Source organism: Spinacia oleracea, chromosome 6 (assembly GCF_020520425.1).
Source record: "Spinacia oleracea cultivar Varoflay chromosome 6, BTI_SOV_V1, whole genome shotgun sequence".
Taxonomy (NCBI): Eukaryota; Viridiplantae; Streptophyta; class Magnoliopsida; order Caryophyllales; family Amaranthaceae; genus Spinacia; species Spinacia oleracea.
In genome coordinates, this window is record NC_079492.1 from 122,262,020 (window position 1) to 122,327,446 (window position 65,427).

The following is a 65,427-nucleotide window of genomic DNA, read 5'->3' on the forward strand; positions in this document are numbered from 1 at the left end:
GACCACCTCCGAATCCACTGTGAGTTGGACTTTCGTAAATCCAGCGTTCCAAGCAGCAGTCGTGTAGTATTAACCTCTCATTTAGGATGATATGATTGGCCATGATTGTAGCAAGCACATACAAGAAGCTAGCTTGGTGAAAATTTACACTATAATTCTATCATCATGCTAGAACACAGATTACGGCATTCAAATAAGGACAGTAAGTTGTAATTGCTTCTCAAAGTGTTTTAATTGTAGTTGCAGAACTGCAAGTCAGAACAATGATAAGATTAACCATGATTGTAGCAGACATATACAAGAAGCTTGGTGAAATTTCACACAATGAAGTACCATCATGCAACACTGCAGGCATATAGCTGATTACAATGGTTACAGGCTTATAAAATAACTTTGGTTTCTGGTAAACATCTGAAATACTACACGACTGCTGTTACAACTTACAACACAAACTTTTATAGACTAGAAAATCAGGAGTGTCTGTTTGCTGCAACAAATTATTCACCGCCGCAATATTCATGTACACTTTTACCCAGCCCCTTCCTCCTCCACACAGAGACAGCAAAACTCATTGTATATTTCAGGATCTTGAACTTCATATTTCTTACTCTCGAACAGCTCAACAACGCTTTGGAGAGAAGTTTGGCTCCTTTGCTCAAAAGCTCCTCGACAACTTCAGCAGGAGTAGCAGTTAAACTTCCAAAAGACTCTTGATCTTTACAAATATCTGGATGGTTGTAGAAAATTCGAGATAGTTATACAAGATCTTAGGCCCTGCATTGTGAGGTAGGACATGTTAATATGCATGTCCATACACGACCAAATAGCAGCAAAGCAGGACCAGTTGTTTCTTGTGGTAGGTGGTAAATACGTTAGCCAAGAAAATGAAAGACCAAAGCTTACAAGTAATATCATAAAACATAAAAGTACAATGCTCGTAACTGTATTTGGAATGAAAGTAATTATGCTTACTTCAAACCTGGTTCTTGAAATTCCACCCCCAAATGATCATGAGCATGCATTAAATAAAATCCCTAGGAAAGCTGGGCCTTAATTAAATCAATCTAACAACATTTATCGAAGTTCAAATTACAAACGTACATAAATAATATCGAGTCATTATGTTCCCATCTCAATAATCAGGTAAAACCTCCAGTCTCAAGGTTAATCCCAAAACACCCCTATGCGGCTATATGCCTATCAAAATTTGGGGGGGAATCCCCTGATAAAAAGAATCCCAATTCCAGCCATCTTTTATGCACTAGTATTCCAACAATTAACGTTAGAATTATCAAACTTAAACATGTTTATAACATCTATGATTCATTCCCTTTTATAAATTAGGAGGATTAGCAATGATCCACCAAACCCTACCAATAAGGCAAGAGACTCGGATCAACATTGCCCCGAAGCTTACAACTTAATTATACCTTTCATTACCTTAAACGAAACAAATAATGAATAAATGACTCCATATGGTTCACTTTAGTACACCACCATCTCTAACGAGTAATGACCCTGTTTTCCAAGGGTTATATTATAATGTACATGTACATTACCTTACCCCTAAAACCACTAGGTAGTTGCAAAGACACTTAGACTAAATGAGATCAGAATAAGTTTTAAAATAAGAATCTAAAAGAAAAACCAGTGCAACTTTCATTTTTAATCTTTACCATAAACTAGATAAGTGCTGCCTAATTTGCAAAACCACTCATAAACTGAATCGAAACATATCAATGGGTTGATAAATTAGAGAAGCCTCCAAGATGTGGTTGGTATAAAATTCACAATTCCCTCTTAATGGTGAACAACTGTTTGAAGAAGGCACAAATATGTGCTTGGACAACTGGTGGGAAATGTTGGTATAAACTAGAAAACTCGTCAAAGGCTAGTGAAGGTTGCACCAAAGAGCATCAGCTGAAAAATGATCCCCCACTTTGCAATGTCATTCTTCTTCTCCCTCCTACAAACTCCATAACTTGCGCAGCATAACAAATTCTGGTTTAAAATGTTTGCAAATAAGAACAGGAAATAAAAGAAATGGTAATTTTTCTTTTGTTGAGAAAAATAGGACACATACATGAAAAAGGTTGGAACCAATTTTGCAAAAAAATAAAACAAAGGTAGAACACTGAATGATGCAACATTAATGTTGGAGTATATGCAGCAGCTCAGCATGCCACATAAGCCCACAAGCCTGCAATTCCTACTCAAGCTAAGCAATCAGAGCAGAGCATGCACAGCAGTTATGCAACAACTTCAATCAGGACCAGAAGCTTCCAGATTGATCCGCTAAGTCAAAGACAGTTAGGGAGCTTGTCTATCAAAGTCCTAGAATTTTGGATTCCTTCATAAGGTTTTTAGAAAAGCTGCCAGCTCACAAGCTCTCTTCCACCAAACTGCATAAGCAATGCTGTGATCCTATTGGCTCAGAAATGTAATGTTGCGTTTCTATCATTTTTTTACATTAACTCATTACAATCATTGTTGGTATTCTCTTTCTAGAAACACCACAATAAAATTATTTCTAGTTTTCTACAAGCTGGCCATCTGCAGCTATGGAAGATTAGACAGAAACCTCTGCTTACATTTTGTTTGTTCATAATTTTGTTAGTTTTACAATTAGTTTAACTGTGGCTCGATTAGTGTCATATTTGGGTCTGTTGCCAATTACTCCCTCTGTATTTATTTAAGGGATACACTTGCCTTTTCCGGCCGTATTTATTTAAGAGATACACTTGCCATTTTAGTAACTTATCAACCCCACCATCTAATTAAATAATTTATCTACACCCCATCCCCACCCCATCCCCTAAAATGACATGGTCCCCACTTGTTTTATTACTTTATTTCATTCAATTCTTTTTCTTAATACCCATGCCCGACCAAGTGTATCTCTTAAATAAATACGGAGGGAGTACTACAGAGTACAGTTTGATTTGAAACCAATGGACACTGGTAATATCAACTTTTGATAAACGTAATTTAGATTGTAATGAACTAGCCTGATAGGGAGGGTAGTTTAGTTATTGCACAATTGGTTGGTTAAGGGTAGCTTGAGGAATAAGATAGTCCACTGTAAATAAGGCAAAAGGAAGGCATCCAGAATAATTGAGTTGTTATCTTAGTTTTGTTTAGCATTTTGGGAGTGAAACAAGCCACTCAAAAGCTTGCATCTATCAATTGATTGTTCCATTATTTTTATTCATCAATCAAATCTCTTTGATCTTCCATTAATTTCTGTCCAGTTACGTTGACTCATAACATGATCCAATTAAATAATTAATACTGTTTAGGGCACAATTTGACTCTAGTAGAGAATGTTTTAGCTCTAGGTAATGACACTTTTAATTAAGGGTTCCAAAGCCAAAAAGTTTAGTTCTAGGTATCTTAAGCCAGCAGGCGCTGCAGCTACTTTATTGTTTAGAAGTCCCACAGCAGGCATATTTGATTATTTGATCAAGAAGTGGAAATTGTTTCCACGAAAATGGTACAAGTTACAATAGTTATAGACTTGATGATATTGCTATATGCCTATAAGTCTATAACTGCTGTATAAATTTTAAGGGTTATTTTCTTCATACAATGTTCTTTTACTTCTTTATAATACTATTCCATCTGTATGTGACTATGTGAGAGCTTTTAACTTTTACCCATCTTTATGGGTTTCTTCTCGTCTGTGGTACATACTTCTTATTATCTTACATAAATACATAATAAGGTTCATAATAATTGGGAAACTGATCTGAGTTTTAAAAGGTTTGATTTATTTCATTAACTTTTTAATCTGAACAATTACGACACCGATGGTGAAAGCATCAAATTTGAAGAAAGATTAATATTCATCGAACAGTAGTCACGCTAAGATTGGAGATTTGCCGTGACTATAACCTTAATTAGTTGTTTTGATTGCAAAAATTGTATTAGTAGTTTCCGTCTATATTTTGCAGATTTAATTCATTTTTGTAATTGTCATATACGTTATTATTAATGATATTGTTCTCTCCCATAAAAAATAAAAAATAAAATACAACTCTACGTTTGGACTCAAAAATTCATATCCATGATGCATGTCCAGACAATTTTAAGAAAAAAAAATTAATGCTTTTGGTTAAAGAAATGAAGTTACCATACCCATGTCAAAGTGTAGAGGATCCGACATGGTACTTGAAGAAGGTAAATATATTTTATCGTTGAATTATATGTTGTTCTCTTAGCATAGAAAGAAACATAAGAACTTAGCTTCGATCTAGGTATTTTTTGGGGGAGAATTTTTATGAGGTGTATGATACCTAGGCATACTCTTGTGTTGTACTCATGGTTATTTCTATCGGGCATTTCATGAAATACCCCCAGTTTTTAACTTATTCATGAAATACCCCCACGTTTTTCACAAATGCATCACCGTGACCTTAATGACACTTTTCCATGAACATTGTCAACGTTAACCCCTGATTACTTATAATTTCAAATTAATCATCAATCCACTTTTACACGAAAGTTCTGCAAATATTATCACCCATCTAGGGTACTCTCCCCCCAACCCCCCTTTTATGTACCCACTTTCCATTTGAGGTTTTTACTGTATATATCCACTTCTACTTTATTCTATTTTTGACAAACACAATTTATCATCTTACCCCACAATACCCTTTTCACTCTCTCTCTCCCTCTCACTTTATCCAACCTTTTCTTACGCACCCAATTTTTTCTTACACTCACACAACTTTTTACTAAATACCACTTACTTTATCCACATTTTTCTTACATCCACTCACCTCTCCGAGAACGAGAGTCTATAGTAAATGAGTACATAAAAGAAATAGAAGGGTCGATTTGTGACCTATTACACACTCTTTCCTACCCCTTTTGTCACCAAACATTCAGGCGCCATACACAAACACTTAATATCATGATGACTTGAAAAGCATCCAAAAATACAAGAAGTCGAGCAAAAGATATTTACACGGTAGTACCTGCTTGACAATATCGACCAGCACATGTTCCACAAATTTTGAAGCTGAGACCAGATGCCAACAAAGCCAAAGTTTCAAAGTCCAGCACTCCAGCTACCCATGACATTCTACAAACATTTAATACAAACTTAGTAGGTTAAAAGAAGATAAAATTTAAAAGTATCATTCCTCTTATAGAGAGATAAATCCCATAATGAGATTTGGGGGATGTAAGCAATTTGTCAGGAAGAAATCCCTCATTTTTAAGAATTTAATTATATTACAGACAAGACATGATACCTACTGAAACTGTAAAGTGTAAACATAAAAGTCCCTGTAGGAAAATCTCATCCAGCATTTCTATATGAAAAGATAACCACACTATAGATAATGAAAGAGCACATTTCACTAAACATGGTTAACCCTTAACTCCCCGCCCACCGCGGCTCTCCCCAACAGCACAGTGGAACATATTTATACATAGACAAGAAGTGCTAAAGCATAGTGAAGCAATACCAAGAAAATCTTGGCCTAGCGGAAAGGATTTCACCTTTCAACCTAAAGGTTGGGGGTTAATATCCACTAGGGGACTTTGGGTGAGGGTTTCCTTTATCCTTCTCCCCTCCTCCCAAAGTGTTTGGCCCTGCTAACCCGGGCCGGGTTGACCCGAGAGGGCTTCCGTCCCAATAGGGCCCTTCATCTTACCTTAAATTCTTAAAATAAATAAAAATACAGTGATGCCATGATACACTATATTTTATGTGACCAATGGTTCTAGCATTTAGATATTGACAAATTTAAGTTTCACTTGGAGAAAAAAAAAAGCTAATTTTGCATTGACCTTGCCTCTTGAAAATCTCTACTATGTAAAGAAACGCCTGAGGCGGTTTCAAAAAAGTGATTGTCTATTTTACTAAAATCAGAAAATAAAAACAAATTAAACACAAAAATATTTATATTACAACATACAAATTAAGCAACTTAAAAGATATTTACTAAACTCACCAAACGTTAAAACTCATGGCAAGAAATAATTAATCAAATAAGTATTATTGTGTGTGTGCGTTTTTAAATTACAAGCACGTATCTCGTGCATAGATAGCTAGTATATAATAGCATAATGAAGTAAATAAACTTATTTAATCTCAGAATTTTCCACATAATTTCCATTTTATAGTTTTTTACTGCACATGTTTAGCATTTAAAGGTCTCTCCTTCCCCAACTCCACCTTAAGTCTTGCAGGTTCCCTACCCTAGACTCATATGCCTATTTTAGCATTTACTAATAAGGGTTCTGAGCAATAGAGGACAGCTTGTTGAGGTTTCCTAACCAATAAGATGATCTATATTATATAAGTCAACTCTTAGCAATAGAATATCGATAACACCCCTTGGGTTTAAATTGTTAGAAAACATTTATAAAACATTAAGGAATTGCTTGAATATAAAATAGATCTTAAAAAATAATTGCGTGCATCAAGTTCTAGTAATAAACAGAGAGGAAAGGAGTCCGCACAGCCTCCACAACTTTGCAACTCTGGATTCACTTTCTACCTCTTCAAAGAGAACCAAACATTCGGAAAACTCATTAAAAACAGAACCTATAATAATTTATCTACGCCAAACGAGAATCACTAGATCAAGGGTGTCACTTTAGAATCAAACAAATCTAAGTTAACTTATTTGAACAAACGGCTCAAACAAAAACCAATCCAAACGCTAGAACGGGAAAACATGCATCTCCAAAGTTCTTACATGTTTCTAAGCAAACTCGGAAATTAATTATAAACTCACTCATAGTCAAAATACAATACAAACTAAAGGCTTAGATAACCAAATAGCCGTCATCACCTTAACTGAAATGACTAGATTCCTAGTAACTACCAATCACTATTAACAATTAAATTCATGAAGCAACAATACTCTTAACAGCGCCAAGTATTCTGCAAGAAGAGAATTTCTTAAGCCTTGATGCAATCAATGCGCTGCTCAGAAACGCATCAGACTTTTCCTCAAAATTAGTTCTTTAACTAAAGAGAACAATAAAATGGGACAAACCAAATAAGAAAGGTGGATGACATCTAAATATCTATCGGATGGAGTGAATGGTAACTGGAAAGCATATCATGTTTGTCCACCAGTATAGAAGAACAAGGAGAAAGCATGTGCTCAAAGTATTTTTAAAGAGAAGAATGATAACCCGAACCCTACACAAAATAAGACCAGCTAATTATTCACCAAAAACAACCCTAAGAATAAGTCATCATAATTCAATTACAAGACTTTATGTATATATGTTGCCAAAACAAATGCATATGGTGTAAACTACACGTCAAAGAACAACCATTTCTATTTACAGCTCAATCAGCTCCTTTAAATTCATACTAAAGTGCTTCATGTATAGCATCAAGTCATCAACTAAAAATTAAAAGGCCCAGGTACAGCACACGATGGAGGTCGGGCCTCGAAAATATTTTAAGTGACATCAAGGAAGTGGTTACCTTGTTAAATTTGTTTCCAGCTGCGAAGCCATGCCTTGCTGCTCCCGAAAAAGACCAATCTTTCACATATGATTGTGTTTTTAACACCAAACATATCTTGAACTACCATTCTTTCTGTCTTCGCAATTACTCGATTTGAACATAATCTGTAGGCACTGCAAACAGCATTATGATATAAGGATTCCAAAACTTTGGCCCCTGAGACCCCATCAATGGTAGGATCTCACTAGCTGTTGTTGGAGGAATTCAAGTTGAGCAATATCCATTGAACCTCAAACATGAAAAGACTGCAGCCTAACCAGCACTGGAAGACACTCGAAATTCATCACCAAGCAGACTTATAGGATGCTGAAGCTGTTTAAAGGAACTTATACTTCTACGCAGGTAGTCATAGTTGATATACATTAGAAAGTCAAGAAACAGACTCTTCTCTGGTGTACCTGCTGAAGCTTCCATGCCTTTGTGCAAATCACTGTAAGCCTTATCAATTATAATATATGTAACATCATTAAAGTCCAAACCAATCTCATGGAGCATTTGAGCCCACGTCAAGGTCTTTTTAGGCATCCCTTGCTTGTGAATATGAGAAAGCAACAAATTAGTGGTAACAATATTTGGAATAAAAGCCACTTTGAGCAACTTTGCAGCCAACATCATAGCACGATCTAACATGTCACCACAAACTCCATTCATCACAATATTGTATGTGACAGTATTTGGAATAATTCCAGCTGATACTAGCTCATCCAACATTCTCATAGCTTGATTTACCCTCCGACTAGAACAAAGCCCGTGCATATGGATGTTATAAGTGGTGATGTCAGGGCTCCAACCACTGGACTGCATTTTGTTTAAAATGTCATTGGCACTAACCAAGTCAAATGCTTTACAATATCCATTAATGAGAGTGTTGTAAGTCACTATATCTGGAGACAAACCAGTCCGATGCATCTCCACAAAAGCATCAATAGCTGACTTCATTCTCCCTTGCTTACAGAACCCATCTATAATAATATTATAAGTACATTTGTCTGGAATCAGACCCATTTGCCTCATGTCTCTCTCCAATTTCAGTGCGTCATTCATCATGCCACTGCTACATAGGCCAAAAATTAAAGAGTTGTATGCAAAGTTGTTTGGTGTATATCCTCTCATCTTCATATCTTTAAAAATGGCGAAGGCCTCCTCCATTAGGCCAGCTTTAGAAAGCCCGTCAATGTAAGCAGAGAAGGCAATAGCATCAGGTGAAAATCCCCTCTGATTCATTTCTTTCCACAAGGTCTGTGCCCCTCGCATATTCCCATTCTGGCAATAGCCATCTAGAAGCACGGTAAAAGACACTTTATTTACAGGAAAACCTATTGCTATCATATGATTCATAAGCTCCTTAGCTTCTTGCAGCCTACCCTTGTTGGACAAACCCATGAGCAAAGAGCTGCATGTGGATGCAGTTGGAGAAAGACCAAATTTGACCATTATTTTATAGACTCTAAAGGCTTCTTCTTCTAACCCTACTTTAGCATAAGCCGCAATTATGGAGTTAAAAGCAATAACACTGATAGGAAGCCCCCTCTCAAGAAACTCCTCTAACAATTTCATGGCCTCGTCTAACCGATTAGCCCAGCACAATCCAGCGACTGAAAGATCGGGCACCGAAACATCTGGTATCAGTTGCGATGCTAAAAATTCATGTAGGACACGTTCTGCATCCACTACCCTCCCATACTTATAGTGCCCAGCAACTAATATGTTAAAAGTTACAACATCAGGAGTTATGTCTTTCCTCCTCATTTCATCAAAAACACAATTTGCTTGAACTATCTCCCTGGATTTCACATATCCATCAATAAGGGTATTATACATGACAACATTTGGACTGAGGCCCAATTCAATCATTCCATCAAATAACTTTCTTGCCGTAGCTACATTACCCTCTTTGCACAACGAATCGATGATAGTATTTATAGTAACACAACTTGGAGTATAGCCACTTTCAATCATCAAATGCATCCAAGTCAATCCGTCAAAGGTTCTCCCTCTTCCACAACATGCACTGATCAAAATATTATATGTATATACATCCGGTTGAAGCCGAAACTTCTGCATTACATGTAACAAACTCTCTCCAGTTACAACAGAACCGTTTCTACAAAACCCTAAAACCATAATATTAAAAGTAAAATTAGACGGGCAAGGCCCTCTACGAACCATGTCTCTGAACAATTTCCAAACACTACCATAATCACCAACCCTAAACAACAATTTTAACAAAATACTAATAGCCGACAAACTCGGTACTACACCACCATCCCTCATTCGCCTCACCACATCCAACGCCATATTAACGAAACCCGCATTCACAAAACCCCTCATAAGCGAATCAAGCACCGAAAAATCTGACTCATAACCAAAATGATGACCCCACATGAGCTCTAAAAATTCCATACTTCTACAAGACCCAATTCTCAAAATGATCCAGGATATCACATCCTGAGCAAGAAACCTAAGATTCTCGGCCGCGAGCAGATGTGCAACAACACAAAAATGCTGAATATTACCCTCAGAATAGTCCTGAAACGCCAGCCTAAAAAATGCAAAGGCAGTCTCCCTACTGTCAAACAATGTCATGACCTCAAAAAGATTAAAGGGGCAAAATTTTTGTGAAAAACCCATCAAAATCTCACACTCTTGTTGCTTAATCATTCTTGATAATTCAACGACAATTTTACGCCGTTCATTCGAATTAATAACATCAAAATGAACCGAATTAGAGCAAGGGAAAGGCAGAAATTGACAAATAAAATGGTGGGCACAAGTAATTGAAGAAGAAAATGATGAAAATGTATGATTAAAGGGTGCAAAATGAGTAAAAGGGATCTGGGTGAATGAGCAAATCAGGGATTTAGGAGGAAGATGGCAAGTAAGAGAGATGAAATGGGGAAGGAGGCGACTTACCTTGAGAAAGTTGCAATGTCGGCTGCTCAAAACAACAGACATTCGTGACGCCGGAAAAGCTGTTTTCCCGGCGAACGGCGGAGGCGGGGAGAGGTTTATCTGAGATTTTTGTTCCTAGTGATAGCCTCAAGGATTTGGTACAACACTATGGTGAACTCAAGTTTTGGGGTGATGACACCAGACAAGCAACTCAAAGTGATTTTTTATTTTATTTGTTGATAACAAAACCTCAAAGTGACCGATTTGTTATGAAATATAATATGAATGTCCATTATATCCAGTCAATATTTCCATAATATTTTAGGGTTCAGTAAAATCCTAATTGTTGTATCCTATATATGTCCGGTATTATATGGAATAAGACACAATATTATTCTCTCTTATCTCTCTTGTTTATTCACAACACGTTATCAGCACCAAACCCTAGCTGAGTGAGCAGAAAGAAAATCCAAGAAAACCACCGCCTAGCTGCGTTTGAGAGGTTTCGAAGAGGCGATCACCTTCTTCGTCACCATGGGAAGACCTCGGAAAACTCAGCCCAAATCTTCTGGAAAGAAGTCGAAGAAACAGGATGAAGCTGTAATTCCTAAACCACACACTCGAGCAACTGTTAAGAACCACCAAGCTCCATCAATGGTGGAGGATGATGAAAATTCTGGAAAATCAATTGTAGACCCAGATGATTTGATTTTCGAGGAACACGAAATTCTTACTCCAAAATCATCATTGGTTGCTCTACAACAACGTTCACAGGTCCGAAATGATTTCAATGAATGGATTAATGGCCTTCAATCGGGTAATGATGCTCGTACCCTTTTTCATTCAAATGTAAGAATTGGCGCGAACACCCATATTTTGCCTGCGAAATCAATTGATCATAATACTTCAACTAATGTGCTGCCTGATGTTGAGATTACAACTGATAATGAAAATCTAATAACCCCTGCAATTATTGAACTAGATGATATTGAGGATGAAATTACTTTCTGGAAATCAGCCATTGTTTGTTATGTGTTGGGAGCTAACCCTCCCCAACATGTCATGGAGGGGTATGTGCATCGAATTTGGGGGAAACTAGGAGTAGACAAAGTAGCAATGGTGGGGAAGGGATTGTTCCTCATTAGATTTACCACTATGGAGAATTGCCAGAAGGTGATCAATGGAGGTACTCAGTTCTTTGATTCCAAACCAGTGATCATCAAGCCATGGTCTGAAGAGATTAACTATGCTAAAGACCCAATCAAACAGGTTCCTGTGTGGATTAAGCTGCCTGGACTTGAGGTGAAATATTGGGGAGAGAAGAGCTTGTTTAAGATTGCAGGACAAGTTGGACAAGCCATTAGAGTTGATCAAGCAACTAAGAATAGGGATAAGCTCATGTTTGCAAAGATTCTAGTTGAGTTCACAATTGGTCAACACTACCCTAAATACATTCAGTTTGTGAATGAGAAAGGGGCACTAATGGAGCAAAGTGTGGAATATGACTGGCTCCCCATTGAGTGCACCCATTGCAGGGGGATTGGGCATGCTAGCCATGCTTGTTCCAAGAACAACCCAAAGCAGAACAAGGTTACCAAGGTGGTGAGCAAGCCTGTTAAAAAAGTGTGGCAACCCAAAGCTGTTCAAAGAACACAGGTGATAGAAGAGCAAGTCAATGAACAAGTTGTCACTACTCTTGATGCTGAAGGGTTCATGCAGGAAACTTCTTTCAGCAGGCAACAATGTCAGCAACTGAAACCAGTGAACACAAGGAATAGATTTCAGACACTGGGGTTCCCTGATGATAATGATGGTGAACATGACTCTGATACTGAGGTGTTTGGGGATGGTCTGTTAGATCAGGGGTTGACTGCCCCTGGGTCTAATGGATAATATCCTTTGCTGGAATGTGAGGGGACTGAATAGAAGAGCCAAACAATCTGAAGTGGGGAGGTTTATCCATTCTCACAAAGCTAAACTTTTTAGTCTCCTTGAAACAAAGGTTAAGGCACCAAAAATGGGTGACTTGTACCTCAATATCTGTCCAGGGTGGAATTTCACTACCAACCTTAGCTGTTCCTCTGTAGGAAGAATAATTCTGGCATGGGATTCTTCTACTTTTGATGTGGATATAGTGTCCATGAGTAGCCAGCACATTCATAGTGTTATCAAACCAAAAAGCACTGGTGTCAGTTTTCAGTGCACATTCATATATGGGATGAATTTGAAAAATGAGAGATTGCCCCTTTGGAACTCTCTCTCTCACATTGCTGATAACTGTAAGCAACCATGGGTCATTATGGGTGACTTTAATGCACTAATGGAGATTGAGGATAGAATTGGTGGGCTTGTTAGGCTTGGTGATATTCAGGCTATGAGGAACTGTATGTTCCATTGCAATCTCTCCACCATTAAGACTGTGGGTAGACAATATACTTGGAACAATAAGCAAGAAGGGGAGGCAAGAGTTTTTTCAAGAATTGATAGAGTTTTGGCCAATGCTAGCTGGTTGGATCTATTCCCTACTGCAGAAGCAAACTACCTCCCTAAAGGTGAGTTTGACCATAGCCCTTTGTTGCTTTGCTTTCACAAAAATGATAACTTAAAAAGGCCTTTCATATTCTTTAATATGTGGGCTAATGTTGAGAACTTTATTGATGTTGTTCAAACAAACTGGGAGAAACCTGTGTTTGGTTGTACCATGTACAGAATCCTACAGAGACTCAAGTGGTTAAAGGTGGACCTGAAGCAAATGAACAAGGAGGGTTTTAGTAATGTTGAAGCTGAAAACACCAAACTCTACTCTAATTTACTACAAATCCAAGCTAGATTACATGCCACCCCAAATGATGGAAGCTTGGCTGATGCTGAAAAGCTAGCTGCAGCTGATTATAAACAGGCTCACAATGCTTATATGTCTTATCTCCATCAGACAACCAAGATTAATTGGCTAGCTCAGGGGGATGAGAACACTAGAGTTTTCCACCAGAGTATCAAGCAGAGAAGAAGACACAATACAATTCACTCAATTCAGAACATGCAAGGTGACAGAGTCACAACAATTGAAGGGGTGAAAGATGCCTTCACTTAGTTCTACTCTGATTTGTTCTGTACTCAAATGGAACACAGAACTCATGTCAATCCTGTGATTATTAGAAGAGGGCCAACACTTAATGAGTCTCAGAAATCTTTGCTGGATTGTGATTTCTCAATGGATGATGTGAAGAAGGCTTTATTTTCAATTCCTAACCACAAGGCTCCTGGAATGGATGGCTACAATAGCTATTTCTTTAAAAATGCTTGGCATGTTGTCAAACATGATCTCTATAAGGCAATCACTGACTTCTTTACCACAGGGAAAATCCTCAAAGAAGTTAATGTAACATCAATTACTCTAGTTCCTAAAATCCCAGTTCCAGCTGCTGTGGGTGATTTCAGGCCAATAGCTTGTTGTTCTGTCATCTACAAATGCATTTCCAAACTCATCTGCAGTAAGCTCAGTTTGGTGCTTCCTGAGCTAATCTCTCCCAATCAGGGAGCTTTTGTTTCTGGTAGATCAATCCTGCATAATGTTCTGATATGTCAAGATATAGTTAAGATGTATAACCAATCTCACACCCCCCCCTCTTGCTGTTTGATGAAAGTTGATATTAGGAAAGCCTATGACACAGTAGAGTGGGAATTCATTGAGGAAATGTTGACTGAGCTTGGGTTTCCTATTTTCTTCACCAAACTAATCATGACTTGTCTTTCAACAACAAGTTACTCTCTTCTCATTAATGGTAGCCCTTCTGATCTTATCCAGCCTAAAAGAGGACTCAGACAAGGGGATCCCCTCTCCCCCCCTCCTCTTTACCCTTTGCATGGAGTATTTCTCCAGAGCCATGTCTACAGTTGGTGAACACCCTCAATTTCATTTCCATACCAGGTGTAGAACTATTCAGCTGAATCATTTGTGTTTTGCTGATGATCTCTTGATGTTTTGTAAAGGGGACATTACTTCAGTTAGTTTGCTCTTGGAAAGTTTTAACATATTTTCAAACACTACTGGCTTGCAAGCAAATCCCTGCAAATCCTCAGTATACTGTTGTGGTATTTCTAATGCTGACAAAGAAGGAATCAGTGTTGTTTCTGGCTTCAGCTTTGGAGAGCTACCTTTTAGGTACTTGGGTGTTCCAATCAGTACCAGAAAACTTCAGGCTGGTGAGTGTGATCAACTAGTGAACAAAATGGTTGCTAGAATTAAAATTTGGAGCTCAAGACATCTCTCTTTTGCTGGAAGAATGCAGCTTGTTAACTCAGTTCTAATGAGTGTCAGTGTGTATTGGTGCCAGATTTTCATCCTTCCTAAGAGTGTTATTAGGAAAATTAACTCTGTATGCAGAGCTTATCTTTGGCATGGTACATATGATGATAGCAGGCCTGGTCCAGTTGCATGGATTAACCTGTGTGTTTCAAAAACACAGGGTGGGCTTGGGGTTCAGAAACCTTGCTATTTGGAACCAAGCAGCTGTTGGGAAACTGGCATGGTCCATTGCTCAGAAAGAAGATAATTTATGGGTAAAATGGGTGCATACAGTCTATGTTAAACAGAAGAATTGGTTGGTGTACATGCCCTCTATTGCTGCTAGTGGGGCAGTAAAGTATATCTGCAAAGTCAAACTTGATTGTACCAATAGGCTGCATTCTGACTCTTGGCTGACAACCACAAAATATTCTATTGGAGACATGTATAAGCAATTGAGTGAGCAACAAGCTAAGACCAATTGCATTTTGTATGGAATAGATTCACCATTCCAAAACATAGGGTCATTCTTTGGCTGGCTCTGCAGGACAGGTTAAAAACTAAGGCCAGGTTGTTCCCTTATGGGGTTACTGATGATGATCTGTGTGCTCTCTGTGGCTTACATACAGAGAATGGCTCTCATCTGTTTTTCTCCTGTCACTACAGCACTGAATGTTGTAGGAAAGTTCTTCACTGGTTGGGGTTCAACACTCACAGAACAAGCTTGTTCATGATCCTCAAATGGGCTCATAGGCATTGTGTGGGTGGTTTTAGAAGGAGAGTTTGTTATGCTGCTGTTGCAGGGGTGGTTTATCAGATTTGGAAGGCAAGAAATTCAGCAATTTGGGATGCTAAGGTTCCATCTTTGGATAGCAGTGTTAACTGTATTCAGTCAGATGTTAGACACAGAATTAAGAGTATCCTAGGTAGGAAAGTGAGTACTAGAGATAAGGATTGGTTATATTCCTTGTAATGTTTCTGGTTTTCTGCTCTTTTGAGCTTTGGTTTGTCTGCTAAAGTGGAGGGAGTCCTTCCTAGAAGGTTTGTCTCCCTTTAGTTGGGCTTAGTTTGTAATAGTTGGTTGATTAATATATAAAATCCTCTCTTACTTGTCAAAAAAAAAAAAAAAAAAAAACCACCGCCGTTAGATTCAAGGTAAGTACGCATTCCGTATTACACTTGAGATTTATGTTTGATATTTGCCAAGTATTTTAATTTTTAATCATGAGTTATTACTATACTACTCGTTATTCTATTTGTCATTGCAATCGGTTGTTTTTCGTTTTGCATCAAATTAATTGCGGATATTAGTTGGCTTCACACATTGATTCCACAAACCAGTTGTATTGCATATTTGCATTATGTTTTGTTTTGTATGATACCCGTATCACCGTATGTTAGTTCTTTGTATTGCCGCAAATTGCTTGTTTAGTGGATTTTTTTTAATAAATTTGTTGGGATTTTTATTTTATTTCACTACTCAAAGGCAGAACTCGAAAACATCACAAATTAAGCAGGCCTGCCAAAACATTGTGGCTTTGAAACAAAAGCCGAATAGGCATGAACGCATGAGAGCTGTAATCATGCTTGTTTAGTGGATTAGTATTGTTTGTTTAGTTGATGAGTTATTATTGGTTGGTTGGTTGGTTCTGCACCTTACAAATATTATTGCTTTAGATTATAACTTGTTTTCATACGTTTACATATGTGAATTATTTCGTTTGCGTCAATTCATGAACAGGTATATTTTTCTCTATTAGATCGCTTGTAATATGGATACATTATTTGAACTACGATATTGAATTCCAATTTGTTATGAATGTGTTTATTATCTAAGTCCTAATTTTCAATATTACATTCAATTGTAGTGTGAACTATGTCGAATCTTACAAAACTTGAATTTGCGGCCCTTGATATTGCTGGAAAGAATTATTTGTCTTGGGTATCTATTACTATATACTAAAAGAGACACCAGGAATGACACGTGTCAATTCCCGGTGCGATTTTTTCCCGCCAAAAATCCCTTTCTCAAAAAATTGTATTTGATTGATTTTATATTTATTCTCTACTTTTTTTATAAATTATTTATGTATGAAAACAAAATTTAGTTTATAAATTATGGCAATAATAGATAAGGCGTAACAATAATTATTCTAAATTGGTAATGTTTTAGTCAAATCGCTATTAATAATGGAAAATATATGTTGTTCCTAGGTTTTGGTTGATGACACACGCATTGCAAACTTCCTGATTGTGGTTGCTAATGAATTTAAACAGGTAAGTGCCTGAGTTCCTATTGGGATGGGAACATGGATCAGCTACTGGAGTTCCTGAGTTGGAAGCAGTACAAGCTGAAGTTTCAAAGTCACCAAAGTCAAGAGCAACACCTATTGCAAATCGAGTGTTTTTCACATACACAGGAAAAGCTACAGACACATAGTTCTGAGTTCCTTCGTGAACATACGAGGAACTCATCAATGTTCCTGAGCAGGAACAAGTGAAACATCAGAGTTGAATGTCTCACAAAAGGGAAGACATATATGTCTAGGTAGTCTACTTTACTTAGATTGTAGGTAAAATATTAGTATGCTAGGTGATATATAAGGAACTGGAGAAACTTGGATTACTTGGTTGTTTTTATCTAAATATCTGGCAATACGTTTTAAGGAAAATGTTTTCAATAAAATATCTCTTCGTGTTTAATAAAAATCAGATTTTTATTTTATCTTGTTAATTAAATAAAAACAGTTTTAACCTCCCTAAAACTTCTCCTAAATCTTTTGATAAAATAAATACGTTTTAAAGAAAAAAAAAGTGATTGACTTGGTCTTAACCACGTTCAGCAGTTGAGGAAGTTGAGTGGGAAGTGGTCTTCCCTTGTTCCTCAAGTCTAGGGATGTGACAAACAAAGTGTCAGTTAGTTGGCAGTTGAGTTTTTGAAGGGAACAAACCCTAAGGATAAAACACTATATAAGGCCACAAAGTTTTCTGGAAAAATACACAAACATTCCAAGAGTTTTGCATTCCTAAAACGTTTTAAAGAGTTTTTCTAAAAACAAGTTTGTGTCCTAGTTTAATCCAAGTTCCTAAAGCTCTTTATATGTATACTTAAGCTTATTAATATCTAGTGTTCTCAAAACAAAAATTGTATTTCAGATTAGAAAGGATAGAGTTATCCTGTAAAGACTTAGAGTTTAAGTCTGAGAGAAAGAGAAGAAAAGTGAGTTGTAATCTAAGTAGGTTACTGTGAGGAACTCGAGTTAGAGAGTTATTGTAATCGAGGTATTTCTATAATATAAAGGAATTCTCTTCTTGATTAGTGTCAAGAAGTTTTCTAAATTGTTGCTTTTGCTTTTCTAAGTCTCAGTTCCTTTCTTATTTCTAAGTTCCGCAAGAAACTCTCACAAAGTTCGAATTACAATTCACCCCCCCCTCTTGTGTGTGTTCCTACTGGAATATCAATTGGTATCAGAGCCAGTACTCACTAAAACCACAGGAAACCCTGTTTGAGTCAAGTTCCTAATAGTATGAACTCACAAGAGAAACTGGAAGAAGGCTACTCCACGCAAAGGCCACCAATGTTCAATGGTAAGTTTTACTCATACTGGAAGAACAGGATGGAGATATTCATCAAAGCTCAAAACTACCAAGTGTGGCATGTGATCGAAGTTGGAGATTTTGAGGTAACAAAAACCAATGCAGAAAACGAGGTAGTTCCTAAACCAATGTCTGAATTTGCCAAAGAAGACTTTGAAAAATATGAGATAAATGCTATGGCTGTTAAAATCTTACATTGTGGGCTTGAACCCCATGAACACAATAGGGTCATGGGGTGCAAGAACGCAAAACATATTTGGGAACTACTACAAGTAACCCACGAAGGAACTAATGAAGTTAAGCGTTCCAAAATTGATCTTTTGATGTCTAAATATGAAAGATTTTAAATGCTTCCAAAAGAAACTATTCAAGAGATGTTCACTCGATTTACTAACATAACAAATGAATTAGTTTCTCTTGGTAGAATCATTCCCACTGATGAACATGTAAGGAAGATACTAAGGAGCATGCCACAAGATGATCGTTGGAGAACAAAGGTCACTGCACTGTTTGAGACCAAGGACTTTACAAAGTTCAACATTGAACAACTTGCTGGTTCCTTGATGACACATGAACTGCATCTTGGAGCTGCTGTTCCCGAGAGCTCCAGAAACCGAGGACTTGCTCTGAAAGCTGAGGAACTCGATGAATATGAACCAGATGAAGAAGAGGCTTCCATGCTGGTCAAAAGGATGAGAAAGCTCTATAGGAACTTCAAACCAAGCAACCAGAAAGGAAGGAACTTTGCAAGGAAAACTGCCAGTTCCAAAACTGAGCAAGGTTGCTTCAAATGTGGAGAAACTGATCATCAGATTCGTGAATGCCCTCTGTGGGAAAACGACAAAGCCAAAGGAAAAGGAAAGGAATAGGTCAAGGAGCGCTACAGTAAGTCCACCTTTAACAAGCCAAACTTCAAAAAGGCTATGATAGCTGCATGGGGCGAAGCAACAGACTCAGAAGATGATGAGGAACAACCAAGTGAAGAAACTGCAAATCTTTGCCTCATGGAAAGAACAGATGGAACTGAACAAGTTCCACCAGAAGAAGTAAGTTCCTCCACTCTTCAGTGTCTTTCAAAGTCAAAGCTAATTGAACTGTTGCTAGAAACTCTAGATGATTATAAAAAGCTAAGTATACTAAAAGCTCAAAGTGATAGAGCCCTGGAACTCAGTAAATACCATATGAATTATCTAAACAATGTTAGATCTGATGTTCAAGGTAGGTTCTTTGAATTGCTAGATAGGAATACCTCCATTAATGAATCATTCGAGAAAGTTAGGAATGAAAACATCCTTCTATAAGTGGAACTCAGTCAATACAAGATGTTTAATTTAAGTCTAGACCCTACAAAATCCTTGGAAATTAACATGGGTATTTTCAATGTCGACCTAGAAAGATTAAACAAAGACATGATCACCACAAAGGAACAGAAAGAGAAACTAGAAAGGGAACTAGCCATGGCCAGAAACAACCACCAAAGGTTCCTCCCAAGTGGATTGAGAATGCTAAATCCAAGAGAACAGAAGGCTTAGGTTTTAACCACAAAACTAGTCATAAGAAAAAGTATGCGGAACTCCCAAGTGTGAAAGTCTGTTTCTCATGTGGAAGTGGAAGTCATGTAAGTACTGAATGTTCCAAGATGAAGTAACAAGATCAAAGAAACATAAACTATGTAAAGCAAAAATGGGTTAAGAAGTCAGATGTTGTAATTGAAAAGGAACTCGAGGAAACCCGAGTTCCTGTAACTAACCTTTGATTTCCTTACAGGGTCTAGTGAAGGGGAACAACTCGTGGTATCTCGACAAATCTAAATCCCTCTCACTATAAGCCTACAATGGAGGAACTGTGACCTTTGGAGACAACATAAAAGGAGAAATTGTTGGAATTGGAAAAGTTGGAAGGTCAAGTTCCCATGCCATTGAAAATGTATTTGTAGTCGAGGGCTTAATGCACAATCTACTAAGTATTTCTCAATTTTGTGACAAAGGGAACTCTGTAAGTTTCACTTTTGAAAATTGTCAAATTATTAACAATAACACTGGGAAGGTTATTTTGGAAGGAACTCATAAAGGGAACACACATTCTGTGGATCTCAATACAGTTCCAAGGAACAACTTAACCTGCCTCAGTGCCATTGAAGAAGATCCCCTACTATGGCACAGGAGGTTTGGACATGCTAGTTTCTCATTGCTCGACAAACTAAGATCAAAGGAACTGGTTCGAGGACTCCCCTCAATCGAGTTCCTAAATGATAAAGTTTGTGATGCATGTGCAAAAGGCAAGCATGTCCGAAGTTCCTTTAAGCCTAAGAAATTGGTAAGCACAACAAAGCCTTTGGAACTCATCCATATGGACTTGTGTGGACCAATGCGAATCCAAAGTAGAAGTGGGAAAAGGTATGTTTTAGTTATTGTTGATGATTATTCTCGCTTTACTTGGGTCATATTTCTAACAAGCAAAGATGAAACATTTGATGAGTTTGTCACATTTTCAAAGAAAATCTAGAAAACTACAGGTCATCAATTGATCCATATAAGATCTGATCATGGAACAGAGTTTGAAAACTACAAATTCGATGAATACTGCAAGGAACAAGGTATGGATCACAATTTCTCACCTCCCAGAAATCCACAACAAAATGGAGTAGTTGAGAGAAAAAACAGAACCTTGGAAGACATGGCAAGAACCATGTTAATAGCCAGTACCTTGCCCAGGAACTTCTGGGCTGAAGCAGTTAATATAGCTTGTTATATTATTAATAGAGTTATGATTCGAGAAATCTTAAATAAAACTCCCTATGAACTGCTAAAAGGTATTGAACCCAACATCTCTTACTTTAGAGCTTTTGGTAGTAAATGTTTTGTCCACAACAATGGCAAAAGGAACTTGGGAAAGTTTGATGAAAGAAGTGATGAGGCTGTGTTCCTAGGATATGCTCTAAATAGCAAAGCTTACAGAGTCTATAACAAAAGGTCAATGTGCGTTGAGGAAGGTGTACATATAATATTTGATGAATCTAACAAAACTGATACAGTACAGGAACTAGAACATTTCGAAATTGGTTTGTCTCGTGCCATAGACAATGATGAGGAGTTCCAACCAAGCAGACAACCATCCAGAGGAACTGTTCAACAAAATCAAGAAGCTCCTGTACAAGAGGAACACGAAGAAATCCAAGAAGATCCAGAAACAACTACATAACCTGAGGAACTCCACACTGGTCAACAAGGAACTCAGGTCACAGAAGGAACTGAAGAAGATACCTCAACACCAGAAGCTCAGTTTCAACCTAGACCTTGGAAACATCAAAAATCTCATCCAATGGAACTTATTATGAGTGACATTAGAAAAGGAACTCAGACAAGGTCACAGCTAAGGAACTTCTGTGCATTCCACGCGTTCCTCTCCATATTTGAGCCAAGAAATCACATTGAGGCTCTGGAAGATGCTGACTAGATCATAGCCATGCAAGAAGAATTGAATGAATTCAAAAGAAACAAAGTGTGGCACTTGGAACCCAAACCAAAGCACCAGAAAGTAATAGGACTGAAATGGGTGTTCCAGAACAAGAAAGATGAACATGCACCAATCATAAGGAACAAAGCAAGGTTAGTGGTCAAAGGCTATAACCAACAGGAAGGTATTGACTTCGAAGAAAGTTTTGCACCTGTTGCTAGATTAGAAGCCATTAGAATTTTAATTGCTTTTGCTGCTTTTATGGGTTTTAAACTTTATCAAATGGATGTTAAATGTGCCTTCTTAAATGGCTTCTTAGAAGAGGATGTCTATGTGGAACAACCTCCTGGCTTTGAAAATTCTGAATTTCCAAATCATATTTACAAGCTAGATAAGGCTTTCTATGGACTAAAACAAGCCCCTAGATCTTGGTATGAAAGACTATCAAAGTTCCTCCTACAAAATGATTTCAAAAGGGGTAGAATAGATAAAACTTTATTTCTAAAATCTAGAGGAACTGACTTGTTAGTAGTTCAAATTTATGTTGATGATATATTATTTGGAGTAACTAATGAGAACTTGTGCAAGGATTTTGCAAACTTGATGAGCAGTGAATTTGATCGAAATGAGCATGATGGGGGAACTCAACTTTTTCCTTGGTTTGCAAATCAAGCAAACTGAGGAAGGAATCACGATCCACCAACAGAAGTATGTGAAGGAACTCCTAAAGAAATATGAGCTAGAATCGGCCAAAGTGAATCACACCCCCATGGGAACATCTACCAAATTAGACACTGATCCAAATGGGAAAAGTGTAAATCAAACAAAGTATAGAGGTATGATTGGATCACTATTATACTTAACAGCTAGTAGACCTAACATTTCTTTTAGTGTAGGACTATGCGCAAGGTTTCAATCAAATCCAAAGGAGTCCCACTTAACTGTTCGCAATCAATTCCACATGGTGCGAATGAAGCTTCAAATTTCCAAGAACTGATGGAGATACTTGAGCACCAAAAGTGGGTAAGTCTATTGAGCACTTATGCTAAATCACCTCTAATTCCAGAAGCCATGAAAGAATTTTGCAAAAACTTTACCTGTGTTGAGAATGTGTGTTCCAGTAAGGTGAATGGAACACGCATTGAATTTGATGCTACGTATTTGGAACAACTGTTTGGAACTCCCAATAGGGGATTTGATATGTGGTTGAAAGGTCAAATTAAGGTGACAATTGAAAATGTAGATGAGGATGATATTGTTGGTTCAATAGGAGGAGATTCCAAAGTTTCCACCTCCACACAACAAAATTGTTTCTCTCCCCTTCAAAAATTGCTATTCAATATTGTGTGGAGAGGTGTAGTTCCTCGAACTCAGAAGAGGAACATAGTCAGTCTGTTTGATGCATGCCTCATGTATTGCCTCGAAAGAAAAATTCCTATAAATTTTCCAGCAATCATGATCAAACATCTCTCCACCTGTATCCCCAAATACAAAATCCCATACTCTTCTCTTCTCACTGAAATCTTCAAGAGCTTCTCAGTCGACCTTAGTCCCTACTATGTACTCCCCCTAAAATCAACCCAAATTCTTCAATTAGAAATGCTCAATCTATTAAACCTTAAGGTTGTTCAGGGCAAAGTCATTAGGGCTGGCAAAGAAGAGAAAAAGGATGAAGAGGATAAAGAGGGCACTGAAGTTAAAGAAGAAGAGGATGAGGAAATCGATCCCTTGCAGGTGACTCTATCTCGAGTTCCTAAAGGAAAAAGGAAGAGTGTGGGATCCCAAGGGAAAAGGAAGAGCATGAGGGTGGCTATGCAGGAAAACAAGAAGAGAGGTCTAGTTTTTTATGGAAATCAATGAGGAAGGGGAGGTAAAGGAGATGCCCATAGAAGAGGATGTTGTTCCTATAAAACAGGAGGAACTGCCTGAAAATGCTGTGCCAAGGAACAAAGCACGTAAAACCTCCAGAAAGTCTAAATCTCGTCGGGTTCCATCTGAGCAGGAAGCTGTTCCAGATCATGGTGGTGCCTGGAACATCAAAGATGACCAGATATTGGACCTCACAGCTAGAATTGCTCGTTTGGTGGAACTGCAGGAAGGAACAGACCACCGAATCAGTCTGATGCAAGCTCACCTTGGTGCCTTGGTTGACAGTGTCAAGACCATCCAAACCAATCTCCAACACTACTCAGATCAAGCCAATGCTACTCGTGCCACCATTCTCTCCAAGATTAACAATTTGGATTCCTTTGAGGAAACAGTGGTCGAAAAAACAGCTGGTTCTGGTTCCCCATCCCAAGCCTAAAACCTCTCCTATGTTTTAATTTCTTTTTCCATGGAACAATTTTTTATTTTGGTCTGTATAATTTTAAACCTAGGGTATTTGTTTCATCTTAACTTGACTTGCTTGATTAGTATCTTTTCGTTTTCTGCTTTGATCATTACTGCTTGCACTCTAATTTTTTGTTTGAGTTGGTCCAAAACTTTGAGGCTAGCTTAACTTGCCAAACGTTGATCGTGGGGCACTGTGTTTGGAATTAATGTCTATATTCCGTGCTATGCTTTTTGTTAATGTCAACAGGAGGAAGTCAAGGTGCAAACTTACTTCCAAGGTGAAATCAATCCTAGTTCCTGACTCACCATCTTGTGTCCTCTCTGTAAGTTTCTTTTCTCTTTTCCTTTTTTGTATTCGTTAAAAATCTGCATCTATTCCTGTTTATGTTTAATCTCATATTGTAAAAAGTTTGCACGTGTTGTCATCACCAAAAAGGGGGAATATTGTTGTTCCTAGGTTTTGGTTGATGACACACGCATTGCAAACTTCCTGATTGTGGTTGCTAATGAATTTAAACAGGTAAGTGCCTGAGTTCCTATTGGGATGGGAACATGGATCAGCTACTGGAGTTCCTGAGTTGGAAGCAGTACAAGCTGAAGTTTCAAAGTCACCAAAGTCAAGAGCAACACCTATTGCAAATCGAGTATTTTTCACATACACAGGAAAAGCTACAGACACATAGTTCTGAGTTCCTTCGTGAACATACGAAGAACTCATCAATGTTCCTGAGCAGGAACAAGTGAAACATCAGAGTTGAATGTCTCACAAAAGGGAAGACATATATGTCTAGGTAGTCTACTTTACTTAGATTGTATGTAAAATGTTAGTATGCTAGGTGATATATAAGGAACTGGAGGAACTTGGATTACTTGGTTGTTTTTATCTAAATATCTGGCAATACGTTTTTAAGGAAAATGTTTTCAATAAAATATCTCTTTGTGTTTAATAAAAATCAGATTTTTATTTTATCTTGTTAATTAAATAAAAACAGTTTTAACCTCCCTAAAACTTCTCTTAAATCTTTTGATAAAATAAATACGTTTTAAAGAAAACAAAAGTGATTGACTTGGTCTTAAACACGTTCAGCAGTTGAGGAAGTTGAGTGGGAAATGGTCTTCCCTTGTTCCTCAAGTCTAGGGACGTGACAAACAAAGTGTCAGTTAGTTGGCAGTTGAGTTTTTGAAGGGAACAAACCCTAAGGATAAAACACTATATAAGGCCACAAAGTTTTCTGGAAAAATACACAAACATTCCAAGAGTTTTGCATTCCTAAAACGTTTTAAAGAGTTTTTCTAAAAACAAGTTTGTGTCCTAGTTTAATCCAAGTTCCTAAAGCTCTTAATATATATACTTAAGCTTATTAATATCTAGTGTTCTCAAAACAAAAATTGTATTTCAGATTAGAAAGGATAGAGTTATCCTGTAAAGACTTAGAGTTTAAGTCTGAGAGAAAGAGAAGAAAAGTGAGTTATAATCTAAGTAGGTTATCGTGAGGAACTCGAGTTAGAGAGTTATTGTAATCGAGGTATTACTATAATATAAAGGAATTCTCTTCTTGATTAGTGTTAAGAAGTTTTCTGAATTGTTGCTTTTGCTTTTCTAAGTCTCAGTTCCTTTCTTATTTCTAAGTTCCGCAAGAAACTCTCACAAAGTTCGAATTACAATTCACCCCCCCTCTTGTGTGTGTTCCTACTGGAATATCAATATATCACTCAATATTTTGGTCAAATTACCATATTAGCATTTTAAATACTCCGTATGCATATTAGATAAATAAATTTAAACGAGTATGTTAAAAATATTATAACTATGCAGTAGTTTTGTAGATATTCAGTTAAATATTTTGTGAAAAAGATGATCAAATCCGTGCGTGCACGGGATCTAATTTAGTTAGATGCTGAAATTCACCTAGATGCAAAAGACCTTGGTGAAACAATCAAAGAAGGAAATAAAGCAACAAGTCAAAACAAAGCTAAGGCTATGACATTTCTTCCCCATCACCTCCATGAGGGTCTTAAGATAGAATATTTGATTATAAAGGATCCGCAAGTCCTTTGGAGTAATCTAAAGGAGTGGTATGACCACCAGAAAACTGTAATATTACCTAAAGCTCGATATGACTGGTTACATTTAAGACTACAAGACTTTAAGTCTGTAAGTGAATATAACTCAACTATGTTAAGAATTACTTTACAATTGAAGTTATGTGGAGAGAAAATCATTGATGCGGAAATGTTAGAGAAAACATACTCTACCTTTCACGCAAATAACATTGTCCTGCAGACACAACACCGTGAAAAGGGATTTAAGAAATATTCTGAACTTATATCTTGTCTCCTTGTGGCTGAGCAAAATAACGATCTATTAATGAAAAATCATGAATCACGTCCAACTGGTTCTACTCCATTCCCTGAAGCGAATGTGACATCCCATAATGGGAAAGAAAATATCATGCCAACAATAGTGGTATAGGACGTGGTCAAGGACGTGGATATGGATATGGTCGAGGCCGGGGCCGAGGTGGTTCTTTCAAGAACTCGTATCCCCACCAGAAGTGGGACAATAAAGATGGTAACAAACAAGAGAAAGACAAAAGCGAGATGTGACCAATGTATGTTATCGATGTGGAGGAAAAGGTCATTAGTCTCGTACATGTCGTACACCAAAACACCTGGTTGAGCTCTATCAACAATCATTAAAGCAAAAGGGAAAGAAAGTAGAAACAAATCTTGTGTACGAAGATGGCGAAGGTGACTTTGATTGTGGCAATACAACTCACCTGGAAGTTGCTGATTTCCTCACCACCCCTGAAGGGAATAATTAATCCTTAGAGTCGTTTATGGTAATTTAAAGAATAAAACTTTATTTTCTTGGATTCATGATATTTTATTTTGGATTTTGTTTGTTTGAACTATGATTTTATATGACATTGTTAAATTTCGGTTATTGAGTTATTCTTATTGATATTTCATTTATTTGAAGAACATGAATACCCCTCAAGTTCAGTTAGCAATGAATGGTGAAAATTTATGCTTAGCAGACAGTGCAACTACTAATACCATACTGAAAAGCAAGAGATATTTCTCTCATTTGACAATGAAAAAAACTAGTGTTAGTACTATATCAGGTAGTACAAAGATAATTGAAGGCTCCGGAAGAGCAAATATATTATTGCCTATGGGAAAGAAATTTGAAACCATTGATGCATTATATTCTCCCAAGTCTCAAAGAAATTTATTGAGCTTTAAAGATATTCGACATAATGGATATCACGTTGAGACAATAAGTGAAGGAAATTTTGAATACCTTCACATCACGGGTATTACCCAAGGCACTAAGCATATTTTGGAGAAATTACCTGCATTCTCCACTGGTTTGTACTACACTAAAATCAATACAATTGAAACATATTCTACAGTAAACCAGAAGTTTACTGATAATTTCACTGTTTGGCATGACCGGTTAGGCCACCCCGGTTCAATAATGATGCTAAAAATAATTGAAAATTCATGTGGGCATTCACTGAAGAATCAGAAGATTCTTGCTAATGATTTCTCATGTGCAGCTTGCTCACAAGGCAAGTTGATAGTACGACCTTCACCAGCCAAAATAAATTTTGAATCTACAAATTTTCTGGAATGTATACAAGGAGATATTTGTGGGCCAATATAATTCACCCATCATGTGGAACATTTAATATTTTATGGTTTTAATTGACGCATCTAGTAGATGGTCACGTGTATCCTTGTTATCAACTCGCAACCTGGCGTTTGCGAGCCTACTTGCTCAGTTGATTAGATTACGAGCACATTTTCCAGATTTCCCTATGAAGGAAATTCGTCTTGATAATGCTGGTGAATTCACTTCTCAAGCCTTTGATGATTATTTCATGTCCATTGGGCCAAGTGTTGAACACCCTGTAGCACATGTTCATACACAAAATGGTCTAGCTGAGTCACTAATCAAACGTCTCCAGTTGATTGCTAGACCATTACTTATGAAGTCCAAACTCCCAATCTCTGCTTGGGGACATGCTATATTACATGCAACCGCATTAATTCGCATCAGGCCAACGAGTAATCAAAAGTTATCCCCATCACAATTGGTTTTTGGTCAGGAACCAAATATTTCCCATATGAAAATCTTGGGATGTGCTGTATATGTTCCAATTGCTCCACCACAACGTTCTAAGATGGGCCCTCAAAGGAGGTTAGGAGTATATGTTGGATTTGAATCCCCATCAATAATTAAATATCTAGAGCCATCTACAGGGGATCTATTTAAGGCTCGATTTTCAGACTGTCATTTTAATGAGTCAGTCTTCCCAACATTAGGGGGAGAAAATAAACAGTTGCAGAAGGAAATCAGTTGGAATTAATTATCATTGTCTCATCTTGATCCTCGTAATTAATAAACAATGTGAATTAGAAGTACAAAAGATAATTCATTTATAAAGCATAGAAAATCAATTGCCAGACGCATTTACTGACCCAAATAGAGTGACCAAGTCACATATACCAGTTGTAAATGCTCCAATTAAAATTGATGTCCCAGCAGGACAATATCAAACTGCTAGTGAGTCTACAGCACGCCTGAAGCGTGGTAGACCTATTGGTTCCAAAGATAAGAATCCTCGTAAAATAAAAGGAGCGACGATTGATAATGGCCAGAACGAGGAACCAAAGAATTTTGAAGAATCTCTAGAAGAGACTTTAGACATGACGAATGAAGAAATCCAGGTACCTGATAATGAAGAGATCTCAACTAATTATGTCATATCTGGAATAAAATGGAACCAAAATAAAATCGACGTCAATGAAATTTTTGCATGCAATGTAGCAGTTGATGTTATGGATGAGAATGAGGATCAAGAACCAAAGTCTATTGAAGAGTGTACACAAAGTGATAATTGGCCAAAATGGAAGGAAGCAATTGAGGCAGAATTAAAATCTCTTGCAAAGAGAGAAGTATTTGGACCAGTAGTCCGTACACCTAAAGGTGTAAAACCAATGGGACATAAATGGGTCTTTTTGCGAAAGAATAATTAAGATGGAGAAATTGTGCGATACAAGGCACCTTTAGTTGCACAAGGATTCTCACAAAGACCTGGAATTGGTTATTAAGAAACATACTCTCCTGTGGTTGACGCAACTACTTTCAGATTCCTATCAGTCTAGCAATTAGAGAAGGACTTGATTTACGTACGTTTAATGGATGTAGTCACAACCTACTTATATGGGCCACTGGACAATGACATTTATATGAAAGTCCCAGAAGGATATAAACTGCCAGAAGCAGAAAATTCTAGTTCTCGAGAACATTACTGCATAAAATTAAATAGATCTCTTTATGAATTGAAACAATCAGGGCGTATGTGGTATAATCGCCTAAGTGAGTACTTGTTAAAGGAAGGCTATAAGAATGACCCCATCAGTCCATGCATTTTTATAAAGAGATTTGGAGTAGGATTCGTAATAATTGCAGTGTATGTTGATGACTTAAACATTGTTGGGACTCCAAGAAGAGATATCACATACCGTGGAATATTTGAAGAAAGAATTTGAGATGAAAGATCTTGGAAAGACAAAATTTTGCTTAGGGCTACAAATTGAGCACCTAAAGAATGAAATCCTTGTGCATCAAACAACATACACAGAAAAGGTACTAAAAAGATTCTCTTTGGATCAAGCACATCCGGTGAGTAGCCCAATGGTTGTAAGATCACTAGATGTGGATAAAGACCCATTTCTCCCTCGAGAAAATGATGAAGAAATCCTTGGTCTTGAAGTACCATACTTAAGTGCAATAAGGGCATTGATGTATCTTGCTAGTCATACGAGACCTGATATATATCATTTACAGTAAAATTTGTTAGCAAGGTTTAGCTCATGTCCAACTCGAAGGCATTGGAATGGGATAATACATGTACTTCGTTACCTCCAAGGAACGAACGATATGAGATTATTCTTTTCTAACCATTCCAAAGAAGACTTAATTGGCTTTGCAGATGTAGGGTATTTGTCTGATCCCCATAATGCTCGATCAAAAACAGGATATGCGTTCACATGCGGTGGTACTGCCATTTCTTGGCGTTCCATGAAGCAAACTGTAACGCCCCGACCTCTAATTCAATGATTAAAGCATAATTAGCAGCGGAATTAAACTAATTTGGTCGGGACATTACCTGTCGTAACTCTCTATTGGGAATTACAAGGCAACCATCAATCATAAGCTATTAAATCCCAAAAGTTATTATAATAATTCTTTATATTACCGAAATAAAAGTACATAGCTTACTAAGAGTCTTTAATTAAACTATTAAAACTTAAAACATAAACTAGGTGGGAATTATTAAAGTGAAATCCTCGCCACTACTCGTTCCCATCGATCCCAGCGGTACCTAAAACAGAAAACAAAATAACGGTGAGCCGAAGACTCAGTAACGAACTATTCTAGCAACGTAAATTCATTTCAATTCATTTTATTTAATAACACAGGGAGAATAGAATAATGTAAAACATTTTATAAAATCCTTTATTTAATTCATTTTCAACTTTAGGGTGCACATGCTAGTCGTGGCAAGTATGACATGGTGGAACGTCTTCCACGATGGACCGCTGTCCATAAACAAGGGGCCTTGGCCCGAAAACATGAGAGCCTTGGCTCAATGGGCGGATGCCCCATGGGTACATGCATGACCGAGAATCGTAACCTGTGAACATATACTGCCAAACGGACTAGGTCTTTCACTTTCATTTATCATGTTTCGTTTAATTTTACATTTTAGCCTTTTTACTTCAGTTGAAGTAACGTAATTCCTTTAGATCATGTGATCAACATAAAACATCATTAGATCCTGGGATCAATAAAATATCATTTCTTTCCTGGCATCATAGAAACATCATTTCATTCATGGTTTCTTATAAAGATCGTTTTATAAGAATTTCAATCAATCATATTATAATAAATAATTCAATCAAAACATAATTCATTTCCCGCAATTCAATAAAACATGTCAAAGCATTCAGATCATAAATTCAATCATATTGTCATGATTTCATAAACATATTTAGAAGGGAATTGCGGGTACTAGCAATAGCCGTTACCTCAATTCCGTGCTACGTTAAGCTTTATCCTTGGTTCATTCTTTCTGAGCTCCGAGTCCGAATTCTTTCAAAAGATTAAATTATCGAATTAATATTCAAACTATAAATATTATAAAATTAATATTATTAGTTTGCAAATATGAAATAATCGTATATTTAAATTCAAGTTTTAAGTGAACACATATTTTTTATTAATTTCTAAATCTAGAATTGTAACCAATTTTATTATCATAAAATAACAATTGTAGAATAAATGAGTAAAACATATAAATTTTTACTTGAATAAGTAAGTAAAGTCTATTAAATAAAACGTATTAGCAATATTAGAATAAATAAGGAAAACAACTTAGAGAGTTGGGCCAAGAAAGAATTGGGCTTACTTAAATTGTAGAATAAAACAAAGTTCCAAAACAAGAACTTGGTTCCTGGAACTCACGCAAAGCAGGGGTGAGGAACGACGAAGGAAACGGAAGAAGGAGGAAGAGGTGTCGGCTTGGTCGGTGCGGCACGCTAGTTATGGTGGTTGCAGGCGGCGAGGTGGTCGGGGCACGCTGGGTGGGTGGTGGTGGCCGCGTGGAGGAGAGGGAGATGGGCGCAAAGAAGGAGGAGGCAGGGGCTGGGCGCGAAGGTGAAGGACGACGAAGGGAGATGTGGTGGTTCTGGGCTGTTTGCGGTCGTCGGAGAAATAAGGCGGTGGTGGTGGCGGTAAGTGGTGGTGGCAGTAGGTGGCAAGAGTGGTGGTGGTGGTGGTTTTAGGAGGTAAATTAGAAATTTAAAAATCAAAATTCAAATTGAAATTGTTAATCTGATTTGGGTTGCATTTGGGGATGATTGAACAGCTATTGATAGTTGCTTGAGTGCTCCATTGATGCCACAAATCAGCTTGTTTGCAGTGCCAAGTTGTTGACCCCTGAGTTTTGATGATGACAAGCTTATTTGTGCTTACATTCTACAGTCTAGAATGACAGGTCTATAAGTGAAAGAGCTACTCTCAATATGGATTGACAAATGAAGCAGCCTTGAAGGAAAGAGAGCAAGTCAGATTGATTTGTGAAGCAGCAATAAAACAAGTTGACAAAGTCAAGGACTACAAATGAAGCTGCAAGAATTAAGCTTCTATGAAGCATTAGGAAGTATATGGTAAATACGAAAAGGTACAAGGTTATTATATCAATCATACTGCTAGGTCTGGGAACAGTAGTCTTAAAGAGTCATCACCTAAGTTCTTAGAGTTAGCATAATATACTAGGTGTAAGACCAAATGATTATCCGTATTAAAAGAAGTTTTAATATGATTAAATTAACTCGGTAACAATTAAAGATAATCTTTGGAAAGAGTTCGAGGAGGATTAAAATCTTTAGGTATATGGTAAGTAGAATCCGAATAGGTGTAAAACCTGTTTAAAGATTAAATAGTTTCTTAATGGAATTCTATCTTTAAGAGAGTCCTAATTTGATTAGAATTAGGAGTCTAGGATTCTAGGGTAAATCACAGAATCACTATAAATATACCAAAAGATCATCTCGAGTTTTCTTGTCAGACTCATTAGCATTAACCGGAGCTTTCAAGTATCACCTTTAAAGTCTTTATTTTTAAGAGTCTGTTCCTGTTCCCAGTTAGAGCAGTATTGGTTGGTAGGTCTTGTATTTTCGTATCTACGTTAAGTTTTTATTTATTCTGTATTTCATTAAAGTTGAATTTATGTATGTTAAGCCTGAGTCAGGCTTACTAGAGCAAGAGTGAAAGATCTCATGAGAGATCAGTGAGTTGAAACAATTGAGGGATTGTTTCATAGGGAGAAGGGAACAACGAGGGGTTGTTCCTAGTCATCTGTAATCTGAGGTGATTTACAGATTGTGGCCCGAGTAGATTAGGCTTGTAAAGAAACTGAGTTGTTTTGCCTAATTAGTAGAAGTGTTTAAGTCCCCAAAGGGGCCGTGGTTTTTTCCTCTCTATTGGGCCTAGAGAGTTTTCCACGCTAAATTGTGCTTGCTCTATTTTGCTGTTTCTGTTCCTTATCGCATATAATTTTATAAAACTGCAAAAATCAATTCACCCCCCCTCTTGTGGAACTCCACGAAACTAACAATTGGTATCAGAGCCAGAACCCTTTACTGCAGGTAACTCTGACGGGAAAAACGATTCTGGAACAATGAATACTACGGAGAAACTAGAAGAGGGGTACTCTACCCAAAGACCACCCATGTTTAGTGGAAAGTACTACTCCTACTGGAGGAATAGAATGGAAATTTTCATCAAGGCTAAAAATTACCAAGTTTGGAGAGTCATTGAAATAGGAGACTTCCAAGTCACCAAACTGACCACCTCTGGAGAAACTGTTCCTAAACCTATAACAGAATTTGACAAAGCAGACTACGAGAAACTTGAGCTTAATGCCATGGCTGTAAAGATCCTTCACTGTGGGCTTGGTCCAAACGAGCATAATCGAGTAATGGGTTGCAAAAATGCAAAACAAATTTGGGATCTGCTCCAAGTTACCCATGAAGGAACAAACGAAGTCAAAAGATCAAAAATTGATCTCCTGATGCACCAATATGAATTATTCTCAATGAAGACTTCTGAATCAATTCAAGACATGATAACTCGATTCACAAATATCATCAATGAACTGAATTCTCTGGGAAAAATCATAACTCCTGAGGAACAAGTGAGAAAGGTACTAAGAAGTCTTCCTCGGGATCCTTGGATGGCCAAGGTTACTGCCCTACAGGAAACTAAGGACTTTACTAAGTTCAACCTGGAACAACTGGCTGGATCTCTCTTAACCCATGAGCTACAACTAAAAGCTAGAACCTCTGAGAACCCAAGAAACAAAGCACTGGCTCTAAAAACTGAAAACGATGAAAACTCAGAGGAAGATGAGGAAACTGCTCTATTTGCTAGAAGGTTCAGAAGGATGTTTAGGAACTACAAAGAGGGAGATCATCGAGGCAAACCAAATAGGAAATTCTCCAAAACTGACAATGGATGTCACAAATGTGGGAACTTGGAACACCGTATTAGGGACTGCCCACTATGGGAACAAGAAAAAGGAAAAGGAAAAGAAACTCCCAAAGAAAGATACCGTGACAACAGAAACTCCTTTTCAAAGACTGATGTAAGGAAAGCTATGATTGCTGCATGGGGTGACTCGTCCTCAGATGAAGAACAGGAGCAACCAAATGAGGAAATTGCTCACCTGTGTCTTGTAGCTGATCATGAAGAAGATGGTTCAGATTTTGAGTCAGACAAATTCCAGGCAAGTCTTTTTCAAATTAAAAGCAAACTTGATTCTATGTCTAAACTAGAAATATTTGACTTACTGTCTTGTCTCACATGTGATTATGAGGATCTTTTAAAAGAAAAACTAGAATCTGAAAAAGAACATAAGTCCACCATTAAAAAACTCACTGAAGATTTAGAATGGTAAAAAATCACCAACCTAGATATTGACAACCGTTTCTTCAACCTGTTTGATCAGAACCTTGAAATAAAAGAAACCTATGAGGCTTTGCGGAACGAGAATTCCTGGCTAAAACAAGAACTGATTGATCTAGAAATTTCCAAGACTAAAACCCTCTATAAAAAGGAACTAGAAAAAATTCAACTAGACTTAGTCAAAGTCCACCAAGAAAAAACCTACCTAGAGGGAGAATTGGCTAAAAAGACCAGACACAGAATAGAAGGAACACCAAAATGGATAGAGGAAGCTAGAACCAAACGCACCGAAGGGTTAGGCTTCAACCACAAAAAACATCACCATAGAAAAACCAGAGTAGATCTCTACAGTGATATTATTTGCACCTTTTGTGGCTTAATTGGTCATTATAGAGTCACATGTCCTAAAAATCAAAGGGGCTTGGAAAAGAATATGGATCTCATCAAAACTAAATGGGTAAAGAAAAGCGATTTGATTCCAAGCAAGGAACCCAAGCTATGCTGGGTTCCTAAAAACTCTAACTAAATTCATTATGCAGGTCGAAGTGAGGGGGAACAACACATGGTACCTAGACAGTGGTTGTTCCAAGCACATGACAGGAGATAGAAACAGATTTCTCTCACTCACGACCTATGAAGGTGGAACTGTGACTTTTGGCGATAATAAGAAAGGTAACATTATTGGCATTGGTAAGGTCGGTAAGTCAAAGTCTCACTCCATTGATAATGTATTTTTAGTTGAAGGTCTAGGACATAGTTTGTTAAGCATTTCTCAATTCTGTGATAAAGGAAATTATGCAAAGTTCTCTTCGAATAAATGTAAAATTATCAACAGTAACACTGAAGCAGTAATCTTAGAGGGACAAAGAAAAGGAAACACACATGTGGTCAACCTCAACTCTGTTCCTCACTCCAATCTGACCTGCCTCAGTGTTATTGAAGATGATCTATTGTCATGGCACAAAAGATTTGGTCATGCTAGTTTTTCTCTAATGAACAAGCTAAGTTCGAAAAATCTAGTTACAGGTCTTCCAAATACAAAGTTTGCAAAACAGTCAGCCTGTGATGCCTGTATCAGAGGAAAGCAGGTTAGAACATCTTTCAAATCCAAGGGAATAATCAGCACAACAAGACCACTTGAGCTGATCCACATGGACTTATGCGGACCAATGAGAACTCAAAGCAGGAGTGGAAAGAAGTATGTGCTAGTGATTGTGGATGACTTCTCAAGATACACATGGGTAATTTTCCTAGCCAACAAGGAAGAAACATTTGAAGAATTCTTGGCCTTCGCATCCAAAGTCCAACGACAAAGCAATCATAAACTGGTCCACATCAGATCAGATCATGGTACAGAATTCCAAAACAAAATATTTGACGATCTATGTAAAAACTCAGGAATAGATCATAATTTCTCTGCTCCTAGAACACCTCAACAAAACGGAGTGGTAGAAAGGAAGAACCGAACTCTTGAAGACATGACAAGGACGATGCTGATTGCTAGTGGACTCCCCAAAAGTTTCTGGGCTGAAGCTCTAAATACTGCATGCTACATACTTAATCGAGTGTTAATTAGAGCCCTCAAAAATAAAACCCCATATGAACTGTACAAAGGAAGAAAACCCTCAATATGTAATCCCCCGTAATTTTATACATTTTATTTATATATTTTAACGAATATTTAATATATTTAATATACATTTAAACATAAATTACGGATTTTAGAAACGAATATAATTGAAATATAATTATTTTATTTCATTTCGAACACTTTTAATGATTATGAAATCAAAATGTAATTTCGAGTTTTACTTTAAAACGAATTCGAGTTGCATTACCATGTTCTATTGAAATTAGAAAACAAGTCCTAACCCATTGTGGATCCATCAACCTAAATCCTACTCCTAGCCCAATTGGGCAAAGCCCAAACAAAAAAAAAAAAAACCCTTCTTCTCTTCTCCTTCCTGATTCACGTAAAACAGAAAAAAAAAAAAAAAAAAAAAAAAGAAAAAAAAAAGGGAGCCTTCTTCAACCTCTCGACCGCAGCTCCTTCAACCCCTCGACCTGCGCCGTCGTCCCAGCCACCGACCACCGGCGTTATCCTCCTCCACCGTGCGGTATCTCTCCTCCTCCCCTTGTTCTTTCTTTCTTTGCTTTCGTTCCTTTCCTCCCCTCTGTTTTTCGTCCATGACCGTAGCCTTTTCGTGTGTTCGCAGCATCACCGCGGCCCAGCCACCGTCGCCGGTGAACCCTTGCCGTGAGCCACCGCCGTCCCGCCGTCCAGCTCTTCTCTCTCCTTAATTCTTGGTTATTTCTTAAACCCTAAGTAACTAATTATATTTAAATTAAAGTTTGTTAATTTAGATTATGTTCTTAAATTAAATTTGTAATTTTTATGGTAAATATGATTTTCAGATTTGATGTTGAGATTAAAAACGAATTAATTTTCAGTTTTGATTAATTAAAATTAAGATTAGGGCTTAATCATAATTTATTAACTTGAATTATGTTTTCTTGAATTAAAGTTATGGGTTTTGTGATTTAAATTATAAATTTGAGATTATATGGATTTTATAATAAAGTTATTAATTTTCAGATTATCAAGTTACATTGAAATATTGGTTTTTGATTGTTTAAAGTATGAAATTCAAGGTTTTTATAATTATTAATCATGATAGGTTGAGTATGGATCATTGAATTGATTGTTTTGAGATACTAGGAACGTAGGTTGACCTTGGGGAAGCTTTTAAATGAATTTATATTGCTGAAAATTTAAAAGTACGATGTTTGCAAAAGTTTTCAACGAATTTCAATCACTAGTTCAATAATTATGATGCTAGGAAAGCAAATGTTTAAGTTTTGAGATTGGGGAAAGCTCTAAATATGTTTAGGATACGTTTAGAATGCTTTATTATGGTTGCCAATGACTAGAAGTTGATTGGGATTACTTGTTGGTTGTTTTAGGCGGAGAATTCTCTTTAGGCGACTTTTGAAAGTGTTAAAGTGGCCTATCAGTTTGTTTACACAAGGTACGTACATACCTGTGTGCTTGGAATGTGTGCTAATTGTTGAAACCATGTTGAATTATTGATGAACTTGGTTATGTTAATGTTGTTGATGAACTTAGTCAGGTTGAAATTGCGTGTTTGATACTGTTGGATGAACATATTAAACCTTTATTGCATTTTGAGGATTATAACATGTTAGTATGGAAGATTGATGCAAACATGTTTGATTGGGAACACTAGATTATTTAGTATTTAATTCAGATCAGTTAATTGTTGTTCCCTTTTTAGCTTTTCACTACTTTATGAGGGCGGAGGACCTTATTTAGTAAGTTGAAACCTTATACCCATATTCAGGGGTTGATCAGTATTAAAGAAAAGATTGGAGTTAATTGGAATGAGTCTTGTTTGATGCCTTTGTGATCACTTACTCAATTCCAAGATAAAAACAGTTATAAATAAATGTGAGTTGCATGCCTTATGTGATTGTTGAGTCATAACAGGGTGTCAATTTGTAAATCATGTAAAGTGAAACTGAGTAGCAATAGCTTTAGACTGTGCACGTCTAAAGTGACGGACAAACATGAGTTGGGGTTCATGGTGGTAGCCCATGGCCTTTCATTCGGACCGGATTGATCACCGCGTCCTATTCTCAGTCAAACGTTCCTCGATATCGCAGGTCACTGAGGTTACGGAGTCGCGCCCGTACCTCGCCTAGCTAGAAAACTCGGTCCATTGCCTATTTCAATTAAAATAATATTATTGTTATAAAGTCTAGTCCAGTCTAGCCTAGTCTAGTTAAGTATGGTCGTCAGATTATCATGCTTTGTCTGCCCTTAATTATGTTTAATAGTATCATGTTAGGATTATTATTGCTTTAGTATGTAGTACTCAGCTTTGCTGATTACGTGCTTTGTTTGTGTGTGTTGATCATGGCTATGCCTATTGATCCTGTGATGACCCATCTTTGGTGAGCAGTCTCTAAGGATCAATAAGCGTTGCCCATCTACAGGTTTGAAGATGATGCATCATTAGGATCGGGATTAGAGAGCTTGTAGTTATATTTTCTTTATTAAGTGATTTGGTTTGTTAACTTAAATTTGAAATTTGTCGTACTATTCGTATTTCCTTATTTCAGTTAATTGGTTTTGGACCTAATATGTAATAAGATTATTTATGAACCTAAAAGTTAGTTTTATGTTTTCCGCTGCAAAATTCTGAATAAGCCGTACGTTTTCACACGGGCGATAATACTTTGATAATTCCCCACAGTTATATTTAAAAAAGGGTTATTTTAGAAAATGGGAATTGTCGGGGTGTTACAAAGTGGTATTTTTGAGCTAAAGGTTTTACTGAGATTTCGTGTCTACCTTTTATATCTTAGGCGCCTAACCAACTAATTAGTTACTTAAAAGTAATTTCACACTAGTTTATAAATTTAAAGTTATTAGCTAGAAATGTTTGAATTTATTTTAATATTGACTCTTGAATCGTGCTTTGAAATACGTTTTTGTTTATGCGAATTAATGTATTTCGATTCTTTTGAAATTCAAATTAATATTTTCAAAAAAAAAAAAAGAAAAAAAAAATTAAATTTACTGCTGCTACAGTACCGTAAAAAAAAAAAAAATATTGTATTTATTTATTAATTATTTGTCGTTTAAATAATTATTCGTTTAAACAAATTAATTCTTATAAATCATTCTCGTTTTATTCTTTTATGCTTCAATGTTTGATATACTATGTTTATTTTGAGAGATGGGTAGCATAGGAAAGGGCATATAGAATAGAAACATTGTGTCTGCATTATGTCAACATGATTGTACTTTTGTGCCTGCTAACTGTCGTGTCTTTCCTATGCTTTGCCATTAATACATATTCTTACTCGTTGTGTATTGTGGGATCATACGGTAAGCGAGAGTACTAATTACTAACATAGAAACTATGTTTAATTGTTATAGATCACTAATCATGTCTGGCATACAAGGAAATAGAATAGGGAGCAATTCTAACCCTATTGTTCTAAGCGATGATGAAAATGAAATGGATTACGAGTCTGACATTAACAGTTACACCAGCCATGAACTTGTTCTGCGTCGAGCTTTAAGAGCAGGAGAACCTGATAGTGATGATGAAGCCCTTCGTGAATTTGATCGTGCTAGAGGGCAAACTAGGGTCGATATTTATCAAGCTTTTTTGAGACCTGAAAGCGATTCGGAGCCTGAGTTTGAGCATGAATTTGGGTATGAGTTCGAACAAGAATTTGAGTTTGAGTTCGAGCATGAATTGGAGGTTGAACCTGAGTTTGAGTTTGAGCCTGAACATGAACCTGAACCTGAGCCTGAGCCAGAGGAAGCTAATCATCAACTTCAAGGTCTACGAAGATCCTCTAGGCCAAGAAAAGAAGCTTATTATTTTGATATGGATGACGATGATGAACTTAAATATGAGTTATTCACCCTAGAAGGTTATAGCGAATCAAAAGACAAGTCTGATGATGTTTCCCTTTAGCTTTGCTTACATATTTAGTTGTGTGTGAGAAAAACGTTGGACAATCCGCCCAACCATAGTTTATGTTTATATCGTAGAACCTTTTTACTTTATTTTGAGAACAGGTGTGTGTTAATATTTAGGATTGTTATTGACATTCTTCTGAGGAATAAAAGTTAGATTATTGACTATCTAAAGGATCAAAGTTTTACGGGCACGCAAGGGGAATGTTTTCTTCTTTTATTCTAACTTATTATTCATGATGATTGAAGTTATTCCTTGTCTCTCAGTTGAATGTTTTGCATGATTGTTCATTTCGTGTGCATTTTGAATGTTAATGTGATATTGCATTGTTAGAGGATAATGTAAGTAAAGTTTTGAACCTGAATTAGAGCATATTAATTTCAGGTCGCGCTCTAGGATGGCCAATAATAGTGACCTAGCTGCTGCTATTCGCCTCTTGGCGGAAAAACTAACCCAGGAAAGAACTGAGCGTCCCGATTCTGCAGGGGACATGTTTGAAAGGCTTGCGAAAGTTAAGCCACCATACTTTAAGGGGCAGGCAGACCCTACCTTCCTTGAAAACTAGATCAGGGAATTTGAGAAACTATTTGGGGCGGTAAACTGTCCTGAGCATATGAAAGTAGGCCAAGCTGTCCTCTACCTGAAAGATGAGGCCGACCTTTGGTGGAGGGAAAATGGGACTAGACTAAGTGCTGCTGAGGGATTCAATTGGGATTCTTTTATTGTTGCTTTGAGGGGGAAGTTTTATCCTCCTTTTATGAGGAAGCAGAAAGCCCAGGAATTTATCAACCTTAGGATGGGGAATATGACCATTGCTGAATACTACAGTAAGTTTATAGCTTTGTCGAGGTTTGCACCTGAGGTGGTAGCTACTGAAGAACTAAAGGCTCAGAGGTTTGAGCAGGGGTTAACCGATGAGATCCAACTGGGATTAGGCGGGGAAACCTTTACGTCCTTAGACATTGTGTATAGAAGAGCTGTCCATATTTATGGCCATTATGAGTTTACAGTAATGCCTTTTGGGTTAACCAATGCACCCGCCATATTTATGGATCTGATGAATAGGATTTTCCATGAGTTCCTAGATAAGTTTGTGGTGGTATTCATTGATGATATTCTGATCTATTCGAGGAATGAAAAGGAACATGACGAACATTTGAGGGTTATCTTGGAGACGCTTAGGAAGAACCAGTTGTATGCAAAGTTCTCTAAGTGCGAGTTCCGTCTGGAAAAGGTAGCATTTTTGGGGCATTATGTGTCAAAGGAAGGAGTCTCTGTGGATCCTGCCAAGATTCAAGCTGTGAGTGAGTGGCCTACTCCGAAGAATGTGTCTGATATTCGGAGTTTCTTAGGTCTAGCTGGGTATTATAGGAGATTTGTGAGAGATTTCTCAAAGATAGCAAGACCCATGACCAACTTGATGAAGAAAGAATCAAAATTTGAGTGGAGCGAAAAATGTGAGGAAGCCTTCCAAATTCTCAAAGAGCGTTTAACCTCAACACCTGTTTTAACCTTGCCTGATGGGAATGAAGGGTTTGAGGTATATAGTGATGCGTCGAAGAATGGGTTGGGGTGTGTGTTACAGCAAAATGGGAAGGTGATTGCGTATGCGTCGCGTCAATTAAAACCATATGAGGCTAATTACCCTACCCACGATCTAGAGCTAGCTGCGATTGTTTTCGCTTTGAAAATTTGGAGACATTACCTCTATGGGGCAACATGTAAGATCTTCACAAACCACAAAAGCCTAAAATACATTTTCACCCAGAAAGATCTCAACATGAGACAAAGAAGATGGTTAGAGTTGATCAAGGACTATGATTTGAACATTCAGTACCATGAGGGGAAAGCAAATGTAGTTGCCGATGCATTGAGTAGGAAATCTAGCCATAGTATGAATGTCTTGGTAGTGCCTGAAGAGTTGTGTCGAGACATGCAGAAACTTAGCCTGGAAATAGTAAATCCTGGGGAAACCAAAGCAAAACTGAGTGCATTGTCATTGGGGTTGTCCATATTCGAGGATATTAGAGAAAGTCAAGCTGGGGATGAGTACTTAGGGAAGATCAAAGAAAAGATGGGTCAAGGGAAGGAAGTGGATTTCAAGATTCATGAGGATGGTAGTTTGAGGTTCAAAGGAAGATGGTGTGTACCACAGAAGTGTGAAGAACTCAAGAGACGTCTTATGGATGAGGGGCATAATACTCCATATTCTGTGCACCCTGGGGGTGACAAGTTGTACAAAGACCTGAACCAAATCTATTGGTGGCCTAATATGAAACGGGAAGTTGCCGAGTTTGTGTCTAGATGCCTAACCTGTCAGAAAGTCAAAATAGACCACAAAAGACCCATGGGGAAAGTTCAACCTTTAGAAGTGCCTGGATGGAAGTGGGATTCCATTTCTATGGATTTTGTTACTGCCTTGCCTAGATCAAAGAACGGAAATGATACCATTTGGGTTATTGTGGACCGTCTAACAAAATCAGCCGTGTTTATTCCGATTAAAGAGACATGGAAAAAGAAACAGCTCGCAAAGACTTACATTAAGCATGTAGTGAGGTTGCATGGGGTCCCAACCGATATTATCTCAGACCGTGATTCAAGATTCCTCTCGAAATTTTGCCAAAAGGTCCAGTTGAACCTTGGGACAACTTTGAAAATGAGCACTGCTTTCCACCCTGCAACCGATGGTCAGACTGAGAGAACTAACCAGACTATGGAAGATATGTTGAGGGCTTGTGCGATTGACTTTAAGGGTAGTTGGGAGGACCATCTAGACTTGATCGAATTTTCATACAACAATATTTACCATGCAAGCATTAAGATGGCACCTTTTGAGGCACTATATGGGAGAAAGTGTAGAAGTCCCACCTGCTGGAACGATTTCAGTGAAAATATAGTCTTGGGAACGGAATTCATTGAGGAGACTGTCAGGAATGTAAAAATGATTCAGGCTAGAATTCAAGCTGCCCAGGATAGGCAAAAGAGTTATGCTGATTTGAAAAGAAGAGATGATGATTTACAGTAGGTGATAAAGTGTTCTTGAAAGTATCACCAACCAAGGGTGTGATGAGATTTGGGAAGAAGGGCAAGCTAAGTGCCAAGTATGTAGGACCATATGAGATTCTGCAACGAATAGGAAAAGTAGCATACAAGTTAGCCTTGCCAATGGAGTTCGAAAAGATGCACGACGTGTTTCACATTTCCCAACTAAAGCGCTATATCCCTGATGAGCGTCACATCTTAGAGCCTGAGAGAATCCAGATTGATAGTAGCCTCACATACGAAGAAAGGCCTGTAAAAATCCTTGACAGAAAAGTGCGTAGTACACGCAATAAGGACGTCAGCATAGTGAAAGTTCTTTGGTCAAACCACGAGTACGAAGAGGCAACGTGGGAAGCCGAAGCTGAAATGAAGATCAAGTATCCAGAGTTATTTTCTGAGGTGAGTTACGGGGGCGTAACTCGTTTTCTTTAAGAGGGGTAGAATGCGATAGAAATTCGCGCTTTTTACCTAATTTTATGGTGTTTTTATGCATTTTTTATGCTTATTTTAGCAAATTATACATGTTGATGCAAGTAAATAGATTCTCCGCATAAGAAAATGTGTTCTTGAGTATTTCAAGTAACTCTTAGTTGGCAAAAGAATGCACAAGAGTGGTACAAAGTTCTTCTACGATTAGAATAAGTTGAAAAGTTTGGAAAAATATGTGAATTTTCGTGCCAAGTTTCGGGACGAAACTTCTTTTAATAGGGGTAGATTGTAATCCCCCGTAATTTTATACATTTTATTTATATATTTTAACGAATATTTAATATATTTAATATATATTTAAACATAAATTACGGATTTTAGAAACGAATATAATTGAAATATAATTATTTTATTTCATTTCGAACACTTTTAATGATTATGAAATCAAAATGTAATTTCGAGTTTTACTTTAAAACGAATACGAGTTGCATTACCATGTTCTATTGAAATTAGAAAACAAGTCCTAACCCATTGTGGATCCATCAACCTAAATCCTACTCCTAGCCCAATTGGGCAAAGCCCAAAAAAAAAAAAAAAAAAACCCTTCTTCTCTTCTCCTTCCTGATTCACGTAAAACAGAAAAAAAAAAAAAAAAAAAAGAAAAAAGAAAAGGGAGCCTTCTTCAACCTCTCGACCGCAGCTCCTTCAACCCCTCGACCTGCGCCGTCGTCCCAGCCACCGACCACCGGCGTTCTCCTCCTCCACCGTGCGGTATCTCTCCTCCTCCCCTTGTTCTTTCTTTCTTTGCTTTCGTTCCTTTCCTCCCCTCTGTTTTTCGTCCATGACCGTAGCCTTTTCGTGTGTTCGCAGCATCACCGCGGCCCAGCCACCGTCGCCGGTGAACCCTTGCCGTGAGCCACCGCCGTCCCGCCGTCCAGCTCTTCTCTCTCCTTAATTCTTGGTTATTTCTTAAACCCTAAGTAACTAATTATATTTAAATTAAAGTTTGTTAATTTAGATTATGTTCTTAAATTAAATTTGTAATTTTTATGGTAAATATGATTTTCAGATTTGATGTTGAGATTAAAAACGAATTAATTTTCAGTTTTGATTAATTAAAATTAAGATTAGGGCTTAATCATAATTTATTAACTTGAATTATGTTTTCTTGAATTAAAGTTATGGGTTTTGTGATTTAAATTATAAATTTGAGATTATATGGATTTTATAATAAAGTTATTAATTTTCAGATTATCAAGTTACATTGAAATATTGGTTTTTGATTGTTTAAAGTATGAAATTCAAGGTTTTTATAATTATTAATCATGATAGGTTGAGTATGGATTATTGAATTGATTGTTTTGAGATACTAGGAACGTAGGTTGACCTTGGGGAAGCTTTTAAATGAATTTATATTGCTGAAAATTTAAAAGTACGATGTTTGCAAAAGTTTTCAACGAATTTCAATCACTAGTTCAATAATTATGATGCTAGGAAAGCAAATGTTTAAGTTTTGAGATTGGGGAAAGCTCTAAATATGTTTAGGATACGTTTAGAATGCTTTATTATGGTTGCCAATGACTAGAAGTTGATTGGGATTACTTGTTGGTTGTTTTAGGCGGAGAATTCTCTTTAGGCGACTTTTGAAAGTGTTAAAGTGGCCTATCAGTTTGTTTACACAAGGTACGTACATACCTGTGTGCTTGGAATGTGTGCTAATTGTTGAAACCATGTTGAATTATTGATGAACTTGGTTATGTTAATGTTGTTGATGAACTTAGTCAGGTTGAAATTGCGTGTTTGATACTGTTGGATGAACATATTAAACCTTTATTGCATTTTGAGGATTATAACATGTTAGTATGGAAGATTGATGCAAACATGTTTGATTGGGAACACTAGATTATTTAGTATTTAATTCAGATCAGTTAATTGTTGTTCCCTTTTTAGCTTTTCACTACTTTATGAGGGCGGAGGACCTTATTTAGTAAGTTGAAACCTTATACCCATATTCAGGGGTTGATCAGTATTAAAGAAAAGATTGGAGTTAATTGGAATGAGTCTTGTTTGATGCCTTTGTGATCACTTACTCAATTCCAAGATAAAAACAGTTATAAATAAATGTGAGTTGCATGCCTTATGTGATTGTTGAGTCATAACAGGGTGTCAATTTGTAAATCATGTAAAGTGAAACTGAGTAGCAATAGCTTTAGACTGTGCACGTCTAAAGTGACGGACAAACAGGAGTTGGGGTTCATGGTGGTAGCCCATGGCCTTTCATTCGGACCGGATTGATCACCGCGTCCTATTCTCAGTCAAACGTTCCTCGATATCGCAGGTCACTGAGGTTACGGAGTCGCGCCCGTACCTCGCCTAGCTAGAAAACTCGGTCCATTGCCTATTTCAATTAAAATAATATTATTGTTATAAAGTCTAGTCCAGTCTAGCCTAGTCTAGTTAAGTATGGTCGTCAGATTATCATGCTTTGTCTGCCCTTAATTATGTTTAATAGTATCATGTTAGGATTATTATTGCTTTAGTATGTAGTACTCAGCTTTGCTGATTACGTGCTTTGTTTGTGTGTGTTGATCATGGCTATGCCTATTGATCCTGTGATGACCCATCATTGGTGAGCAGTCTCTAAGGATCAATAAGCGTTGCCCATCTACAGGTTTGAAGATGATGCATCATTGGGATCGGGATTAGAGAGCTTGTAGTTATATTTTCTTTATTAAGTGATTTGGTTTGTTAACTTAAATTTGAAATTTGTCGTACTATTCGTATTTCCTTATTTCAGTTAATTGGTTTTGGACCTAATATGTAATAAGATTATTTATGAACCTAAAAGTTAGTTTTATGTTTTCCGCTGCAAAATTCTGAATAAGCCGTACGTTTTCACACGGGCGATAATACTTTGATAATTCCCCACAGTTATATTTAAAAAAGGGTTATTTTAGAAAATGGGAATTGTCGGGGTGTTACACAATAACACATCTAAGAACCTTTGGATGTAAATGTTTCGTCCACAACAATGGAAAGGATCAACTGGGAAAATTTGACGCACGAAGCGATGAAGCCATATTCCTAGGATATGCCACAAATAGCAAAGCATATCGAGTATTCAACAAAAGGACCATGTGTATGGAAGAAAGCATTCATATTATATTTGATGAAACTGACTCCCAAAACTTTGCTACAGGTACAGCCACTGATGGAAACTTTGAACTAGGACTTACAAGAGAAACAGAAGACGAAGAAATAAGAAAAACTGCTCAAATAGAAGAACAAATTCAGAATGACGAAACACCTGAAGAAGGCACAACTGAAGGCACAAGCTGATGATCATACAGAGCCTAATGAACAAGAGGAGCAGCGTACTGAAGAAGTCACAACTCCATTCCAACCAAGACCTTGGAAACATCAAAGTTCACATCCACTTAACCAAATAATCAGTGATCTAGGACGAGGAACAACAACAAGATCACAACTTAAAAACTTTTGTGCTTTCTATGCTTATTTATCCATGATTGAACCTAAAAATTATAAAGAGGCACTAACTGACTCTGATTGGATCATTGCCATGCAGGAGGAACTCAATAAATTCGAAAGGAATAAAGTATGGCACCTTGAGCCCACACCTCTGAACAATCGAGTAATAGGATTAAAGTGGGTATTCCGAAACAAACAAGACGAACATGCAACTATAACCAGGAACAAAGCCAGATTGGTTGTCAAAGGGTACAATCAACAAGAAGGGATAGACTTCGAAGAAACTTTTGCCCCAGTAGCTAGAATGGAAGCAATACGCATACTCATAGCATTTGCCTCATACATGGGTTTCAAACTCTATCAAATGGATGTAAAATGTGCGTTCCTAAACGGATATCTTAAAGAAGAAGTTTATGTGGAACAACCACCTGGATTTGAAGATCCAGAATATCCCTCACATGTGTATAAGCTAGACAAGGCATTGTATGGACTAAAACAAGCCCCAAGAGCCTGGTATGAACGTCTCTCTCATTTTCTCTTAGACAATAAATTCAATCGAGGTAAGGTTGACAGAACCCTGTTTCTTAAATCAAGAGACACAGACATACTAATTGTACAAATATATGTTGATGATATTATATTTGGTGCTACTAATGAGGATCTTTGCAAAGAATTTTCGGACTTGATGCAGCAAGAATTTCAAATGAGCATGATGGGAGAACTAAACTTCTTCCTAGGTCTTCAAATTAAGCAAACGGAACAAGGAATCATGATTCACCAACAGAAATATATCAAGGATCTCATAAAGAAGTATGGAATGGAGTCAGCAAAAAGCAATCATACACCCATGGGAACAACCACAAGGCTAGATGAGGATCAAGAAGGTAAAAGCGTAGATCAAACAAGGTACAGAGGTATGATTGGTTCACTACTTTATCTTACAGCAAGCAGGCCAGATATTGCCTTCAGTGTAGGTGTTTGTGCTCGTTTTCAATCTAACCCTAAAGAATCTCATCTTACAGCAGTCAAAAGGATTCTAAGATACTTAAAGGGCACTGACGATTTATGTTTATGGTATCCTAACTATGATCATTTTGACCTCAAAGGGTACACAGATGCTGATTATGCAGGTGATCTAGTTAACAGGAAAAGCACATCAGGAATGGTCCAGTTCCTTGGAGCATGTGCAGTCTCATGGGCATCTAAGAAACAGAACACGGTTGCTCTATCTACAACAGAAGCCGAATATGTTGCAACTGCATCATGTTGTTCCCAAATGTTATGGATCAAGCAACAACTAAGGGACTTTGGCATGAAACTAAAGTGTGTTCCCATATTATGTGACAACACAAGTGCCATCTGCATATCCAAAGATCCAGTCCATCATTCAAGAGTGAAACACATACACATTAGACATCATTTTCTCAAAGATTATGTTGAAAAGGAATTGGTAAAACTCGAATTCTGTCCTACTGAGGATCAGGTAGCTGATATCTTGACAAAACCCTTGAATAGGGACAGGCACGACAAACTAAGGTTAGAACTTGGCATGATTAAAATTAAGTGATACTCGAGCCAATTTCTTTTCTCTAAACTCAATTGGATGTTTTTTATGTTTTCAAAAAAAAAAAAAAAAAAAAATTATTCTCTTTACTATTTTAATTTCTTATTTTTGAATGGACTATCAAATACAATCTTGTTGCAAAACCCAGCTGTGTATTACCATAGTCACGTCTGTGCATCACCAAGGTAATTTGCACTATTTACTAGACTTGTACTTATTTTGCATTTGTGTGGTAAAATCAAAAATGAATGGAAAGCATCTCTGATTCAATGAATCATATGAACTGTTAGGTTATGATACATATGACAATTCATAAATCATGCGGAAAAACCATAAAGCCAGGAAAGCATATTATTTACACATAATCATTTAGCATAGTTTAGATGCATACACTTTGTTGCGTGCCTTCCCTAGCTGCGCCTGAACCGAACAAGAACAAGTCTTTAGGACTCCAAGTGTCGTCCCTCCGTAGATAGTCCACAGCACGTCCGGATCCGCCTTAAGCTTGACCAACTAGGATCGCCCTTAAGGTACTTAGAATTTTCGGCACATATAGGCAATTGTATGACTGAATTTTTGCTCTCAAAAATCACTTTGAATACTTGAATACTCGATATAAATTGTGAGCATTGATCACCTATTTATAGGGCATGGGTATCGGATATTAGAATCCTACTAGGAAACGATTTAGTGAATCTGAATTAATCTAAAATTCAATCACTTAATTTATCTAGTAGACTTAGGAAATCAAGCTTATAAAAATCCTAACCGATCAAGGTTTCGTACGCAAGCACAAACACACACGCAGGCGCAGCAGCCCACGAGGGGCGCCATGCGCGCGCGCTGAGCCTAGGCCCAGCAAGTGCTCGCAGCCCACGAGGGGCGCGCGCCTGCTGGCCTTGCTCTCGCGTTTGGGCTTTGCTTGCTTTGGTCGCGCGCGGGCTTTGCTAGGCGTTGGGCCTAGCTTCGTGCTAGGCCTTGCGTCTAGCAAGCTCGTCCGATGTTTATTCGTACGATACGCTTCCGATTAAATTCCCGGTTCCAAAATTCATTTCCGATACGAACAATATTTAATATTTCCGATTCCGGAATCAATTTCCGTTTCGAACAAATATTTAATATTTTCGTTTCCGGAATTATTTTCCGATTCCGATAATATTTCCGATTCTGACAATATTTCCGTTTCCGGCAATATTTCCGATTCCGGCAATATTTCCATTTCCGATAATATTTTCCGATACGTACCATGTTTCCGTTTCCGGCAACATCTACGACTTGGATAATATTTATATTTCCGATACGATCCATATTTCCGTTTCCGGCAATATCATCGTTTCCGGAGTATTCATTTCTTGCCTGTGACGATCTCAGCTCCCACTGAAACCAAGATCCGTCGATTCCGAATATCCATAGATGGAGTATTTAATGTCATTAAATACTTGATCCGTTTACGTACTATTTGTGTGACCCTACGGGTTCAGTCAAGAGTAAGCTGTGGATTAATATAATTAATTCCACTTGAACTGAAGCGGCCTCTAGTCAGGCATTCAGCTCACTTGATCTCACTGAATTATTAACTTGTTAATTAATACTGAACCGCATTTATTAGACTTAACATTGAATGCATACTTGGACCAAGGGCATTATTTCCTTCAGTCTCCCACTTGTCCTTAGGGACAAGTGTGCATTTCCTAATTCCTTTGTCGCTCGATGCTTGCTCTTGAACATAAGGTAAGAGTTGTCATCCTTATTATGTCCAGAGGTGTTCCTCGGTTTCAGAGTTCAACTGATCAAATAAACAGATAATCATAGCCTATGATTCATCCGAGCACGGCCATGCATTTCACGGTTTCTAGCTCTCCGAGTGGCCTTGTACAACTTTTAAGCATCTCATCCCGATTTATGGGAGGACAATCCCAATCTTGCGATCTTGAGATTAGACTTCGTTTGATAGGTGATTACCTGAGCGTTGCCTTTATAGCCTCCTTTTACGGTGCGACGGTTGGTCAACGTCAAAGCAACCAGTTCTCAAACAAGTAATCTCAAATCACTCAGGTATTGAGGATTTAGTGTCTAATAATTTTAATGAAATTTACTTATGACAGATTTTCATCTCTTACAGTAAAGTTTCATAGGTCTTGTCCGATACTAGTCTTCCCAAAGTAAGTATCTATGCAAATGATTATGACATTGCCATGTCCACATAGTTCAAGAAACAGAACTACTAGTCATCTTGCATTCTAGTCGTCTAACGTTTTCTATGCGTCCAATTTTATAGAAAACTCCGACTAGGGACCATTTTCAACCTTTGACATTCAAGTTCACTTGATAGACATTTCTTAGTCACAAGACTGGTCCTGACAGTCTATCTTGAATACATCGTCAAATTGAAGGGACTCATCATTTAATAAACCACAAATTAAATGGAAAAAATGAATTCTTTTCATTTATTGTGAATGATTAACCAATAATGTTTTACAAAGATTTAAACTCTAAAACTTTAAAACATTAAACAGGGATATCAAAGCCATTCTCCAATATGCTTGATTCCCATAGCTGCAGTGTGCGAGTTGTGCTTCGCCTGCGGCAGAGGTTTAGTCAATGGATCTGATATGTTGTCATCAGTTCCAATCTTGTTTATCTCGACTTCTTTTCTTTCAACGAACTCTCGTAGAAGGTGAAATCTACGAAGTACATGCTTAACTCTCTGGTGGTGTCTAGGCTCCTTTGCCTGTGCAATAGCTCCGTTATTATCACAATACAGGGCTATTGGTCCTTTAATGGAGGGGACTACACCAAGTTCACCTATGAACTTCCTTAGCCATATAGCTTCCTTTGCTGCTTCATGTGCAGCAATGTACTCCGCTTCAGTTGTAGAATCCGCAATGGTGCTTTGCTTAGCACTTTTCCAGCTTACTGCACCCCCGTTGAGGCAGAAGACAAACCCAGACTGTGATCTAAAATCATCTTTGTCGGTTTGGAAACTTGCGTCCGTATAGCCTTTAACAATTAATTCATCATCTCCACCATAGACCAGGAAGTCATCTTTGTGCCTTTTCAGGTACTTCAGAATATTCTTGGCAGCAGTCCAATGCGCCTCTCCTGGGTCTGACTGGTATCTGCTCGTAGCACTGAGTGCGTACGCAACATCCGGGCGTGTACATATCATAGCATACATTATTGAACCAATCAATGATGCATATGGAATCCCATTCATTCGTCTACGCTCATCAAGTGTTTTTGGGCACTGAGTCTTGCTTAGAGTTATTCCATGAGACATGGGTAGGTAGCCTCGCTTGGAGTCCGCCATCTTGAACCTATCAAGCACCTTATTGATATAAGTGCTTTGACTAAGTCCAATCATCTTTTTAGATCTATCTCTGTAAATCTTGATGCCCAATATGTACTGTGCTTCTCCTAGATCTTTCATCGAAAAACATTTCCCAAGCCAAATCTTGACAGAGTTCAACATAGGAATGTCATTTCCGATAAGTAATATGTCGTCGACATATAATACTAGGAAAGCAATTTTTGCTCCCACTGACCTTCTTGTATACACAAGATTCGTCTGCGTTCTTGATGAAACCAAAGTCACTTACTGCTTCATCAAAACGTATATTCCAGCTCCTGGATGCCTGCTTCAATCCGTAGAATGACTTCTTTAGCTTGCATACCTTTTTAGCATTCTTTGGATCCTCAAAACCTTCAGGCTGTGTCATAAACACAGTTTCTGTTAAAACGTCGTTTAAGAAAGCAGTTTTGACATCCATCTGCCATATTTCGTAATCGTAATATGCAGCGATTGCTAACATTATCATAATAGACTTTAGCATTGCAACTGGTGAAAAGGTTTCATCGTAATCCACACCGTGGACTTGCCTGTAACCTTTTGCAACCAATCTAGCTTTGAAAACTTCAAGTTTCCCATCCTTGTCTTTTTTCAGTTTGAAAACCCATTTGCTTCCAATGGCTTGGTAGCCATCTGGCAAATCGACCAAATCCCATACTTGGTTTTCAGACATGGAGTCTAATTCAGATTGCATGGCTTCTTGTCATTGCTTGGAGCTAGGGCTCGTCATAGCTTGTTTGTAAGTCGCAGGTTCATCACTTTCAAGTAATAGAACGTCATAGCTCTCGTTCGTCAAAATACCTAAGTACCTTTCCGGTTGAGATCTATATCTTTGCGACCTACGCGGGGTAACATTTCTAGATTGACCATGATTCTCACCAGATTCTTCTAAAGATCTCTGAGTTTCATCCTGAATGTCATCTTGAGCATTTTCTAGAGTTTGTTGTTCGACTCGAATTTCTTCGAGGTCTACTTTTCTCCCACTTGTCATTTTGGAAATGTGATCTTTCTCCAAAAAGACACCATCTCGAGCAACAAACACCTTGTTCTCAGATGTATTGTAGAAGTAATACCCCTTTGTTTCCTTTGGATAGCCCACAAGGATACATTTGTCAGATTTTGGATGAAGTTTGTCTGAAATTAATCGTTTGACGTATACTTCACATCCCCAAATCTTAAGAAAAGACACATTTGGAGGCTTTCCAAACCATAATTCATATGGAGTCTTTTCGACAGCTTTAGACGGAGTTCTATTTATAGTGAGTGCAGCTGTATTTAGTGCATGTCCCCAAAATTCTAATGGAAGTTTGGCCTGACCCATCATTGACCTGACCATGTCTAGCAAGGTTCTGTTCCTCCGTTCCGACAGGAGTCAATTCTGATAGAATTCCACATTCTTTCAGATGGTCATCAAATTCATAGCTCAGATATTCACCGCCTCTATCAGACCGCAGTGCCTTAATCTTCTTGCCAAATTGATTCTCTACTTCACTCTGAAATTCCTTGAATTTGTCAAAGGATTCAGACTTATGCTTCATTAGGTAGACATAACCATATCTACTGAAGTCATCAGTGAAAGTGATAAAGTAGCTGAAACCACCTCTAGCATTTGTACTCATTGGTCCACATACATCTGTATGGATTAAACCCAATAGTTCATTTGCTCTTTCTCTAACTTTAGAGAAAGGTTGCTTTGTCATTTTGCCAAATAAACATGATTCGCATTTACCATAATCCTCTAAGTCAAATGGTTCTATAATTCCTTCCTTTTGAAGTCTTTCTAAGCGTTTCAAGTTTATATGGCCTAATCGACAATGCCACAGATAGGTGAGATCTGAATCATCCTTTTTGGCCTTTTTGGTATTTATGTTATATACTTGTTTGTCGTGATCTAATAAATAAAGTCCATTGACTAATCTAGTAGATCCATAAAACATCTCTTTAAAATAAAACGAACAACTATTGTCTTTTATTAAAAAGGAAAATCCCTTAGCATCTAAGCAAGAAACTGAAATGATGTTTTTAGTGAGACTTGGAACATGGAAACATTCTTCCAGTTCCAAAACTAGCCCGGAGGGCAACGAAAAATAATAAGTTCCTACAGCTAATGCAGCAATCCGTGCTCCATTTCCCACTCGTAGGTCGACTTCACCCTTGCTTAACTTTCTACTTCTTCTTAGTCCCTGTGGATTGGAACATAAGTGTGAGCCACAACCTGTATCTAATACCCAAGAAGTTGAATTAGCAAGTATACAGTCTATAACGAAAATACCTGAAGATGGAACGACTGTTCCGTTCTTCTGATCTTCCTTTAGCTTCACGCAATCTCTCTTCCAATGCCCTTTCTTCTTGCAGTAGAAGCATTCGGATTCAGAAGTGGGTTGACTGACCTTCCTCTTTACAGATTTGGCGCCAGTTTGCTTAGTTGGGCTGGCCTTGTTGCCACCTTTCTTAGCATTCCTCTTCTTTCCAGATTTCTTGAACTTGCCCCCACGCACCTTAAGCACATCCTGCTTATCACTTTTGAGCGTCTTTTCAGCGGTCTTCAGCATACCGTGAAGCTCAGTGAGCGTTTTGTCCAGACTATTCATACTGTAGTTCAGTTTGAACTGATCATACCCGCTATGAAGAGAATGGAGGATGGTGTCTATAGCCATTTTCTGAGAAAATTGCTGATCCAGCCGACTCATATTCTCAATGAGTCCAATCATTTTGAGAACATGTGGACTTACGGGCTCGCCTTTCTTAAGCTTGGTCTCAAGAATTTGCCTATGAGTCTCGAATCTTTCGACTCGAGCCAGATCTTGGAACATGTTCTTCAACTCACTGATGATTGTGAAAGCATCTGAGTTGATGAACGTTTTCTGCAGATCTGCACTCATGGTGGCGAGCATTAGACATTTCACATCCTTGTTGGCATCAATCCAACGATTGAGGGCTGCCTGAGTGACCCCGTCGCCTGCGGCTTCGGGCATCGCCTCTTCTAGGACATACTCCTTTTCTTCCTGCATAAGAACTATTTGCAAGTTCCTTTGCCAGTCAAGGAAGTTTTTCCCGTTCAACTTCTCCTTTTCGAGAATTGATCGAATGTTGAATGAATTGTTGTTTGCCATATTTAAAACTACAATTGAAAAGAATAAACAAATAAATAACCATTCACAGTTTCTCTTAATGAACTTAAATTCTAGCATACATGCATAATTCAATGTTCATTAAGCATTTTATTCAAGTTATGTGTTCCGGCAGGTGTGAATAAAATGATTCCAAGATCCTAAAATCATTGAAGAACTAAGCATAGTTTGTCGACTTAATCCTAAAACATCTTAGGTAAGCAAAAGCCTTTTGCTAATAGTCTCGAAACTATTCTTGGTTGATAGGTACGTCTAAGAACTTATTAGGTAAGCCTATCGATTTTGCCACGACATAAAAGGACTCCTTACTTATATCGTTGAGTTTCACCAAAACTAACTTGTACTCACAATTATTTGTGTACCTTGCCCCTTTAGGACCAATAAGTAACACCTCGCTGAGCGAAAACTATTACTAGATTGATGTAAAGGATATCCAAGCAAGTGTATATTTTGGCATGGCACCTTTTAACTCAATTTTTAAGTTTGGAACTTAAGGCTCTTACTATGTTGGTTAGATTTTAAGTGAACTAAAATCCTTAATCATGCAACATAATCAAGCTTTTGATCTCATGCATTTTAAGACATATTTAAAAGCAATAAATAACTTAAAACATGCATAAGATAAATGTGATCTAGTATGGCCCGACTTCATCTTGAAGCTTTAACTTCAAAGTCTGTCTTGAAAATCTCCGTGGGAGGCACCATTTTCTTCAAATAGAATAAGCTATAATTAAAACTAATTACAACTATTTGATGGTACGCAGACCAGATTTGAATTGAAAAACAACTTTGGTACTTTAGACCAATTACATTCAAATTAATGGTACGCAGACCATATTTTCTATCCTATTTGGGCCATACTAGTCACTTCATAACCTGCAAAACAGTACATATACAATATATACCATTCACCCATTCATTATCATGAATGGCCCACATAGCTGGTTAGTAAAACACATTATGCATCACATAAACATTTGCAGCAATTAATCAAGGGCACCAATAATCTACAAATTATTCAGTCCTTATTAATTCTAATCAAGTTGTTTTAACCTTAAGGATTTGTAGACCTAATCAAGAGTTTATGACTAAAAGGGGCTCCCACTTAAACCAATAAATTCATATGCTTTACTAATTTTAAACATAAAAATGTATTTCTAGTCTAACCGGAAACATACAAATTTAATTAAAATTTAAAGCTCATATAAATTTATAATTGAATCCAAAAGTTTAATTTATTTTCAGTCGTATTTAAATTAATTCATGATTTTAATTTTAGTAAAATAATTAGAATAAATAAAATTTATTATAATTACAATATTCAAAATTAAAATCCAAGAAAATAATTTAAATTATCAATTTTAAAATTAATTAAAATTACGTAAACTGAAAATTTCGAATTAAAAATTTCAAAACGATCTAATCGCAACGCAACAATCCCACGCATCGCACGCCCATGGGCCACACGCACACAGCCATCGCTGGCCATGTGCGCGCAGCCCATGCGCTGCGTCGCATCGCTGCTGCTCACCATCGCAAGGCATCACGCGAGCTGGTGCTCGCTGCGCGCGCCAGCGCTCGACGCACGAGCATGCTGCCGCAGCCCATCGCTGGGCGCAGCGCTCGTCGCACGTCGCAACAAGCAAGCTGCTTGCCATCGCTGGCCGCAGCGCTCGTCGCACGTCGCAACAAGCACGTTGCACGCCATCGCTGGGCGCAGCGCTTGTCGCACGCACAATAGCGCTCGCTGCGCGCGAGCGATCGATGCTGGGGCGTAGCACTCGTGGCACGCGAGCTTGCGCTCGCTGCGCGCGAGGCTCCGCACGCTTGCGCGAGGCAGTGCGCGCTGTGGCGCAGCTCGCTTGCTGCCCACACGCGACTGCTCGTGCCTTGCTCTCGCCCATTCGCCCATCGCACACAGCCCACGACACAAGGCAGGGCTGCTGCCTTGTGCTCGTGCACCATGGCCTTGCTCATTGCATTCGTACCGCATGGGCGACGAGCTCCCTTGCTCGTCGTCACATGCCCGCACTATACAACACCCCTTAAGGGTAACACGTAGCGTCCATTGCTTTGTGCGTGCAAGTTATATGAGCGAATCGCGTAAAAAATTTAAAATTTATATTCAAAATTAATGACAAATTAATAAATAATATTAATTTCATAATTTTAGGGCGAAAAAATCGAAAATTTATTATTCAATTGATTTCCGATTAACATGGATTCAAGTCTAGGTCATAAAAATTTAAAATTTAACATAAATTTACAATTTTTATGGTGGTTTTTAATCATAGGTATCTAATTAAATTATAACTAATTATGAAAATCAAATTAATTCTAAATTATTCCAATTTTCAACAAATTAATCATAATTACAAATTAGATTGCATAACTAACAAGGCTAGGCATTCAAACTTGTTAAACATATACAGTAGGTAAATCAAAAATTCAAGATTTATCAACAAGAATCGCAAATATTTAATTTAACATCTTAAATTTACGAAATTTTGCATTCGAAAAACTAAAACCTCCGAAAAATCATAGTTAGGCTTCGAATTTGAGAATTCTGGGTTCGGCCGAAAATTACTATTTTTGTCAAAATTTTAGAATGCCTTTTACATGCGGAATTGACACAAAAATCACTCGATTTGGATGAGTAACGAAGAAACTGCCGAAAAACTGCGTACGTATAATTAAATAAACGCAATTTGCAATTAATTAACAATTACGAAAATTAATCACCCCTTTTAATTCTTGCAAATTTGTAATATTTAACCATGTTCATGCAATTTAGATTATGAAAATAATAAGAGGCTCGTGATACCACTGTTAGGTTATGATACATATGACAATTCATAAATCATGCGGAAAAACCATAAAGCCAGGAAAGCATATTATTTACACATAATCATTTAGCATAGTTTAGATGCATACACTTTGTTGCGTGCCTTCCCTAGCTGCGCCCGAACCGAACAAGAACAAGTCTTTAGGACTCCAAGTGTCGTCCCTCCGTAGATAGTCCACAACACATCCGGATCCGCCTTAAGCTTGACCAACTAGGATCGCCCTTAAGGTACTTAGAATTTTCGGCACATATAGGCAATTGTATGACTGAATTTTTGCTCTCAAAAATCACTTTGAATACTTGAATACTCGATATAAATTGTGAGCATTGATCACCTATTTATAGGGCATGGGTATCGGATATTAGAATCCTACTAGGAAACGATTTAGTGAATCTGAATTAATCTAAAATTCAATCACTTAATTTATCTAGTAGACTTAGGAAATCAATCTTATACGAATCCTAACCGATCAAGGTTTCGTACGCAAGCACAAACACACACGCAGGCGCAGCAGCCCACGAGGGGCGCCATGCGCGCGCGCGCGCTGAGCCCAGGCCCAGCAAGTGCTCGCAGCCCACGAGGGGCGCGCGCCTGCTGGCCTTGCTCTCGCGTTTGGGCTTTGCTTGCTTTGGTCGCGCGCGGGCTTTGCTAGGCGTTGGGCCTAGCTTCGTGCTAGGCCTTGCGTCTAGCAAGCTCGTCCAATGTTTATTCGTACGATACACTTCCGATTAAATTCCCGGTTCCGGAATTCATTTCCGATACGAACAATATTTAATATTTCCGATTCCGGAATCAATTTCCGTTTCGAACAAATATTTAATATTTCCGTTTCCGGAATTATTTTCCGATTCCGATAATATTTCCGATTCTGACAATATTTCCGTTTCCGGCAATATTTCCGATTCCGGCAATATTTCCATTTCCGGTAATATTTTCCGATTCGTACCATGTTTCCGTTTCCGGCAACATCTACGACTTGGATAATATTTATATTTCCGATACGATCCATATTTTCGTTTCCGGCAATATCATCGTTTCCGGAGTATTCATTTCTTGCCTGTGACGATCTCAGCTCCCACTGAAACCAAGATCCGTCGATTCCGAATATCCATAGATGGAGTATTTAATGCCATTAAATACTTGATCCGTTTACGTACTATTTGTGTGACCCTACGGGTTCGGTCAAGAGTAAGCTGTGGATTAATATAATTAATTCCACTTGAACTGAAGCGGCCTCTAGTCAGGCATTCAGCTCACTTGATTTCACTGAATTATTAACTTGTTAATTAATACTGAACCGCATTTATTAGACTTAACATTGAATGCATACTTGGACCAAGGGCATTATTTCCTTCACTTATTAGATGGATACTACTGCTACAGGAGTTCGATCTAGAGATTCGCGACAAGAAAGGGGCTGAGAATGTGGTTGCAGACCACTTGTCTAGATTGAGGTACGATGATGGCACAGTGTCTACACCGATCGATGATTCATTTCCGGATGATCACTTGCTTGCACTTGCCATTCAGTCACCATGGTTCGCAGATTATGCAAACTACATTGTAGGGGGTATTCTTCCGGCCGATCATACATATCACCAGAAGAAGAAGTTCCTACATGATTTTCGGTTCTACTTTTGGGATGACCCTTATTTGTTTCGTGAGACTGCTGAAGGTTTGTACAAGTGATGTGTTCCGGAATGGGAAGTCCAGGGTATTATCAGTAGGTGTCACTCTTCACCTTATGGTGGTCACCATGGACCATCAAAGACCGATGCTAAGTTGTCACAGTGCGGTTTCTACTGGCCTACTATGTTCAAAGATGCACAGGCTTTCATTCTGGCTTGTGATGCGTGCCAGAGGGCCGACACTATTTCGAGGAGATATGAGATGCCACAGAACGGGATTCTTGAGGTCGAGGTTTTTGATGTGTGGGGAATTGACTACATGGGACCATTCCCATCGTCCAAGGGTAATTTGTATATCCTTGTTGCTGTAGATTATGTGTCCAAGTGGCTGGAAGCCGTTTCCTCACCTACTAATGATGCTAAGACAGTCATTTCTCTGTTCAAGAAAGTCATCTTCCCTAGATATGGAGTTTCGCGGGCTTTGATCAGTGATGGAGAGTCACACTTCCATGAGAAGCATCTGGATGCGCTCTTGCGCAAGTATGGGGTCTATCATCGCACAGGACTGGCCTACCACCCTCAGACGAGTGGGAAAGTTGAGGTCTCCAATCGGGAGATCAAATCTATCCTTGAGAAAGTGGTGGCAAAGTCTAGGAAAGATTGGAGCGATAAGCTGGATGATACTCTGTGGGCGTATAGAACTGCCTTTAAGACACCTATTGGTACCTCCTCGTATCGGTTGGTGTATGGCAAGGCGTGCCATTTACCAGTAGAAATGGAGTATAAAGCTTATTGGGCAATCAAGCAGCTCAACATGGATGCTAAGTTAGCCGGTGAGAAGCGGCTACTTCAATTGAGTGAGCTAGATGAGTTTCGATTACAAGCTTATGATAGTGCCCGAATCTACAAAGAGAAGACTAAGCGGTGGCATGACAGTTGCATTTTGCATAAAGAGTTCGCGGTGGGCGACAAGGTCTTATTATTCAATTTCAGACTTAAGTTGTTTCCTGGAAAACTCAAGTCTAGATGGTCTGGGCCATTCACCGTGACTATGGTCAGCAAGTTTGGGTCAGTCGAGGTAAAGAACACCAGTGGTGAGCGCTTTAAAGTGAATGGGCAACGTCTAAAGTTGTACCACGAAGGGGCTACTATAGGAGTGGTTGAGGTTCAACACCTCAGTCCTTCCGCCCTATGAACTGCATATTTGAGGTAATGAGGTCGAGCGGGACCTAGAAATAAACCAGCGGTTTGCGGGAGGCATCCCGTATTTTATTGCTTTAGTAGTATAATATTTCAATTTTCGCTTTCTTTTGTGTGTTTTGTTAGTGTTCTCCTCTTCCTAAGTATGTTTCAGTGTAGTTTTTGGTGTTGGAGAGGTGAGAAGAGGAAATTACGTTGTTTGGGTGTTTAATAGTGTGCAGGCCTAAAGCTCCAAGTTCGAAAAAGTGAAATTAAAGCTGAAACGGAGTAGCCTGCAATTCGCCCGATCGGGATCCAACGAACATCTTTTTTTAAAATTCCAACAATATGAACTAATTTAAAACTTCACCAAAACCTAATTAACATGCTTAGAATCATAAAAACAACTTTAATAATCTATAATCATCCTACCATGATTTTAAAACTACTAAAACCTTAAAAATCCATTCTTTAATAATTAAAAACCCTCATTTAACAAAATTAATAAATCTGGAAATTAATAAATTCATTATGCAAATATATAAATCTGAATTCTATATTTACATAATTAAAATCATAAATTTAAACTATGAAAACATTAATTAACTTACTAAAACAAAATTAAAAATTAAATAGTTTAGGGTTAAAGAAATAACCAAAAGTGAGGGAGAGAGGGACGCCAACCGGAGGGGAGATGCGGCTGCGAGGGTCGCCGTTGCCGGCGGTTGCGCAATAGGGGTGCATCACTGGTGGTCGTCGCGGCTGGTTGGGCGATGCGTGCTAATGGTGGTGCGTGCGAGAGGAGCAAGAAAAGAGAAAAGAAGAAGAAGAAGCCGGCGATCGGTGCAACAGTGCGGTAGCAGGTGGGCGGTCAGGCAAGGATGACGGTGGTAGGGGCGCGACACCGATGGAGTGGCGGTCGGTGGTGGTTGCGAGTGAAGAAAGAGAAAAGAAGAGGAGGGGGATTCACGTGAGAGAGATGTACGTGAGTTGCGAGTTTGGAGGAGAGAGAAATAATTGTGTGGGTAAACTTTTGGGTTTAGGTGGTTTATTTGGGGCTTAGGTATTTTAATTGGGCTAGGATTAGGGTTCCTTTTCTAATTTTAAAAGTCCAAACCCGATTAGAAATACTTTTTCAAAATCGAAGTGTTTTTATGTTTCAAATCGTTTTCGAATTATGATTCTTAAAAATGTTTGATTTCATAAATCATTAAAACATATATATATATATATATATATATATATATAACTAAATTCACATATTTCATTTAAATATAAATAATTATACCTAAAATATATTAATAAACTTTATAAATACACGGAGGATTACATACACCTTACCCCGAACCACTTCCTCCTACTTATAGGAAAATGATTGGTAGGACTAGCAAAAAGAAAATGGTAAAGGAACAAGAGGAAGGTCGGGATAAACAATAGGTTAAAAGAGCCCATCAAACAAAATAATAAATTCAGGTCCTTTTTTTTTCATGTGAACATTGAAATTATGTTTACACAATAAAATCATATTCACAATAAAATGTTACAAATGTTGTTTCTCGCCAAGATTTGTTTTAAGGTCTAAACTTGCAATTGTTTTTTTTATAAAATGTTGTTTCTCGCTAAGTCAAACATATAAAATGTATGTTTTTAGCAAATTTGACATATAAAAGATATGTTTTGGCAAATTTACCTTTTTATAATTGGATATGCAATTATTGGCGTGTTCGGCGGCGGTAGAGTTTGAGAGAGTGAGTAGCGTTTTGACCTAGTCAAGAGCTACTTGTAATATTTATAAGTGTTTTAAGGTAGCGGTTAGCTGTAGGGGTGACAATTGAGTAGCTTTTGTTAAATGTTAAAATTATAATTGAAACTAATTACAACTATTTGATGGTACGCAGACCATATTTAAAATAAAAACTTTGGTGCATTAGACCAATTTTACATTCAAATTAATGGTACGCATACCGTGTTTTCTATCCTATTTGGGCCATACTAGTCAGTTTCCATATCCTGCAAAACAGTACATTTACAATATACCATTCACCCATTCATTTATCAATGAATGGTCCACATAGCAAGTTAGTAGAACATATTATGCATCACATAAACATTTGCAACAACTAATCAAGGGTTCCAATAATCTACAAATTATTCCATCCTTATTAGTTCTAATCGAGTTGTTTTAACCTTAAAGGAATGTAGACCTAATCAAGAGTTTAATGACTAAAATGCTCCCAATAAAACCAAGAAATTTACATGCTTTGCAAATTTTAAACATAAAATTGTATTTCCTAGTCCAACCGGAAACTTACAAATTTAATTAAAATTTAAAGCTCAAATAAAATATTATTTAAATCCCTTTATTTTATTTTCAGTTGATTAAAATTAATTAATTTAAATTTTATCAAGGTTTTAATTTTAGTAAAATAATTACTATAAAATAATTTATAATAATTAAATTAATCAAAATTAAATTTCGAGAAAAAATTAAATTACGAATTTAAATTTAATTAAAATCGTTTTCAACCGAAAAATTAAAACGAACAAACGGGCTAAGACAAAGGCATAGGCATGCGCCCATGCCTCGTCAAAGCCTCGTAGTAGCAGCGCCCATGGGACGCGTGCATGAGTGCAGCGCCCATGGCCTGCTACTGTCAATGGTCGTAGCATAAGCGTCGAGCAGTCCACGCACAACATGCAGCAATCAACGCTCGCTGGGATGGGCCAGTGCTCGCTGGAGCGAACCAGCACTCGCTGTCGTGGCCTGGCCTGTGTTCTTCGTTGCCTTCGTCTCGCCTCTCGCTCACATGCACACAACACACACCGCACAGGAACGTAGCCCCGCGCGCGTGCTCGTGTCTTGCTCGTTGCCTAGTACCGCATGGGCGACGAGCTCCCTTGCTCGTCGTCGCATGCCCGCACCATTGCAACACCCCTTAAGGGTAACACTTGGCTTCCATTGCTTCGTGCGTGCAAGATTTGTGAACGACTTACATAAAATCGAAACTTTTATAATTAAATTTATCGACAAATTAATAAACCATATTAATTTCATAAATTTAGGCGAGAAATCGAAAATTTATTATTCAAATTAATTTCCGATTATATGTATTTTTTTTAGGGATTCAAATCTAGGTCATAAAATTTTTAAACTTTTCAATTTTAAAAATTTTTATGGTGGTTTTTAATTATAGGATCCTAATTAAATTGCTAATTAATTATGAAAATCAAAACAAATTCTAAATTATTCGAATTTCAACAAATTAATTACAATTACAAATTAGGTTGTATAATTAACAAGATTAGACTTTAAAATTGTTAAACATATACAGTAGGTCAATCATAGATTCAAGATTTACATACAAGGCTTGCAAATATTTAATTTAACATCATAAAAATTATAAATTTTGCGTTCGAAAAACTAAAACCTCCGAAAAGTCATAGTTAGGCTTTGAATTTGGGAATTCTGGGTTCGGCATCAAATCTATGATTTTTGTCAAAATTTTAAAACGTCGTTTACATGCGAAATTCACTATAAAATTATAAAATTCCGACCATTATTGACAAAAACTGCCGAAAAATCCTGCGAACATATAATCAAATAATCGCACGAATTTGCAATTAATTACATACACGAAATTAATCACCCCTTTAATTCATTGCAAATTTATAAAATTTAACCATGTTAACTATAATTGATTATGGAATTAATTAGAGTCTCGTGATACCACTGTTAGGTTATGACAAATATAAACAATATATTTCATGCGGAAAAACCATAAAGCCAGTAATCCAAATTAATTGCCACATAGTCAATTAGCATAATTAGGATACATACAATGTAATGCGTGCCTTCCCTAGCTGCTCCCGAACCGAACAAGAACAAGTTTAGGACTCCAAATGTCGCCCCTCCGTAGATAGTCCACAACACGTTCGGATCCGCCTTAGATTCAATTAACTAGAATATTATCTAAGGTTTTATGTTACTCGGAAAGCTTTATTATTAATTTAGGCAAATTATTAAATTCTCTCTTGAACTTAATGTATGTGAATACTTATTAAATTGCATTATAAATTGTGATTATGAACCACATATTTATAGGGTGGAAATAACGAAATTATAATTCTACTAGGATTCCAATAACTAAATCCATTAGGATTCTAGTTAAATTATATCATTAGAATTTAATGTTTAATCAAACACCTAAGTGTTTCAGATTTAACAAAATATCCAATTTGAGTAGAATTAGGAAAACGAGATTACTTCACAAGGAAGTAACCTAGCCGGCCAAGGCAACGCGTGGCCCTTGAGCCCACGCTGCCGTGCAGCCCGCAGCTTGCTTCTCGCAAGCCCATGGCGCTGGCTTGTTGTTCGCTGGCCCATAGGCGCTGGCAGCTGCACGCAGCCAATTGGGCGCTACTGCTGCTCGGCCAATTTGCTCCTCGCGCGCGCGGGCTTGCTGCGCCCTGGGCCTGGCTTCGTGATGGGCCTTGCGTCTTGCAAGCTCGTCCATCGATCGTTTCGTACGTCGCGCTTCCGTTTTGTTTTCCGATTCCGGAATTCATTTCCGATTCGAACAATATTTAATATTTCCGATTCCGGAATTTATTTCCGATTCGAACGAATATTTAATATTTCC

The 65,427-nt window shown here is 37.7% G+C and overlaps 2 protein-coding genes and 1 long non-coding RNA gene across 6 annotated transcripts; 2 read left to right on the forward strand and 1 right to left on the reverse strand.

Annotated features, from left to right (window-relative positions):
• Nucleotides 1-207: 207 nt before the first annotated feature.
• Nucleotides 208-10,629, reverse strand: LOC110776780 (pentatricopeptide repeat-containing protein At5g39710). Of its 4 annotated transcripts, none has more exons than XM_056831065.1 (4): nucleotides 10,415-10,629; nucleotides 7,460-9,559; nucleotides 4,980-5,086; nucleotides 208-774 (listed from the first exon to the last, which is right to left on the reverse strand). In XM_056831065.1, the coding sequence occupies exons 1-2, from the start codon at nucleotides 10,454-10,456 to the stop codon at nucleotides 7,754-7,756; spliced, it is 1,848 nt and encodes a 615-aa protein (XP_056687043.1). In that variant the 5' UTR covers nucleotides 10,457-10,629; the 3' UTR covers nucleotides 208-774; nucleotides 4,980-5,086; nucleotides 7,460-7,753. The 4 variants fall into 4 exon arrangements, with proteins under 4 accessions (XP_056687043.1, XP_056687042.1, XP_021837038.1 ...); XM_056831064.1 differs by having other exon boundaries at nucleotides 7,460-10,043; XM_021981346.2 differs by having other exon boundaries at nucleotides 7,460-10,629.
• A 1,781-nt stretch (nucleotides 10,630-12,410) lies between these two features.
• On the forward strand, nucleotides 12,411-13,484 carry LOC110776781 (uncharacterized). Its single transcript, XM_021981347.1, has one exon. The coding sequence runs from the start codon at nucleotides 12,411-12,413 to the stop codon at nucleotides 13,482-13,484; it is 1,074 nt and encodes a 357-aa protein (XP_021837039.1).
• A 31,735-nt stretch (nucleotides 13,485-45,219) lies between these two features.
• On the forward strand, nucleotides 45,220-46,465 carry LOC130464353 (uncharacterized). Its single transcript, XR_008924735.1, has 2 exons — nucleotides 45,220-45,284; nucleotides 46,239-46,465. It is a non-coding gene; the product is annotated as an uncharacterized lncRNA (long non-coding RNA).
• Nucleotides 46,466-65,427: the final 18,962 nt, after the last annotated feature.

What these genes read in the sequence shown, in the direction of transcription:
- LOC110776781 (XM_021981347.1), top strand. Translation starts at nt 12,411, where the DNA reads ATGGGTGACTTGTACCTCAATATCTGTCCAGGGTGGAATTTCACTACC.
- LOC110776780 (XM_021981346.2), bottom strand. Translation starts at nt 10,456, where the DNA reads ATGTCTGTTGTTTTGAGCAGCCGACATTGCAACTTTCTCAAGGTAAGT.